The 72089-nt window shown below is 37.4% G+C and overlaps 2 protein-coding genes across 5 annotated transcripts; both read left to right on the plus strand.

The window, feature by feature from the left end:
• Positions 1-7305: 7305 nt before the first annotated feature.
• LOC149813739 (CLIP-associated protein-like) lies at positions 7306-37219 on the plus strand. Of its 3 annotated transcripts, none has more exons than XM_089990843.1 (21): positions 7306-7764; positions 9367-9522; positions 9658-9720; positions 11573-11641; positions 11960-12143; positions 15672-15833; positions 24280-24377; positions 26186-26260; positions 26427-26495; positions 26573-26658; positions 26738-26855; positions 27650-27748; positions 27846-28206; positions 28384-30191; positions 30291-30392; positions 31298-31402; positions 31528-31599; positions 31685-31753; positions 31869-31937; positions 35909-36010; positions 36776-37219. In XM_089990843.1, the coding sequence occupies exons 1-21, from the start codon at positions 7432-7434 to the stop codon at positions 36935-36937; spliced, it is 4362 nt and encodes a 1453-aa protein (XP_089846969.1). In that variant the 5' UTR covers positions 7306-7431; the 3' UTR covers positions 36938-37219. The 3 variants fall into 3 exon arrangements, 2 of the variants coding, with proteins under 2 accessions (XP_089846969.1, XP_089846970.1); XM_089990844.1 differs by having other exon boundaries at positions 27846-28074; XR_016428210.1 differs by lacking the exons at positions 31685-31753; positions 31869-31937; positions 35909-36010; positions 36776-37219 and having other exon boundaries at positions 31323-31402; positions 31528-31573.
• Positions 37220-47355: 10136 nt separating this feature from the next.
• LOC149813740 (chaperonin CPN60-2, mitochondrial) lies at positions 47356-54861 on the plus strand. 2 transcript variants are annotated; one of them, XM_089991608.1, is made up of 18 exons: positions 47356-47545; positions 47625-47649; positions 47748-47879; positions 47989-48148; positions 49658-49833; positions 49933-50028; positions 50114-50218; positions 50330-50416; positions 50494-50583; positions 50736-50816; positions 50939-51007; positions 51234-51311; positions 51443-51538; positions 51781-51880; positions 53054-53157; positions 53255-53360; positions 53447-53525; positions 54549-54861. In XM_089991608.1, the coding sequence occupies exons 1-18, from the start codon at positions 47508-47510 to the stop codon at positions 54652-54654; spliced, it is 1728 nt and encodes a 575-aa protein (XP_089847734.1). In that variant the 5' UTR covers positions 47356-47507; the 3' UTR covers positions 54655-54861. The 2 variants fall into 2 exon arrangements, with proteins under 2 accessions (XP_089847734.1, XP_089847735.1); XM_089991609.1 differs by having other exon boundaries at positions 47371-47545; positions 47732-47879.
• The last annotated feature ends 17228 nt before the right edge of the window (positions 54862-72089 follow it).

Below are 72089 nucleotides of genomic sequence, written 5' to 3' on the forward strand. Positions count from 1 at the left end.
AATGTTTTCGGACAAAAAAATTATACATCTTAATCCGAACACTCTCACTCTTCGGAATTTGAGGAACTAAAAATCTAACAAAACGGTGTTATGCCCCGTCTTGCTCCGTTTGGACCGGGTATGGAAGACATGAAATGGGGATGGAGGCAGTGTTGTGAGAGGCGTACACCTCAGTGCCTGAAGCGTAGGCCTCAGAGGCGAGGTGCACGCTCAAGGTACTGAGGCGTTGCTGTGATGCACTTAAAGTAAATATAAAAAGTTTCTAACTCAAAATCTGGGATTTTTGGGTTAGAAGCAGCCATGTTCACCATAATAATGATGAAATGTTTCACTAGTGCGAGGCGTTGAGTGTGATGCCACATATTTTTACGATATTTTAGATAATACCACGAATACTTGAGAGACTCATGTTGTGAGAGGCGTACGCCTCAGAGGTGAAGCACAGGCTCAACGCCTCAAAGGCGAAACGCAGGTTCAATGCCTCGCTTTGCCTCATCGCATTTAACAACCTTGGATGGAGGTTAAAATCAAAACCCGTGTGGGAATGAAGGCGGAGATGGAGGGCAGAATTTTGAGATGGGGCGGGTTGGAGATCTTGTTCGATGGTAGTTATTTAATGCATTCCTGTGTGGATCTCTATGTGCTGAAAATAGACCGGAAACCAAGGAAGCCTCTTAAGAACTGTTTGGATTTTGATCTTCCATGTTCCTAGAAAGGTGTGATCTACAGCTGGATCATGAAGCAGGTTGGACCCGGAGCACTAAATAAGTAGGCTGCATATTAATTGGATTTGGTGCATCAAATTGAAAGGGGTATAAAGCACCTAGACCTCTTGGGTCCATGGAATCAAACGAACTAAGAGTGTGTTTCATTGCCTTGGATTGCAGATCAGAGACGATGCGAGATCTTAGGATTGCAAATCCTAGGATCTGAAATCCCAATAGCTCTCGAATCGGGTGTTTGAAGAGAGTGTTTGTGCAAAACCCAAGCCAGAGATTCATGTGTCTTTGGTCCGGACCCGATGCTCCGAGACCATGCTCCAACTCACTTAAAACTGTACGGACGCTCTCAAAGTTCATTAAATAAAAACAATTAGTAGATTATCCACTTGGTTAACTACTTTGTTTAAATAACCAATGTCCACGTGTATTACAGCCTTAGACAATTAAAATATAATAAAATAATAAATAATAATGGCGGTTGTTTGTAGCGATTACAGAGGTACTAGTTTTTTTTTTTTCAACAAATTTTCTGAGAAATTGCGTAAATGCAATGAATTCCAGTTTCTACCCTTAACTTTCTGATAATGACGCTATTGCCATTTGACTGCTTTGAATGCACGCTAGCGCTTACATTGTGTTAAGTTTGACCGCTTCCAGTGCTGGAACAGATTTTGACACTTTTACCCTTCTAGAAATACAAATTGTCCAATCCACACTAGAAATATCAAAATGTCTTTTTGCCACGTTATACAAGTGACCAGCCTGTCCTGCAGAGTGAGACTTAGGAGCAAATTAGTCATTTGGTAATTTTACTTTTTTTATTTTTTGTTTCAACTGAAAAATGACCACCATTTTTTATTCAAAACAAGCGGCAATGGGTCTCTCAATGCTTTGATTACCAAAAGGTAAACGGGGCGGGTTTCTATCGGGTACCTGACTCAAACTCGAATTCTCAAGCATGGACATAAAAATGGGGACCTGAATATTATTGTGATCAACCCAAACCCGACCCCAATAATATGCTGGGTGAATTTGGGTTATGATTTTTGCTGGATATCCGAATTGACCCAGCTTTTTCGTTGGATATTCAACCCGCTAGAACGTTTTATATATATTTTTAATAAAAATAAGCTTATGAGATTATATGAATCCAGGTTTAGAATTTCATTTTCTTGACCCGGTAAAATCTTATCCTGAACCCGACAATTTATTATTTGGGTGGGTTCCGATACACATTGAGCGCAAGTAACGGGGTAAACTGGCTGGAGTTTTGACTCAGACGCAAACCAGATCTGATCCAAATTGTCAGACGAGAAAGGTATCTGAATATGGGTTGGATCCAAAACAAACACGGATGTGTCTATTCTCATCTGGGTTGGAACCAGATAAGCAAATACTGTTTGTCTGGGTCAGTGATCCATCTTTTTTTTTTAAAAAACTTTTCACCTGAAAATAAATATATTTTACCCCTTTTCAGTGCATGATGCAGCGCCCATGCTGCCACTGACAGCCACCGATGTCAACGTTTCTCTTTATGGAGACCACACCCATCTTGACAAATGCCAAGATGGGTGGCTGTGTGGGCAATGCATCATGCAGCGTAGCTGCATATTATGTGAACACTAAATTTGTTTTTATAAATAATATCCATTGTATATAACATAAATTAAACTATAGAATCTTTACCTTAAAAGATTGCTTTTGATGTTAAGAAGTTTTATTTTTGTATTGAAATAATCGGTTGTTTTTTTTTTTTTGAAAATGAGCTTCTAATAAAGCCTCAAAAACATGAAAGAGCTGCAGTTTCGGGTTTTTTACCAAGTTCCTTTTTTTTGTTTTTTTTACTCGGAAAAACCGCTCCAGGCTCAGAAACCTAACCGTGCGGGCTCAGCCTGCCGTACTTACGGTCTTTGTTAATTGCTCAAATTTTATGTATATATTTTTCATTCATTCTTTTTTATATATTTTTTATATATTACACAAAATATATATTATCCATAAAATCGATATATATTATCTATACGAGCGCTATCGAGCCGAGCTGAGCCAAGCTGAACACCTTGTGTTTGGGCACGACTCGTTTAAGCTAAAAGAGCTGCTCGTGGCTTGGCTCGCCAAGTATATGAACTGATCGAATTCGTGACCAGCCGAACCGAGCAGTGTCACGAGCTGCTCTGTTCGTTTACCAGCCCTAACTGCGTCATAAAAAATGACCTCTTCAAAATAATGCTTGTTATCTATGTTACAAGGATACATATACATTATTTTTGTGCAAATTTTTATTAAAAATAGTATAAAAAAAGACACTACACGAAGGCAAGTTGAAGAATCCCTGTGATTAGCGCGTTACAAATTTACCGGTGCCATTCTAATGGTGCAAATCGGTGGTGTCAAAAATAAAAATGACACTCTCGCGTCAAACGTCCACTAATGAGCGTCGCTTTGGTAGGTTGTAACAAAAAATCAAACGTCAAAAAAAACATCCTTCCCTCCTTGTTCCGGGGTACTGGGTAAACGCCCTTTACTTTGAAAGATTTAACAGAAATGCCACTGTCGCTGACAGTGGCTAACCTAACCCACCGCTTTGTTAAACTTGGGATCGAACGATGACAGCTCAGTGTCCCTATGGGCTCTGCCCAGATACGGTGGGTTCACACCACCCTCAACCGAAGGGTTTCGTGTTCAAAACTCAAAGGCAAGCAGTACCGATGTCACAGGGACACGCCATCTTGGCTGCATATATCACTGGTGAGTGGTAACATGCACGAGCACATTGATCCCAACACAATTTTGTAATACTCATTCTTTTAATATTTGTTATATTTTCATTACTTTTTAATATTGTGTCAATGAAAAATATTTTTATCATGAAAAAAATAAAAAAATTGCTATTTATTATTAAAAAAAAGTGTCCATGTGTCCCATATTTGAACAAGTTTTCAAACTTGTGAGTCGAACTCGCATCTAGCGTCCTCGAGTTCATGAATCTTTGTGACATAGATGAGCACTATGGCCTATGTATGTGCTCGTTTCTTTTCATGCAATTTAACCCAAGTCAAACTAGCCTATGGCCTCTTTGATTTAGTTTTATCGGAGTGTTAGGCCCTAGTGTTCGTTTAAGGCGAGTAGATAATACTTACACCCATGATTTTCAGCCGCATAACATAGCATGTGGGTTTCATTAGGGATGACAGTGGATTGGATTGGGGCGGGAGACAAGGTCTCCACCCCGCTCCATCTCAAAATCCTACCCTCCATCCCTGCACGGATTTTAATTTTAACCTTCATCCCCGTTTTATGTCCTTCATCCTCGGTCTAAATAGGGCAAGGCGGGGCGGGACCCGTTTTCCCTCCATCCACTGCCATCTCTAAAGAAAGATCAGGGATGGGACAGGGCAAGGCGGGGATCGATGATGGGAAAAGGCCGGTCGGGAAAAAGTGTAAGTCCATCCCCGCCTCCACCCCTGCACGGGTTTTGATTTTAACCTCCATTCCCCTTTCATGTCCTCCATCCCTTATTCAAACGGGTCAGGGTGGGGTGGCCCCATTTTCCCAAGTCCACTGCCATCCCCAGTTTTCATGCATATAGGTTCATATTCGGGCAAGTCTATATGAATATCAATGTAGCTGAAAATTACAGGTACGAGCATTATTTGCTCATCATGGACCATTGATGCACTAATCATAGTTTATTTATGAGGGTTTGTACTTTGATAGTTTTGTTTTAACCTAAAAATGCCATTTTTTGGATAGTGAAACTTTAGCACATTGTCGGCCATTGATTTGTTTGCTCTTGAAAAATATGATTACACATCATAATCACATTATTAAAAGCACTTTTTTTAAACACACTATGTAAATCATACAAGCCATGGTGAATTTTAAAAAATAAGAAAAGAATATAGTTTTTACCAATGTTCTCAAAATCAACCTGAATGCCCCAATAACGATTCAAAGTCGATCCAATATATTTTTTAATCTTTTGTAAGGAACTAATTTTTTTTTTTTTAATAACAAGTGCCATAAGAGGATAAAAAGGGCCAATTCAAGATTGATTCGACCATTTTTTCATCTTTTTAAGAAATCAATTCACCCTGTGAATCCATTTTAACAACATTGGTTTTTACTATGTAAGGCATTCCACAGGCTTACCTTTAGGGCACGTTTGGAACCAAAAAAAACTTTTATAGGAAAAAAATTGCCTATGAGAAGTTTTGATAAGATAACTTTTCTAAATAAAAAAGTTTTCATTTGTTTGTGTAGCATGAGAAAAAAAACATAGTAGAAAATTGTGAAAAAAATGAGAGAGGGAGAGAGACGGTCAACCATGCCCAAGAGAGAGATCTGAAAATGGTGGTGGGCAGCTGTTAGTGAGAGGTGGTTCAACCAAATAGATAGAGATAGAGAGGGGTGGTTGACCACGCCCAAGAATAAGAGAGAAATCTGGAAAATACTGGTGGGTGGTTCTTAGAGAAATATATATATATATATATATATATATATATATATATATATATATATATATATATATATATATATAGAGAGAGAGAGAGAGAGAGAGATCTGAGATTTGTATTGGCCAAGAAGATAAAGATGGAGGAAGCGCTTCTTGTCATGGAATGAAGCGTGTTAGCACACCCTTGCCCCGAGGGAGTCACCTAGCTTCGGCTGAGCAAGGGTACACACAAAAAAAGTTTAATTGCTAAGTTGTGTGGGTGTGCTGCCTGGTAAGACTTAAAAAGTTTTTATGGATTAGATGATCATGTAGACCTTCACCAAGATATGGGTTTGGCATAATGTATCAGATAGCTTGCATGATTTGGGTTCCTACTAACAAAAACCAATGGACCATTTTTGTATTGGCTTGTCCTGACCAAAAGAGTGTTTTTCCCTAAGATGAATTATTTGATCAATCCTCAAAATTTTAAGGAATTTTCAATCTAGACTCGGAGATCTCTAGCCCAACCACTCGAGCAGTTAGGTTACAAGTTCATGAATATTAGATCATCAATTTTCAAATTCAATCTCTTTAACTTTGATTAGGGCCAGTAAGCAAACTGATTCTTACTTTTTTAAAAGAATTTCGTTTGTAAAATTAAAATATAACGAATAAATGTGGGTAGTGATCACACATATGGGTTTTGGGCTCTCAGGTGCACTTGTCTAGTTTATGATGTTATCAACGCACATTCACGAACTGAATTGTTCTACTACAAAATGTTTTGTCCTAACGATTCACAATCTCTACCAGCTTTTTCTTTGTAGTCAAGTCAGGTTATAACTTGATTGTCTCATAATGGATCATGTATGAAGGGTCAAGCACATACTTCATCAACATCGAGACATGAAAAATGTTATGAATCTAAAAAAATTGAGGAGAAAGTGTCACGAAGTAAGCTGACTCATCAACACGCTCGAGAATCTCATGACTTGGCTTGGTTTTGCTCATAAAGAACTTATTGGTTATCAGTTCATATAGCTAGCGAATCAAGTTACAAGCAGTTTGTCTATATTAAATTTGTCGAGCCCAAGCACAAGGTGTTTGGCTCAATTCAACTCAAGTGAGTTGTTTTGTTAATATATATATATATATATATATATATATATATATATATTTCATGTATGATATATGTTTGTAGCATAATATATAAAGAGAAAAATACATTATATACACACAAAGAAAAAAAATGCATAAAAAATACATATATCAAATATGAACTATTAAGTATAATATAAAAATATATTTTTTAAGTATAATATAAACAAACACATTCTTTACACGAGCCCGCTCATGTTCAGCTTGTTTTGTTCAAGGACGATTCGAGCTCGAGTGCAACTCAGCTAAACACAAGCATAAACTCTATCTATTGGTAAAAAATAGTTCATGTTTGGTTGGTTTACCAATCATCGAGTATCAAACCATTGAAAGCTATGTCACAGGGATACGCCATTTTGGTGATTTGTTAGCTTGACACAAGCCGACATGCTCGGACAATGGCACATATGGTTATTATTTTAATTTGTTTAATAATTTTAAGTATTATTTAAAAAATGTTTTTTAATATTAAAATATAAAAAATAGTTTTTTATTGATTAAAAAAAAAATTGTGTCCTTGTGGCCAATTTTTCGAACATTCATGTCTCGTCACGCGTCCTCGTGCCCATGTGTGTTCGTGACATATACTCCAAGTATATGCAAAAACCACCATGTCGCTACAATTGGCAGCGAATTGTATTGGGGTTTGATTTCAAGATGCACTACGGAGGTCACCCGTACCACAAGTCACAATAATTAGCCAACAACCCACAAAAAAATAAAGCAGCCTAGTGAGAGTTCGGGAGAGTCCTATATCTGTAAATTAATCAGGAACGGAGGTCACTTTCACAACCATCAGTCATCCAGTTTTACTCCTCTCGCTTTCCTACATTCCCCAAACTCCCCCGTTGGGAGAAAAGAAAAGAAAAACAATTAAAAAGAAAAAAAAAGGAGGAGAGAAACAAAAGTAAAAGAAAGAAAGAAATAAATAAATAAATAAAAAACGGGACGGTCATCCTTTTCTTTTCACCCCTCTCATCTACTTGAGATCTGCTTCAGTCTCTGCAACCCTTTCCCTTAATTTCCCCCTTTTCCGTCCGTTAGGTCACCGGAGAGGGAGGATATCCGAGAGGAGGAGGAAACCCTAGCTCTGTCCGGAGAGGGGTTGTGCAGATGGAGGAGCCCTTAGAGATGGTGAAGTCGAAGGACACGAAGGAGCGGATGGCCGGCGTGGAGCACCTCCACGGCTACCTCGAGAATTGCCGGAGAAGCCTCTCCTCCGGAGAGGTCACCTCGCTCGTAGATTGCTGCCTCGATCTACTCAAGGACAGCAATTTCAGGATCAGCCAGGGAGCGCTGCAGTCGCTCGCCTCCGCGGCCGTCCTCGCCGGCGAGCACCTCAAGCTCCACTTCAACGCGCTCGTTCCGGCCATCGTCGAGCGCCTCGGCGACGCCAAGCAGCCCGTCCGCGACGCCGCCCGAAGGCTTCTGCTCACGCTCATGGAGGTTCTTCGCTGTGGCCCTTATCTCGTTTGTCCCGATGAGTGTGATTTGTGGTTACTGATGTGCGAGCGAGTTAGGTTTAGGTTTTTTTTCGTTTAGTGTAGTGGTTTGGATCAGCATTGCTGTCTTCTTGTTCTTCTTCTTAACGGCCGTCTTTGTCTTCTTATAATTGCCGTTGTTATTGGATAGGGCCGATAGGCTGATTTAAATCCTAGTTTTACGGGAAACGGAAGCAGTTTCTTAACGGGCGAGCACTCCTCTTTTTTTCCATCCGAGTAATTCGTAGATTGATATAGGGTTTACAAACGCGGAGGGCTTTCATGTAATTTTCTTTCTTTTTCATTTTATCTTTGTATGTGTTTCGGAAGGAAGAAAAACCCTCGGTTTAGTAGAGAATGACTTCCTTATAGTTAATTTCAGGAACTTTCGTGTGATTTCTTATATTTTTTCTGAAAGATCATGGTGTCTCTCTCGTTTTGCTTCATTCTTAGTCGTGTTTGTAGGGAAAATTAGGGTTTTGGAGCGAGGAGTGCTTCTATACACGTCTCGGTTCCTCATATTTGCTACTCCACACAAAAGAGAGGGAACACTGTAAATACTAACAAAATTGGAACTAATTTGGCTATTCGGGAACTAGGTGTTCTCGTTTCATAGTAAGATTCTACATAGAGTTCGATCCTGATAAACTCCTGCTGTTCTAAGGGTGTCTTTGGTTCTGTAGAATTCTTGTGAGAGATCTGATCTCAGGGTGGGCCTTGTACCTGAATTTCCTGAAGAATGAGCAAAATCCTCCTTTTCCTCACCTTTAGGGTGCGTTTGCATGTCGCTGAAGAATGCTCTGCGCCACAATCAGCGCAGAGCGTCCTTCCTCACCCCCAACCCCTGCCCACCCACCACCACACACACACACACAACGGTAAACCTTTCCGGTGAAGGGGGGGGGAGGTCTGTAATTTTGCTTTGTGGCGACAGGGCCCCACGGAAACACATCGAATGCTCTATGTTTCCACGGCACACAAAGAAGCCCTTATAGTCGAGCTTTGTACATTCTGGTCCGGGTAATCTGATCTTTTATTTTGTTAATTTATTATTTATTCTTCTTATTATATAGCCATTTGTAGGGGTGTTGATGCCCAAGTGGCTTAGGTTTTATTAAGTCGCAACTAGTTGTTGATGATTTAGTTATAACAGCAGGGGAATGATTTTTCTGGATTGATCCTGCTGCCAAGCAAATAAGTACTGCGCCAACTCAACTCCTTTCACTTCACTTCATGCCTAATATTAAGACATTATGTAGTTATTTGGTCAAGGCATTTGATATTGTTTATACTTTATAGCATCACATGTTCATGCTCGTAAGGCAATTTGGTTTTTAGTTTTTGTAATTTTCATTTCTAAAGTGCTCATGGTTCTTTACAAACATGCTTAGAATTGAGTATTTATAGATGTTAACTATCATACCAGTTTGAAGATTGATCTGTATCACAATGCTACATCTTTGTAAAAATAATGTTCTAAAACTTCTTGATTACAGATCATGTTTCCGTTCACTTCATTTTCTTCCTTTTTTAAAATAAAATTAAGTGGGCTTATATGCATTATTAGGTCTCTTCACCAACAATAATAGTTGAAAGAGCGGGAAGTTATGCTTGGACACACAAGAGCTGGCGTGTTCGTGAAGAATTTTGCCGTACAGTTTCTTCAGCTGTTGGGCTTTTTGCCTCCACTGAGCTCACTCTTCAGCGTGTCTTACTTCCTCCGGTATAATGTTGTGGCGGTTGGCACTCTTTTCTTTTTTACTTTTTTTTACCCCCTCTCACCCAAGTTAGAAAAGGGGAAATGGAAGGGAAAAGTTGTAATTTTTGTTTCTTGAAATTTTTTATTGCACTATAACAGATGTTGCAGCTGCTAAATGACTCAAATAATAGTGTAAGAGAAGCTGCTACATTGTGCATCGAGGTCAGTGATTGATTTTGATCTCAGCCACTATGGTCAGTTTCTTTTATTTAAATATTTCAAACCTTTTTGCATTCTTTCTTGTCACGTTTTCCCTACATTTGAGAACATGCTCTACATTTCTTCCGCATGTGTCATCAGATGAACCTGCATAGTTCTCCAGTCTTAATTGTATTGGTATATCAATCGTCTTAGCTTATTCATAATTAGAATTTCTGTCTCCTCTTGGATTTGTCTAATGAACTTGAAAAACTTGTATGAGGGGCTTGAGAGATGATGAAGGAAAACGGAAGAGTATGCATCTGAATGAGAGGGTTCCACTGAAATTGCAAAGTATTACATGTAGCTTAGTAGCACACAGCCTGTATTTAGGTCTGAAAGCCATTTCTTCTTAATTCTTATATGGGGTTGGGTTCAATGACTATTCATATTTTTTTTGCAAACTCAAGTTTACATTAGATGGGAAAAGTCAGGAATTACTTAAAGCAAAGAGAAAAGATGAAGGAAGAACTAAAAAGAATGAAATGTAATAGAAAATAAACTAAAGAGCCACAAGCTCACATGCATGCATGGACAACAACAAAAACAAAGTGCAGCCACTTATACCCTGCCAACTTCTTTCCTAGCTTTTCAATAATGCACTTGTGAAAATTTTGGGACTTCAACCTTATCAAAATCATCATGGTCACCATGTCAAGGCTGTGAGTGCTCAATCTCGGCATCCATATCTTAGTTTTCTTGTTTCTTCTTGCTCACATCCTTCAGTATTTGTTGGCATTTCCACTTCATGGCTAAAAGATGATTTAGCTGAGAGATTCACATGGGAACAGGCTTTGTGCAAAAGTTACATTGAATTTTTAGTCAGTCACCCCTCTTGATCTGGGTTCTGGGTTGCCATGCTGTTGTTGGAGGCCATCTCATCCAAAATATCAAAATACAAGGAAAGAGAGAAATTTTTACCTCAAATGATTTGAATAAATTGTGAAAGTTGTGAAGATCAGCTTTCTTCACTTGAATGGTTGGAAATAAAACCCCTTCTCATACAAAATCAGTTTCTAAAATACAAAAATTGACTAATTTCTTGCTCTTAAAACTCTCAAATCCCACGACCATGCTTTTTCAAATGCTCTAGGGTGTGTTTGGGGGTAAAAAAAAGACCCCTTCATAACTTTTGGCTGGACCTCGTAAAAAGAAAAATCAAATTGGACAAACACGTTTTCAATGATATACCTCATCTTTTTGTTTATCTTACAATATATTCTTGTACTGTACGACATACGATGCAGAATCAATGCACTCCTGAAACTCATTTCAGGGGTGTGTCATCGGTTAAGGCCCAATAAATTCTTGTATCATAATGTATTGTCCTACTACAATACTTGCAGCCATCTGTTAACTAACAATTAATAATCAATGGGTAACAGTGGAGACTTGTAACCGTGCATGTTGACTAGATCATAAAATGGATAAAACGGGCGGGTCTTCTCTAAAACCTAGTTGAACTGTGCATAGGAATACCCATTACCTCTATGTCATTATGTGGGCTGGATTGAAGTACATATGTTGCATAAGAAACAGAATGTTGTGTGCTTCTTGGTTTCTTTCATCATATTGATATCACTAAGGAGGTGTTTTTTTGGTTTATGTCTTCAAGAATTTGGTGTCTACTTGTTCCCTTTGTATAGGAACTCTTGAAATTGATTCGTGCTTGTCTTCATGATGGAAATATTTTGGGAGTGCACCTTTTTAATAACGTTTCTTTATACAAACTACTCACGGAAGAACCAATTAAATTTTTGAAAGGGCCTCTGGGCCAAGTTGGTGTCTCTCACTCTCTTTTTTTGCCCCCACCCAGGAGATGTATACTCAAGTTGGGCCTCAATTTCGTGATGAATTGCAGCGACATCATCTTACCCCATCTATGGTAAAACTCTATCAGCTAAACTCCCCATGAATTTATTAGAATGCATGAACGTAGGTCTATATTCCGATGTCAGGTGTGTTAACTGAATCAATGGAGATATACTGTTAACTGAGTTGTTTGGGACTTGGGGGTTTAAATCCTCCTGGAAGCTGTTTGCCAGCTTGATTAGCCCCTTCATCCTGACCCCTATATGGATTGTTTGTGGCTTGGTGATTGATTAATACGGATATTCCTATAGAAGAAAATTTGGAAGTTATATGTCATTGTGAACTTATTTGGTTTTATATCCTTCTGACTATGTTGTAATATATACTACAGGTTAAAGAGATCAATGCAAGACTGGGGAACATTGAGCCCAAGGTTCGTCCCTCAGATGGTCTTTCGACTCTTTCCAGCCATTTTGGCTCATTAGAAAGGAAGCCTGCTGCTCCACCTTCATTCAACCAGAAGAAAAGCAGTCCAAAAGTGAAGAGCTCAGCATCTGAAAATTCTCTGTTTGGTGGTTAGTGGTGCCATGTTTCTTCCCTATGTTGTTCTGTTCTTTTAAACTGATAATATGAAATGATTCAAAATGTAAAATTGATCTTTTTCAGCGGTCATCCATCATCATATGTTATGTAGTTTTTTGGTTGTGCTTTAGCCTAGCATTTTCTGTATTTCTTCATTTGTAGCAGTTTTTTAATTAAGCATTTCATAGATATTAGTTGTGTTGTACATGCTAATTGTAAACGTGTATGGTAGATCACGCCTTGTAGTATTGTTGTTGCAAAGTGGTAAAACATCTTATACTTTTTGCAATAAATGTACTGAATATGCACTTCTAAATGAAAGAAAAGTTGAAGAAAGCAAGTACAGTTTCAATTTGTATGAAAATTTCATATTTTGATTGCGGTCATATAATTTTTTTGTCTTGGCCATTGATCTCCGCTTTAAATTCTTTATCATGATCTTGGTGGAATTGCTTGGGCTACCTTATCTGAAGAGTTATAGATTGTTGCTTGTGGTTTGTGGGACTTGCACTCCCATCTTTCATTTTGGAACCGTGGCTGTGTGTGGCTACTAATTTTAAGTGGTTCTTATTTATGTTGTTTCTAAATTTCTTAAACTACTGCTCTCTTTTAATGCTGTCACGCTGAGGATTTTTAGGCACAGTTTGTTTTCATTTTAAAATGATAATTCTTAATAAAGATAATGTAATATTATCAGCGATAAACTTTTCCTGATTAAGTGGTCAGAGAAATGCTATTGTTGTAATATGATTTTTTTTTTTTTTTATATTTGACGAATGGAAACCCCAGTTCAGGTGGTGGTCCACCCCTAAGCGGTTAGAATCCCTCAGTGCCCCCCTCGCCCACCAGAGAGCCTGCTGCTTCGGCCTTGTGGCAAGGGACATGCACCCTGGTTGTCGAACTTTCAACATCCTTCAATTTGCACACCTTGCTAGGTGTGTGGAGCCCTTGTGGGCAACAATACATTTCATATAATTGCATCAATATTTAGAGATTAACCAAATGATTTTTTTATAATGACCTTAATCAGTGAAAGGATGTTCCTGTTGGCTATGTGATACTTATGTGGTAATAGATCCTTTCCTTAGGTTATTTCAGTTTTTTGTTTTATAAGCAAGCTGGGGTTAGGCAGACCCCCGCCAGTTATATAACCAACGTGCCATTGGGTTTTGAACTTGCAACGTCCCAACACAAGGTGACATGCATTAACAGCTCCTACCAAACAAGTGGAGCCCCTCATTGGTGTTTCAGTTAATTGTGAAAGCTTCAAAATTATTCCAGATTATTTCATGCAATTCATTTGTCAGGTGCAAAATAAGAGAAAATTACTCAATTATCAAAAAGATTTAATATGCCATAGCTAGAGATGCACACGAGCCGGGCTTGAGCCGAGCTTGGCATGTACAAGCTCGGTTCACCCAAAAGCTTGAGTGCTCAGGCTCGGCCTGAGCCTGAACCGACACTGTTCAGGCTTGGCTCGGCCCGGTTCGTTAACTCGTATCGAGGCGTTGTAGCTGGTCCAGTGCCAGTGGTGGTGGAGCAGCAGCGGAGCGGCACAGCCTGGAGGAGCAGAGTTGCCGACTGAGGAAGCCAGGAAGGACTGAAATAAGGAGGGGCCGCTGCAGGTGGTCCGGTGCTGGTAGACAGTGGTGGTGGAGGGGCGGAAGGAGAAACCCTAAACCCTTCTTCTGCTAAAGGGGCCTTAGGGCTAAGGGAGCAGACATATATATGTTATGTCTGGACCGTTGATCTGTTTAGGATCAACGGTTCATATTTAAAACTTTATAAATAATATATTAATTAATAATTGTAATATATATTTAATATTTTATACGTAAAACTGAACCAAGCCTAATCGAGCTACTCGATCTCAGTAAGCTGACCAAGCTCAGCTCGTTTAGTCGACCGAGCCTCATAACTATGTCCAAGCTCGGTTCCTTTAGTGGTTTGGACAAGCTTTGGGTCTGCCATAACCAAGCCGATCCAGGGCCAGCTCGGTTTGTTGTGCATCCCTAGCCATAGCTGCACAATAAAAAAATGAGCACACAACATTTTTAGACTAGATCTTTTTAGGCACACAATGAGCAGCAAGAGGTTGTCAGGGAAAGCTGAAAACTAGCGCAACCAAATGACAAACTGAATTTTCAACCACTTGTGGCTAAAATGTAATTCAAACAAAATAGTTTTCTTATACTGATTGATAGTCCATGTTGTCAATCAAGTAGCCTCGACAGAGGACCTTTGCTACAATGAAACTCAGAATACATATATGAGGTAGGAAACAAAATCCACTTGTTTTTTCATTTCCAATAGGAAGTACAGAAGCCATTGGTAGGCTACCTTTTTAGTGGCACCTTTTATCCAGTTCTTTGCCGGCAATAAACTCCATGGGAGAAGAAGTAAACATACTTTGAGGAATCTACCCTCTAAACTAGCATCATGTACTTTCAGAGACTGAATTACATAGGCTGTGTGTATGATGTAGCGGGTAAGCAGTGTTAGTGATCCTATTTGCCATAGCAATTCCAATTACCTTGTAATCAACCTATTTGCAAATGAGAACCAGCAATAACTTTCCTATCAAGATAGTGAATGCTCTTGGGAAGGTTCGGTAGTCTTGCAGCTTGCTACTTGGAAATACTTGGAAAATGCAAAACCGAAGATGGATTCGTTGGTTACGGTAACTGATGAAAAGCCATCACTTGGTGAAGATAATATATATATATATATGTATATATAAAGATATATATATATATATACAAATATTCATGTCCTGCAGAAAGTGTATCTGTGTTGACATGGCTATTTTGTGTGCGTCAATAGTCAATGACTTGTCAAAAGCTTCTCTTGGCTCCAGAAAAGAGGCTTGGAAAACTGAATATGGGCTTGTTTCCCTGAAAATATTGAAACCATGTTTGAGCAGCACTCATGTGGCTCAGTTAAGCTTTGCTTGTGTTGTTTATGCTGTTAAACGGTTCAAATCTGTATAGTAAAATGCCAACTATATCTTGCATGTTTGGTTGAGGCATGTGGCTGTTATACAGATGGTTAAAGCCTCAACACTTGTCACTTCCCTTTGGTTTGATAACATCAAAATGTTCTCAAACTTGACTTGAGCAAAACATGCAGTTGGTAACAAGCAAAGCTTCTCAACCTTGTCAACTCTAACGAGTGCCTGAATGCGCTATGTTCATCTCTCGTGTACTCCCCTAGTGTTCCCTTTTCTCTATCATTTATAAATGATCCCACTCATAGTTGCAAAAATTCTTGAGCTTTCTTGTGCTCAAATTCATCCTGAGGGTTTTCATTGTCGTCAATCTATGTTTGTGTCACCTCTCAATACTTGTATTGTCTAGCTTAAGATATGTATGCATATGTGCATACATGCATTCATAATATTTTTTGTTGCTAATCATGGGCTTTGGTCATGTTTAATCTCTTGAAATCCTGTGGTAATAGCGGCAACTTGATATGCAAATGAGCTGAAGCTAATTTAATGATTGTTTTTTTATTTTATACAGGTGAAAATGATATTACAGAGAGGCCTATTGAGCCAGTTAAAGTTTTCTCTGAGAAAGAATTAATTAGAGAAATTGAGAAGATTGGTGCTACGCTTGTGCCAGAACAAGATTGGTCAGTTAGGATTGCTGCAATGCAAAGATTTGAGGGCCTTGTTTTTGGAGGTTTGCACCTTGTTTGCACTCAAATGCTGCATATTCATGGATATTCATGTAGTTTTCTTGTTTCCCAGTTCCTATTATTGTTATGATTGCAACAACAACAATAACAGTTGCCATTGAAGAAGCTTTATATTTTTCTCAAATAAGGGAAAAGACTAGAAAAACTTTGAAGTCCCATCATATTTGTTGCATGGTTTTTATTTTTAAGTGTGTATTTTTTTTTGAAGAGGGGTGGGGGGTGGTGATATATGTTGAAATGTGATATGGTTTTTCATTTTTCTTTTGTGCTACCCCTCATAAGTGCAAATATCTTTATTTATAGAGGTATTCTTGTATTTTTACTTTAATTAGTTGCAGAGTCAACAAGTTTTTGTCTTGTAGTGTAACTAAGGTCACGTCCCCTTTAAATGAGTTGTGTTCTCTCATTCTTTTCAATGAAGCTTTCTTTGGCTCCTATCTTTGTTTCCTTCTCCTCTTGTGCCCTAACCATCTTGATAATATATTTTCTTCTTAGCAGTCTTGGGAATTGTTAAAGAAATGCACAATAAAATAGCAGGAAAATATTCTTTTTCTTTTGAACCAAAATCTAGAGCTGATGAAAGGTTCAACAAACTGATGTCATTTTTCATGGGGATTTAAAATGCACGAGAATCTGGAAGAATATTGTTTATTTGTTTTTTTATTCTTTCTGAATATTGGTGCATGTGGATTTATGAAAATCCACTATAACTTACATGTCTAAAACATATCCCTGAAGTTTGAAATGTTGATGTAAGTTGGTTGAGGAGGGAGGTAATGAACTCTGTATTTTCTTTTGCTATCTTAAATGTGGAATATAACTGAAAGCTGCTATCAGCTGTATAAAATTTGTTCCATGCTATTCAGTTTTACAAGGAGTCCATAACCTTATAGACACTTCATTGGCATTCAGTCCTGTGAGATGGTAAGGGTAATGTAATTGATGACAAAATTTAAAAGAAAAAGATCTCAAGTGAATACGAATAAGTAAACAAAATCATAAATGAAAGTAGATAAAGCTAATGACACAATATTGACTGTGAAAAACTGGTTTGACTATGTCCATGAAGTGTCATATCATGTATGTGAAGTGCCTAAGTGTCATGTTGTGCCAATACAGGATACACATGCTAAGTGTCCGTGTGACATAGCCGATAGCATGACTATTCTGTCCATTTATGGAAAAATCTAGGTGATCTTACCTTTAAGAGTTCTTGCTGTCAAAAAGAGATATACTCTTTCAATTCCTGGTATATTTTCCTTCTGTAGGGTATGACAGTATGTGGTCTAGAACAACGTTTTAAAACCCAGTGACTTGGGACTCGACTTGGCAGTGCCTGACTCGTGACTCGGCAAGTCAACTCGGTGACTCGGCTGGGTCATGTTAACTTTTAAATGTATTAATCAAATAGATATATAGGTAATTACATATATAAGTGTATACAATATGCAGTTATATAAGCATAAACTATAAAGATATATATTATGAAAAATATATACATTGTAAGCTTGTATAATATATAAATAGATACATAAATAATGTGTCAGAAATATCCACCTGCAAGGGTTAGAGATGAGGTAAAGAGAGAAGAGAGGGGTCGACGGCTATAGGGTTTCCCTCTTTTACTTATTATTTATAAGTGTTGTACATAGTATGACATTACACAAGAAGTAAAACCAAATTACAAACATGCCACCGCCCACACATCCCAAGATGGATCCTTGGAATGTGGTGCGGGTCGGATCCATGATCCAAAACTAACAGCCTCCCTCAAGTTGAGTATGGTCTTTGATCATGCTCAACTTGCCTTTGAGTGCCCAAAACTGATGAGTGGATAATCCCTTGGTAAAGATGTCAGCAACTTGCATATCTGACTGAACATATGCAGGTTCAATTTCTTTTTCTTCCACCTTTTGCCTAACAAAATGTTGATCGATCTCGATATGCTTCGTGCGACAATGAAGGATGGGATTGAAGGCAATATTAATAGCACTCTGATTATTGCAAAGAAGCATAGAGGACGAGATCGGTTCTTGTAATTCTTGCAGTAGATGTCTCACCCATGTAACATCGGTTGTTCCTGCTGCCATTGCACGATATTCTGCTTCAGTACTAGATCGCGCCACTGCCTTTTACTTCTTGCTACTCCATGTTACAATATTATTGCCGATAAGAATGCAATACCCCGAAACTGATCTGCGATCGTCAGGATCACCTGCCCAGTCCGCGTCTGTGTAGGTGAATAGTCGATGCCCTGACATATAAGCTGTGTCCTTGGTGTACATCAAGCCATCTCCAATCGTACCCTTTAAATACCGAAGGATCCTTTTTACTCCTTCCATATGTACATCTGTAGGAGCATGCATAAACTGTGAAGCCTGATTGACAGAGTATGCTATGTCAGGCCTAGTGAATGTTAAGTATTGTAACATCCCTACAACTCGACGATACAAAGTAGGATCATGATAAGTAGTGCCTTCTTTAGCACTTAGCTTATGATTTAGAAGGCAAGGTGTGCTAATTGGTTTACAATTCTCCATCCCTGTAGCAAGTAAAATATCAATGGTGTACTTATGTTGGCTCAATGTAATAGTCTCATGTCGACTATCAACTTTCACACCCAAAAAATATCGCAAGGGACCCAAGTCTTTCATCTTGAATTTAGCCATCAGCATAGACTTAACCCAAGATATGTGAACCTCATCACTCCCGGTAATAATGATGTCATCAACATATATAAGCACCCAAGCAATAGCTGAATCACTTTTGAATATGAACAATGAATGATCTAGAACACTTTTAGTGAACCCATGATGCTGGATCTCCGTGGAAAAACTCTCAAACCAAGATCGAGAAGCTTGTTTCAAGCCATAAAGAGAGCGTCGAAGTTTACATACCCAATTGGATGAATCATGCATACTATAACCAGGTGGCTGCTCCATGTAAACTTCTTCCTTTAGTTCACCATGCAAAAAGGCATTTTTAACATCAAGTTGACTGAGTGACCATTCATGTTGTAATGCCAATGCAATGATAATCCTGACGGTGCCCAATTTTACTACTGGGCTGAACGTTTCATCGTAGTCCTGCCCATACTGCTGTGTGAAACCTCGTGCGACCAGACGAGCTTTATAGCGCTCAACACTGCCATCCGGTTTGTGCTTGATCTTATACACCCATTTGGACCCTACAACATTCTTGTTATCTGGCCTTGGTACAATTTCCCATGTATTGCATTCATGCAATGCTTCTATTTCCTCATTCATCGCCTCTACCCAGGCACGGGAATGTACAACATCATGAAAGGAGGAAGGTTCTGTTTCTTTGGACACTCTGGTTAAAAATGTTTAAAAATCCAAAGAAAAATTGTTATAACTTACCCAACGATCTATAGGATGTCTAATCTGAGTGGAACGTCGTAGAGGAGTCTCATCATTGACTGGATGAGCTCTACGAGAATAAACAAGACCAGAAAAACGTGAGGATGTTGTTGTAGGAGGAATGTCTTCCATATGCGGTTCCACATCGAAAGTATAGGGCTCATTGTCTGTCAATAAAGATGAATCCTCATAAGGCAACGAGTCATATAAAAGTGAGTCACTGAGCCAAGGATCATAATTGTCCTGTGTATCTGTGGAAGACGAACCCAGAGTGTCAAAATTCTCATCATCAAAAACAACATTTCTAGATACCCGAATTTTGCCCTAATGAGGATCATAACACATGTATCCCTTATATTCATCTGCATACCCAAGAAACTTGCACTGTATAGGTCTGTCTTGAAACTTATTTCTCAATGAATGATCAATGTGAACATAACATACACAACCAAAACCAAAAGGATGTAGTTCTTCATATGATGGATGACAATTATAAAGAACAAAGTATGGAGAATTATCTTCAAGGATGGTCATGGGCAACCTGTTGATAACGTAAACAGCTGTATGGAAAGCCTCGGTCCAAAGAGAGAAGGGAATAATGGAAAGCCTCGGTCCAAAGAGAGAAGGGAATACCCACAGTGTGCATCATGCTCAAGGTTGTCTCAACAATATGCCTGTGTTTTCTCTCAGCTACTCCATTTTGTTGAGGGGTATGAGGGCAAGAAATGTTACGTGTAATGCCATGCTCCTTCAAATATTCACTAAAATCATGGGATATGTATTCTCCCCCCCCCCATCACACTGGAAATATACAACATTGGTATTGAATTGGTTTTGGACTAGTGCATGAAACTGTTTGAACAACTTGAAAACTTCATGTTTGTTTTTCATGAAGTAAATCCAACTAAATCGAGTGTAAGAATCAAGAAAGAGTACATAGTATCGAGATCCAAAAAGAGAGGCAGTGGGCGCATGACCCCGAACATCTGAGCATATAATCTCAAAAGGCTTTGTTGCTCTTTTATTGATACTATGAAAAGGAAGTACATGACTTTTGCATAAATGACAACTTGGACATTTTGACTCTAAACTGACTGCGGGTATTAGACCTTTAGCAGACAACTTGTCAAGAAAAACTTGACTACAATGACCCAAACGAAGATGCCATAAGTCTGGCTTATTAAGTTTCAAGACTCTAGATGAAGAACTATGATCTGTGGATCGACTCAAAAATGTTGGAAAGGAAGGAGCTGAAGAAGCAACGGCTACGGAAGACGACGTCTTCAAAGGCACATGAGATTCTTCAAAGACGTACATGTTCCCGCGCCGTTCACCTTTAGCGAGCGTCTTCTTGGTGTGAAGATCCTTAAGATAAACAGAAGGAGTAAATTCAACGGAAGAATTTGTTTCATCAACTAATTTAGACACAGATAGAATATTCTTTTGAATAGCAGGTGTGAGTAAGACATTTGACAAGGGTAATTGAGATTCAGGCAAAGAGAGGGAGACATTTCCAGTGTGAGAGATGAGGTGGTGAGATCCATCTCCTATGACTATAGTGCCATTTTCAGTGTAAGGAGTCAAGTGAGAAAATTTACCTGCATCAGAAGTAACATGTGATGCTGCCCCCGAATCAATATACCATACACCATCATCATTTTGACGCAAGTTCATCTGATTGAAAGTAGTCATAAGGATATTTTGTACGTCCTGTGGAAGAACCTGTCCCTGAAGAGTGCATGCAAACTTTTGAGTTGCCCTATGCCCTGGCCTCCCTGTTTTGTTCCGGTTCTGAGGATTGTACCAGCAATTTGCTTTAACATGTCCTCGCTTGTTGCATAGAAAACAAGTAGGAACACGTCCCCCTCGTGGTACACTGCCTGAGCTAAGACCTCCTCCAGCTGGTGTAGGTAGTAATCCTCCTTTGTTTATAGTTGTTCCATTTGGACGAGGAGTAAATAAGGCTCCTGTTTGAATAGGCGTACGTGTCATCATCACAGGATGAGTATCATCTTACGCGTGTTCTTGATTTAAACTGACCTCATATTGCAAAAGCTTAGATTGAAGATCATCAAAACATGGAAGAACTGAGACAACCTGGAGTGCTGTGCAAAACATGCGATATTCAGGTTCAAGGCTACCTAATACCTGTTGTACCATGTCCTTATCTGATACAGGACTTCCAATGGCAGCTAACTGATCTGTAATAACCCTGACATCCCCCATGAACTCTGTAATAGATTTGTTTCCTTTTCGCATGGATTGGAATTGCCACTTGAGTTGCAAAGCCCGAGATTCAGAAACCTGAGAAAAGGAATGAGCTAGTCCATTCCACAACTCGGCAGCAGATTGATCATCAGAAATAGTTTGTAAAACACGATCAGAAAGTGTGGAAGTTATGTAAGCAACTAATGTTTGATCCTGTTGTACCCATATGTCATAAGCAGGATTGGTGGTTCGAAGTTGACTCACCTTCCCATCTTCACCTATTATTTCTTGCATGATATGTGTAGGTGGGGCGGGTGATCACCCATCTAGATGCCCATAAAGACCATGATTGCGAATAAAAGGCACAATCTGACGTTTCCAAAGTAAGTAGTTATCATGAGATAACTTGTGGGTCATGAGGTGAGTAAGAAAACTAGGGTTCAACTTGGAATCCATGGATTATATGAAGAATGAGAAGCCAAAACTGTTCTAACAGTGTATTGAAGAGGAGACAGCAATGCTGTGTGCTGAAAATAATATCAGCACACACGTTATTCAGAGAAAGAGGAAAACAACAATGCTGCTGTGTGCTGAAAATGCTACCAGCACACACGTTCCACAGAGAAAAAAGAACAACAATGCTGCTGTGTGCTGAAAATGATATCAGCAAACACGTTACACAGAGAAAAGGAAGCAACAATGCTGCTGTGTGCTGAAAATGATATCAGCACACACGTTACACAGAAAAATGGAAAGAATCAGAAATATTTTGGGGAGAAAAACAAAAACTCGGCAGACTGAAATAGGATGTTAAGACGTGCGTACCAGAAATATTGAGAATGAGAAGAACCAAAAAGAAAAACTGGAATGACGTGAAAGAGGGTTAAGAAAAAGGAGGAAAGAAGCAAAAACTGATTAAGGAAGAAGGGGCAGAAATAAACCTACGTCCTTTAGCAGCACGTGTTGGTCTTTAGAGGCCTTCTAGATGATTGATTTCCGCGCCTGTGCTCTGATACCATGTCAGAAATATCCACCTGCAAGGGTTAGAGATGAGGTAAAGAGAGAAGAGAGGGGTCGGCGGCAATAAGGTTTCCCTCTTTTACTTATTATTTATAAGTGTTGTACATAGTATGACATTACACAAGAAGTAAAACCAAATTACAAACATGCCACCGCCCACGCATCCCAAGATAGATCCTTGGAATGTGGTGCAGGTCGGATCCATGATCCAAAACTAACATAATGTACACATGCATATGACTCGGCTGAGTCATAAATTGACCCAACCGAGTCATAGCCAAGTTATATGAAAACTAGGCTGACTCGGCTTCAACTTGTGACATGGCCAGATCTTGTGAAAAACCTGGTCATTCAATTTTTTGACCAATTAGAGGGCTGAGTCGAGCCTAGTCAACTGAGTCATTGAGTTAACTCAGCAAGTTTTTAAACATTGGTTTAGAATGCTTACTTATGCATCCTTGCCTTCCACATCAATTTCCTTTTAAGGTGTTGGGAAACTTTAGGGAAAGTTTGCTTTGGTCACAGGTGAGACAAGCTATCACACTTGAGAAAGTTCAACCTGTGATTGTTGGTCACAAGGTCTGTCTTGTGATTAACTTTCACAAGTTTCAACTTTCAAGGAAACAATATTCTTAATTGTGAATCACAATCACAACTTGCACTTTCTTATGTTTCACTAAACTTGAGAAGGTACTGTAATTTTGATTTGCAATCACAGGCACTTGAGAAAATCCAACTTTCACAGGGCATTGAAAACATGCCCTTAGTGGATATGGGAGAGAGGGACTTGATAGTCTTCTTTGCAGTTAGCATAACACTTGAAAGATTCCTTCGTTCGTATACAATTGATGAAATATGAAAGAAATAAAGAACCTCACTTCATCTCTTGAACTTGTTGATCTAGAGTCTAGACGCCTAAATCCCCTCAAACCTGATTTATAGAAGAGAAATAAATATTTTATTGTTTTTATTTTTTTATAGCACACATTGTTTTTTAGTTGATTTTGGGAGGAGGTCTTGATTTTTGTGGGTGTTGGAAACCTAGTAAAATAAGCATCAGTTTTCACTTTGGATATGCAAACGCCAATAATAAAACACTATTTGTGTGGCAAAGTAGGCCAAAATGGCTAGAAAGCTAAAAAAGGGAGGCCAAAGAAAGATGCTTCTTCTCTAGCAATAATAGAAAAGTTCCATAATTGTATGGTTTAGGTCAAAATTGAGATCCACTACCCTTTTGTAATTCAAAGCTAATATCAGTTTAACATGAAATGGGTAATCACATGGGACACATTTGATGCTGTGTGGGGGATTTTTGGGGGGAATTCCCAGGGGAAAAGTTGTGTTGTCCCTCACAACTTTTTCTTCCTTTTTTTGGGGGAGAAACACCTTCCAAAATGGCACAAAAGGTGGGGGAAGTTTCTGCCAAATTTGATTCTGCGCGTGCGCCCCACTTAAAGGGGGGAGGGGGTTCTACAGGCGCAACTTCCCCCCTGGGCATCAAACATGCTCATAATGTCCAGTGGTTTGGTTTAATTACCGTCTCTTTGATTTAAATCATATTGATAATGGAAACAATTTATTTCTCTTTTTGTTTGTTTAGATCTTAAATAGAAATGCATAACTATTAATGGTAAGATGTCCATGTCCATCCTTAAATTAAAACATCTCCTGTGTGTGCCAGACTTATGTTGTTATGTCTCATTTTGTGACAAGTTAGCTATTTGAAATGATATCTAATTTTTTCTGCTAGCATAAGTGCCTGCAAGCTTGTTAAAATTGGATCTGTTTCTCTTTTTTGGGGTCACTTTACCATCTTTGCCAGGTGCTACAGACCACGCCTCATTCCCAACCCTGTTGAAGCAGCTTGTTGGTCCTCTAACCATTCAGCTATCTGACCGGCGTTCTAGCGTTGTGAAACAGGTTTAATTTTTTCTCTTGCTATATCCTTTTGAGAACAGGCTTTTCATAACCATATTCAAATAGTGGTTTCCTTCAAAAAGGAAAAATTCAATGGTGGTTGTGAATGTATGGTGTACAATTGTACATGAAAGCCTGTCAGTTGTTACTGGCTAAAAAGTCATGCGGTGATACACTTTTGCTTGTTGCTAATGGCTCTTGAATTGCAAAAAGTAGTCCATCATTCCAGTATGTAATTGTGTCTGTAAATGATCGATAATAAAAGCAGCAGAAATGTTAGTGGAGAAGTGATTGTTTCTTTGTCACATTTTGAGGTACATTTCTTCATCATGGTGATTGTCCATCATTGGTCTCCCCACCTTGATGGTGGCCTTTGCTTGATTAATGACTTTTTGGGCACTTTATATTTGTTATGTCTTTTCATCACTGTTGACCTTTTTTCCAGTTTCTGGATATTTGGAGCATTTGTTTCATGATTATTTGGATACTCATGTTGTCCAAATATATATCCACAATTTCTTGTTTTTTCAAAATTTTACCGGAAATTTAAAACTCCTTGTTTTCTGTTGTCACTGAGGCACACAGGCAAATTACTAGTGTGATGTGATGATAATTGTAGTAGGTACAAGATGGTGATAACGTTATAAGGAGTGGATTTTTTTCATTAATATTGGCGCCAAAGGCGATCTTGCTGTATAAATGTGTGGTATGTTTAATATATAGTGCTTATCTCTACTTGCAGTTATTGGTCAATGTAGGACATAAGATGGTGTTGGTTATGTTTGGGTGTATTTGTCAAGCAATAATATCTAGGAGCTACATGGCTGAGGAAAAAACTTCGAGCCTTTGAAAATCTAAAATTGTCCACATTGTAGTGAGTTGGCCATAAAAAATATTCAAGTCGTTCCTTCTGGCCTTATATGAAGATGCTATACAAGATGGGTTGAAAAGCATGTTTTTAAGTTCATTAATTTGCATGCTCACTTTTTTCTTTTTCTCCACCAATACCTTTGGTGGGTCAGGATGAGCATGAACAGAAAAATTTTGCAGCTGGACGGTTGGATGACTTTGGCTATCTGGTGGTGGTTCTTCTGACAGCATGGTGTTGATTCTGGTGTGATATCTATTGACACTGATAAAGACCTGAGACTTCTGCTATTAGCTCAAGTCCTGACATTTACTACTTCATTTACTACTTGCGTGCTTGTGAATGAGTTATGTCTTTGTCACTTTGTGTTATTATATACAATGACAGCACCTTTATTATTTAAGTGGAGTGTTCTCCATACGTTAGAGTGTGTTGCCAAAAAGGCTGTTCGGCTGCTGACAACATTGATGTAGGTCCGCTGCTGGCATCTAATTTCCATTCTCAGGGCCATATATCTTATAGATGGATGACTTTAGGTGGTGTTCATCCAAAGTAATAATATGGTGGTTCAACTATGGTAGCGGGGGTTTTATGGGTACTTTTTTTTGGTGATTGCATGATAACTTCTATGCAGTCTTACCTTTCAAGGGAATCATTATGACATTTCAGTTGTATTGCTGCACTTTGTAGGTCGTTTATTAAGAATTCTCTTCCATTCAGGCATGGTATTTCTGCTTCTTCTTGGTGATTGTGTGACAACTTCTATGCAGCATTCTTACCTTTCAAGGGAAAGGGAATCACTATGACATTTAGTTGTATTGCCTCATTTTATGGGTAGTTTGTTAAGAATACTCTTCTATTCAGGCATGAAATTTTCTGCTTTACATGACGATGATGATGTTTGAGGCAATTCTTGCACTGCTTAACTATAGTTTTTCCACAGGCGTGCCATTTGTTAAGCTTTTTATCAAAGGAGCTTTTGGGGGATTTTGAGGCATGCACGGAGATGTTTATTCCAGTAGGCTCCTGGATTTTTTTTCTTTTTTCTTAATTTTGCAGTTTAAGTTTTTATTTTGCTTGAAAACTTCTGGTATCTGTTACAACCTATTGAGCTTCCTTTTGCTGTGCTATCTTTTGATTCCTCCCCCCCACCCCATCCCCCCTTTGTGTCTAATTTCCTGCAGGTGCTTTTCAAGTTGGTTGTGATAACGGTGCTTGTTATAGCAGAGTCTGCGGATAATTGCATAAAAACGGTAGGAGTGAATCTTTTAATTCCTGGTGTTATTCATTTTCTTTTTAGGCCATTTTAAGAAATTTTGCTGCTTACCAGATGTTGCGCAATTGTAAAGTTGCCCGTGTGCTTCCTCGTATTGCGGATTGTGCAAAGAATGACCGGAGTGCAGTGCTTCGTGCTAGGTACGGTCCTTCAGTTCTTTGCAAGTGCATATTACAGTTGTAATTTTATTTCTGAGGTCAGATTTTTTTTGTGGTTTAGGTGTTGTGAGTATGCACTATTGATTCTTGAATACTGGGCTGATGCACCTGAAATACAGAGGTCAGCTGGCCTTTACGAGGATCTTATCAAATGCTGTGTAGCGGATGCCATGAGTGAGGTAGATCTTCAATTTATTCCCTCTTGGTGAAATATCACTAGAAAGGTTGGCATGTTAAACTGGCTAATCAATAAATGCAAAAAAAAAATCATGTGTATCTGATGAACGATGGCTGATACCATGGATGTCAGAAATCCATAATTTTTTAGTGGAGGGAGTCTTGAAGAATAAAAATGAAAGCAGTGAATTGTGGATTATAGAACAATCAGATTGTTCTAATAAAAGGAGCATCTAAATCAAGTAAACTACTGCATTTAGTGGTCTAAATCCCACTTGATTGTTTGAGCACAATGCGCGTAAAGCATATGAAAATCAAAGTACTGCATTTAGTATTGTTTTTTATTAAAAATTATAAAGAACATGGCAGTTCTTCGTCATGTTTTTCGTTTAGATTTATGTGGCAACTGGTTTGCTGTTTTTCTCAGGTGAAGTCACCCATCAGTGCTAAGAATGTCACATAATTCTGTTTATTAATCTATGCTGATGATTAACCAATGTGCGTACTTGGACACACAAATATGTGCATGTATGCTTGTGGATACATGCAGACACATGGGAACACCTGATTTTCTTGCCTTTTATGATCTCTGACCCAGAAAATGAACTTGGGGGTCATGCTGTTGTTTATATTGGGATGTGAATGATTCCTCTTGTAGTATGACTTTAGCAAGGAAGATTTTGTAATTATGGTGGATGCAGTATGTTTTCCACGTCCATGTTTGGTGAAGCATTTTTGCTGAGGTTCGGCCATGTTTATGCCTTCCGATGTTTCCTGTCTCATTGTGACTGTACAGGTGAGATCCACTGCAAGAACATGCTACCGAATGTTCACCAAAACCTGGCCCGATCGTTCCCGGCGCTTATTTTTGAGTTTTGATCCCGTGATTCAGAGAGTAAGCTTGCTTTTTATGAGTTTTGATGCATTCAACTAGTTTCTTCTCTAGTTTCTGTGATTTCAAATTTGTTTCTTGCTCTCTGAACTATATACAGATAATCAATGAAGAAGATGGAGGCATACACAGAAGATACGCGTCACCTTCCCTTCGTGAGAGAGGTGCACAGCAACTGTGTGGTCCGCCACATACATCTGCCCAATTAAGTGTTCCTGGTTTTGGAACTTCCTCAATTGTTGCAATGAGCCGGAGCACAAGTTTAGCTTCAGGGACATCTCTACTCTCTGGAAGTCAGCTTTTATCACAAACGAAGGCAATACGAAAAGGTACAGAAAGGAGCCTCGAAAGTGTTCTGCAGGCAAGCAAACAGCAGGTTACGGCTATTGAAAGTATGTTGAAGGGTTTAGATATCTCGGAGAAGCATAACCTAGCAAGACGTTCAACTAGTCTTGATCTAGGTATTCGAGGAAACACCAAACAAAATGGTGGATGCAACAGTCATATCTTCTCTTTTTTGTTTTACCCACCATAACAGTAAATCTGTCATGAATTACTTCACAATAACTAAAAGAATGAAATTACCATGTGGAATGACTCTGAACGGCTAAATCCAATTTTTCTTGTCCCTAGTGCAGGAGTGGACCCTCCATCAGCTCGTGATCCTCCATTTCCATTGGCTGTTCCTGCATCTAATCACCTGTCAGCACAGAGTTCTGTACTAGCCAGCTCAGGTGCAGGCAATATAAATAAGGGTGGTCTTCGAAATGGGGGTTCCATGACATCGGAACTTATAGTGCCCCAGGTTTCAGCCTCCAAAGACACGAGCAAGTTATTGTATGCAAATAATATGACTACAGATCCATTGTCAACCCTGTCTCTCGCTCATACGGCAAGGAGGATTCCTTTGTCTTCTGAAAGATCACAAGAGGGAGTTGAAGATATTATTGATATTAAGTCAACTAGGCGGTTTCCTAACATGCAAATTGATAGACAGTACCTGGATACACCTTATAAAGATCCAATTTACAAAGACACACAAAATAGTTATGTTCCCAATTTCCAGAGACCGCTTTTGAGAAAGCCTGCTTCTAGTAGGGTTTCTTCAAGTGGTCGAAATAGTTTTGACGAAAGTCATCTCCAAGTTGGAGAAATGTATAGCTACCCAGATGGTCCTATATCATTGAATGAAGCTATAACTGAGGGACTAAGTCCTAATTCCAATTGGTCAGCAAGGGTATCTGCTTTTAACTATATCCATGGTTTACTGCAGCAAGGACCTAAAGGAATACAAGAAGTTATGCAGAGTTTTGAGAAAATTATGAAGCTGTTTTTTCAGCACTTGGATGACCCCCATCATAAAGTGGCCCAGGCAGCTTTTACAACACTCACCGAGATGATTCCGGTTTTCAGAAAACCTTTTGAGAGTTATCTTGAGAGGATCTTGCCTCATGTTTTCTCACGGCTAATAGATCCAAAGGAACTTGTAAGGCAATCTTGTTCAGCAACCTTGGAAATAGTTGGTAGCACGTATGGAATAGATTCGTTGCTTCCTGCATTTCTTCGTTCATTGGACGAACAGCGGTCACCAAAGGCAAAAATTGCAGTCATTCAATTTGCTATTAATTCCTTCAATGCCCATGCCATGAATTCTGATGGTTCTAGTTGTGGTGGAATACTAAAATTATGGCTTGCTAAGTTGGCACCAATGGTTAATGACAAGAATTCAAAGCTTAAAGAGACAGCTATCTCAGGTATTATATCAGTTTACACACATTTTGACTCTGCCGCTGTCTTAAATTTTATTGTTGGGTTATCTGTGGAGGAACAAAATGCAATGAGGAGAGCACTCAAGCAGTACACTCCTAGGATTGAGGTGGATCTCGTGAACTTCCTGCAAAATAAGAAAGAGCGTTCACGGTCAAAGTCTTCATATGACCTGTCAGATGTTGTTGGAACATCTTCTGAGGAAGGTTATGTAGGAACAACAAAGAAAAATCATTTCTTTGGAAGGTATTCTGCTGGTTCTATTGATAGCAATGGTGGGAGGAAATGGAGTTCCATGCACGAATCCATGTTGATGGGATCTTCTGTTGGTCATGGATCTTCTGACGACCTGCAGGAGAACTACCGGAATCATGGGGCTGGTTCAAAGTCTGATTTACATCTTAGCACTTTCAGTAAAGTTTCAAAAACTGTTGCTACTCTGGAAAACAGGGGTTCCTGGAGCAATCCATTTAATGCTGATAGTGTAGATGGTGAAACAAACATTAAAAATTCTGGCGTGACTCCTTGTTTAGAAGTTCATGGACATCAAGGGGCACAAGAGGCAGGACTTAACAGCGAAGGATGTGCTGGTATAGAGGTAAATCATGATAAATCTATGGTACTTAGGAGCATCACTTTGTTGGATTCTGGCCCTAGCATTCCTCAACTTCTTCATCAGGTATTTTCTCGAACTGTTTAATTGTTTATTAATGATGGTGTCATTTTTCTGAAGCCTTTGGCTAGTTGAAGTCTAAAACTGCTAGGGAATCGATTGCAGATATGCAATGACAATGATGAAAGTTCAACTGAAAGAAAAAAAGAAGCACTTCAACAGTTGGTTCAAGTTTCCGTTGAAAAAGATCCTTCTATATGGACTAAGGTGGTTTGACTAGCTTTTTTATGGTCTGCTATTTTCAAATGATTATGTGAGATAGCGTTCAATATGAAATCTGTTGGTGGTGAGAATATCATACACCAGATCTGCTTTTCAGTTACTTTAGTTGGTTTCATCCCTTGCTTCTGTAAAGCAATGCAGTGCTTACTATTTTAAATTTTTGTGAATAGTAAGTCTTACGTACTGGGAGAGCACTTTGGGAATATTGTGTTTGCTTCTTCCCCGGCTGGTACCAGGTCTTTCTGTCTAGAAAGAAGTGACAAAGAAAACCTTGAAATGCAGAACTGTATAAACCTGTTGCTTTTGGTGGTCTTGTTTCAATTTGGGCGCTGGTGGGAGAAGTGCAAGGAGAAACATTTTGAAAAGGTTATCCAATCTGAACAGCTTCAACCAGCAAGCACGTGTGTCCCGTTGTACTATAAATGCGAAGCTTTGCAAATTTTTGCAGTGTCATTTATTATACTTCATAAGGACTTCAACTGGTGCTTATCTTCTGTCTATGGTTGTGAAACGTAGTTCCTGTTTTACTTTTTCATGGTGTCCCTTTTCCTTAAAAAGATATTCATGAGATTTTTAAAATTAAAGGCCAAGCAAAATCTTCAGTCTGTTAAGGAACCAGAAAACAAGAGATTTTCCATGTATTTGGTTCCTAAGTGTTGCAATCCGTGTTGGTTCATTTCTGACCTGATGGCTCACATCAATCTCGTTGTTCACAGACTAAGAGCAACGAAGGACTTGGGGCAGGGCTAGGTGTCTTTTATCACTCTGAAATTAGTTTTCTCATTTCAATTCGCATGACAGTGTGGGAGTGATGACGGTTGATGTGTGTTGCTTTGGTTGAAATGGCTGGGGTTCTTTTCTGATTTTTTATATTTCTGATGTGTTTGCAGTATTTTAACCAGATTCTAACCGCAGTACTCGAGGTGATTGATGATCAGGATCCTTCTATCAGAGAACTTGCACTTTCTCTGATTCTTGAGATGCTTAATTACCAGGTTGGTGGTTAGTTGGTTTTTTATGTTTCTCTTTGCCTGCATGCTCTATGTAAACCTGGCCTCCTTTTAGTGCCGTTAAGGCGTTATTGATAGATATTTTACTTCACTTTGATTATTTTCAAAAGGATTCAATGACGGATTCTGTTGAAATTGTTATTGAGAAACTGCTCCATGCCTCCAGGGATGTGATTGCAAAGGTATTATTTAACCTATTTTGAGGAACTGTTAACTTGTCAATCTTCTATTCTTTCAGTTGTAATAAAATGTTACTTTTACTTTTAGGTTTCAAATGAGGCTGACCGGTGTTTGTCAGTTGTATTATCCCAGTACGATCCATACAGATGTCTTACTGTGAGTACATCTTAAATAGAGCATTTCCCTTGAGGTTAAAAGAGTATTCTTGCAAAGAGGCTTGCAATTCTTTTGTACGATTAGTTCATCCTTTTCTTTTTTTTTGCTTTTGCAGGTTATTATACCATTGTTGGTAAGTGAAGATGAGAAAACACTTGTCTCTTGCATTAACTGTTTGACAAAGGTACGGTTCTCATGCCTTCGGTTTCAAATTCCATTGACTTCTTGATATCTGTATTTCAACTTGACATCTGACGATGTTGTATCTTGTTGCTGAGTAGTGTGTGGTGTGTGCCTAGTTAAACTTCTAGGAGAGCCATCAATGTCCATTGTATAACTAATCCCCTTGAATCAAGTGTTCTTATGAGCATGAATTCCTAGGATAGTCTACTCTTGCTTCTCTGGAAGTTGGACAAAGCCTAGGTTTCAATGTCCATTGTAGAACTCATCTCCTTGAATCAAGTGTTCTTATGAGCATGAATTCCTTGGATAGTCTACTCTTGCTTCTCTGGAAGTTGGACAAAACCTAGGTTTCTATGTTTTGGCATCTGTACTACTGATGATTAAAATGACCAAAGGTATATAGTGAAACAAACTCATATATTTTGAAGTCTTCCATAATATGAGGTCTTCTTGGACAGTTAGCCTAGGAACACCAACTGTCAGATTTTTTTTATTACATTTCAAGTAATTGTCATTAGAAGATCAATTTTCATTAGTCTAAGAGACGAACAATTCTGAATGTGGTGGACATAAAGTTTAAAAGGTCGTGGCTTGATGACAAAAAACAAAAAGGTAGATATCATCTTGAAGATGCCGAGGAGGTTGGTTGATTCTCAGTTAAATCTTGCTACATGTGATGGCATCACTCCCTCAAAAACTGCTATTTTATTAAAGGCTTTTTTTGCCTGGTGCTGCTGGCTTCCTGTGGATATTATCCTACTTTGAACTGCTTACCAAGGGACCATTATGTTCTAAAACATTATTTCTTATGCCTTCAGATTCTTGGATTGGTGCCCTATATCTTTGCACAAATTCCCTATATCTTTTCTATTAAACTTTATGGATTAGCATGGTTATATGAAAGTGAATTCTCTCTATGGATTTGACTCATTTGAGTGATAGGAACCTTATATTTGCTAGACAGATTCAGAGGAAGAAATGGTTTTCAGTTTTGTTGTAATGACGATTGTTGCTATCTGGATGGTTTGTATCATAGTCACCTGTATAGTTAAAGGTAGTTTCTTGGTGAGGGTATTTCTCGGTGAGATTTTCAAAAGATGATAAATCTTGGGAATGTCTCTAGAGTTTAAAAAATTGAAAAAAAATATAAATAACAACAAAAAAACTAAGAAAATAATAAGTTTTGCATTATTTTTCTTTCAAAAATATAAAGAAACATGTTTTAAAGGTTTTAAAATATAAAAGAAACAAAAAAATAGGAAATGCAAACTTAAAATAAAAAGTTTTTTTTTTGAAAAATTATCACAATATTATCGCGATATTTTGTTTCAAGATATTTTGAAAATATCGCGATATATTCCCGATATTATCGGCTACCTTGAAATAGCCGATAATATCACGATATTTTCAAAATATTGGCAATATCAGTGACAGTGGTTTGTATATCTAGGAACTATTGAACACTTTCTATCCAACAAAGTTATTGGGTACGCAGCCAGTGTCCTTTGGTTATCTTGGACAGATTCTTCTATAAAACGAGATGGATTTTTCTTTCCTTTTCTTTTTTGTTTGCTCTTGGGTTTGTTTGTCAGCTTGTTGTTTCTTGGATGTAAATAGATCTTTCCTTATGACTTGAAGGGATACAAAAGAAAATGAAAAAGGACAAGAGGATCCTGGGGTATAGGTAAAGGTGACCATGTATCCATAACTCGTGTAATCATGGAGTTTATCTCATTTATGTCATTCATAGTTTCATGCTTTCTTGAAGCTTTAGAAGAGAACATCTTGAAAAGTTTCTTGGTGGTCTTTATCACCATTGCCACTTAGTAACAAATCAGAAAAAAAGAACCAGGTGTAGGGCATGAGAAAACCCACAGATCATCACAAATTGACTTACTGATAATCCAATTTATTGTACTATTGTAGGTAAGGCTGTCCATTGGTTTGCTTGCCATGATTGTGAGGCATATCGTCACTATTATTTACATAATATGCTTGTCTTTTTGTTTTCACGATGCTTGTGGCTATTAGATAAACCAATGTTGTATGTATTGTTACTATAAGGAATATCGATATGATATGCACTCGTATTGCAATACGAGTGTGTATCGTACGAAACAAACCTGTATCGTACAATACATGGTCAGCACACTTAAAAAAGGCTGAATCGTAATTTTTCAATTTTCGGTTTTAAAGTCCTCTTCAAGGTCGACCCCCTCATTTGTGTAGAAGCCATTAGGGAGGTATTCATACACCCTAGGACACGTGAGAGCGATTTGGGGGTCGATCCGTGCTCAAGGGAGAGGGCTTTTGCCGTTTGCTAAAGTAAAAGTGCATTTCCACTATTTTTCCACTCAAGGAAGTGAGTTAAGGTAAAAAATCTTTATCACGAGTAAAATTACAAAGCTGACCTTCAAAAAATTTCTGCCTCCATACAACACCCCGCCAACTTACCGCGATCCGCGGAGATTAGAGATTTTTATCAACGTGGAAATCAAACTGTACACTCCAACAAAATGGCTTCAGTTGATTTGGCATGGCAATGAGGCACTCAAATAATGAGGGGAAACTGATTGAATATCAAGTGCAACCTATGTCACATGGGTGCGGGTGCGGCACTTTCAAAAACCTTGGGTGCGGGGGTGCGGAATATATATATATATATATATATATATATATATATATATATATATATATATATATATATATATAAGGGGGGTCCAAAATTGAAACTTCCAAATAAAATCATTTAGAACTTCAAAATATGGGTTTAATTTACACGTTGGACTTTAGGAGACCTTTCCTATTCTCAATGAAAGCTTTTAATTTCCAAGAATCTTAATAAAATCATTTAAAACTTCAAAATATGAGTTTAATTTACACGTTGGACTTTAGGAGACCTTTCCTATTCTCAATGAAAGCTTTTAATTTCCAAGATAGATTTTAGGAAACCGTTTTCTATTATCAACACTTTCCAAAGCTGCCTTGTTGAGAAACTCGTTTTATGTTTTTGGTGGATGAGAGGAAGTTTTATTACTATTAAATGAGAGAGAGAGTTTAATGAGAATTTATTCACTTGAAAATAATGTTATTCAATGCATTTTAAATGAATTTAAAGCAAGGGTCTCTTTTTTTATTTTCCAAAGCAGATTTTTTTTAATCCAAAAAATGGACCAAAATGACCCTGGGTGTGTTGACCGCACCGGGTGCCGCACCCGCGTCGCGTCGTCGCGGGTGTGGCACCTGTCTAGGTGAATCCCTGTGACATAGAGTGCAACTATTGTCATAATATTTTTGTTTATGTAATATGAAAGTATGAGCCTTGCGGCATGTTCTTAATTGCAAGATATTTAATATTTTGCATTGTTCTTGTGAGATAGTTGATGTTTGATGATGTCTTATGCAGCTCCCAGAGACATAAATGCTTCATATGTGATTTTCTAGTTGTATTTTGTGCAATCCATCATTGTTTCGTGTGTTACGATTTTTTAGAATTTTTGCTAGTTTTTTTCTGATTTTCATGATTTTTTGTAATTTTTTTAAAAGATTTATTAAAAAGTTATGATTTTTTATGATACGATACGCATATTATTTTGGGCCGGACTGATACAGGTAACATTACGATACTTACAACCTTGAGATAAACAATTGCAGCCTGTCAGTCTGATTTATGAGTCAGGATAGATTTGGGATGCCTTCTAGATTGGGGATGAAAATGCAACATTTGGGAAAGTCCAGTTTCTCAGCACCTGGAGTAACATATTTGACATTTTGAAAGATTCTTCAAACTGATTCGCGTTGTATGATATTATTGTGTACCTATCATGAGCTGGATCAAATCTGTTCTATGATCAAAATTTGAATCATAGTCGGATTCTTTTTGGTACTTCCTATTTTTGACTGATAAGCATCTTGATATGGCTCCTGGTGTTTACTATGCTCATTTATGAGATACTTCTTTTGTCTATTCAGCTTGTTGGGCGGCTTTCACAAGAGGAGTTAATGGCTCAGTTGCCATCATTCTTACCTGCTCTGTTTGATGCTTTCGGGAATCAGAGTGCAGATGTTCGTAAGGTGAGCCTTGATGATGTCCATTGTCTATTCACCCTGGTGTTGTTTACTTGCATAATGTGAAAGATGATCAATTCACTGAAATTTTTGCAAAGCATATGATCAAGAGATTTTCAAATACAGATAATTGAAAAGGATATTTGGGAGTTCAAAGATGTACGCATATCTTTCTTCTTTTATTTATTCCCAATCCTTTAATTGAGCACTTTTTCTAATTGCCTTGTTTTTGGCTGTTAGTTTTGATAAAGACATGGTCCGGAAGTAAGCCTGGCAGGAAAAATTGAAAATGAAACTGATCTTTTTGATGTGGTGGCCCTTGTATAAGTTGACGAGGGACCTGATATGAATCAAACTTATGCAAGTCCCAAGTATGCCTTCCCAAAAAACCATCCAAATTCCTTTAAAAAAATCTCATCTGAAATAACGTTAGTTTTGCAATTTTTATGGAAATATCCTGAAGAATGTTTTTTTATTACCAAAGTGCCACTTATTGTGTTCTGTACCCAAGTGGTACTTTTTAACTGAACTTCCTGTAGCTTGCTAGATTCATCTTGTTTTCTGAATCATCAACTTACGTCCTTCAGCGTGAAGCGTATGCCCACAAAATATCTTCCTATGTCTAGTGGTTTCTGAACAGCCAAAGGATACTTTCTCCGAATTTTTGCCGTTCTGCTTTCTTGAATTCCTCCATGTTATTTGCTTCCATTTTTGTGGCTGGAAGTCGGTGATTGTTGATCTGTTACACACCTCTTCCTGTTGGTTTTGCAGACTGTCGTGTTCTGTTTGGTTGATATCTATATCGTGCTCGGGAAAGCCTTCTTGCCATACCTTGGTGGGCTTAGCAGCACCCAGCTGCGGTTGGTGACGATATATGCCAATCGCATTTCGCAGGCAAGATCAGGAGCTGCAATTGATGCGAACCAGGGGTGAAAGACCGGATTGGTTGAGTGGATTCATCATTGTACTCGGGGCCTGTATGAATTGGTGGTGGTGGTTCATTGTGTATTTGTATAGTCATTGTTCATTCATACGAGAGTGGGTGTTTGGTTTTGATTTGGGCGAGTGATGGGAGGTGACCTTCTTGAGGAATTTATTATGAATGTGAAATTGTACTTCTAGCGAGATGTTTTTTCACGTGTGAGTAATTATCTATGTTGATGCCAGCCACAGCATTTTTGCTCCATCAAGGGGAAAAGTTGGAGATTTCATGACATTCTATTTCCTTTAATTGGAAACCCTATTCACATGGTTTGTTGGGTCGTTAGGAACATAAACCCTAATTTGACTCGACATCCTCCAGAATTCCATGCGTTTTTTTTTATATGAAGAATGCGGTTCATCATTTATATGCTTCTTAGTTCTTTTGAAGATTTCCACCGTAAGCTTGTGCGTTTACTGAAAGAGGCCACCGGAAAGTGGAAGGTGCCTGTTGGAAGTAGCGTCAGAAGTGGCGCTGGTGTAGCACTTGCCAACTACCACCTCTTCACAGTGTCAGTTGGTTTGAGGAACTGGCACCGGCAAATGCTACTTTGGTTCCTCTTTTTCTCATATTTCCCTACCTCCCAAACACAAGGGGGTGCGGTGGATTTCTCAAAACCTCTGGTGACCTCCCATGGAGAGTTTCCAAACAAGATAATTCTGTTGGCAGATGAAACATGGTTGCACTTCGTGTGACACTTATCGTTCTAAAAGGTTCATAAAGTTCAATTGAGGCTATAGCAGGGTGACTGAGCAAGTATTGTCTAAATTTCTGCTTGAATGAAACCAAAACTGAATGCAAAATCATGAGCTAAAGCACAGACTAACTTTTGATCAAATGTATGAGCTAATTGGCTAGCGGGATGGTATATTAGTCTAGTCAATGAATAATGGTTTCCTCGAGTTTAAATGAGATCAACTGAATCTGATCCAACACATTCTGATCAGTCTTGAGCTCAATCTGATCTATAACACATTCTGATCAATCTTGAGTTGAATCTGATCTAATACATTCTGATCAATCTTGACTTCAATCTAATCTCTAACACATTCTTCATGCCCCTTTTGCTAAACTTAATTATGGTTGTCTATACTTGCTTGGTTTGAAACTTTTTTTTTCACTAAAACATTGGAAACAATAAAATCTCCTCTCGAATGCAATAAAAAGTTCATTCTTTTTTTGGAGAATCGTTTTGAACATAAACATTTGTATTTTAAACGGATAAAGACCTAGATGGGCACTAGCTTTTGGACACAACACCGAGATTGGTCTTGAATTAGAAAATATGACAAATATGGTTAATTGATTTTTTTATGATTTTGCCCTTTTCTTGCCTGAATAATTACGGGCCTTGGTTAAAACTACTTTTTCAAGTTTCTTGCCTGAATAATTACGCGCCTTGGTTAAAACTACTTTTTTTATTTTGAAACGACATTTGGGGAAAACCCCACTTATACTATTGGATCTGTTTTTTTTCTTCTATGTTCTTTCTAAATGCAAAAATACTTTGATAAGGAATTATACCCTTAACTTTTTCATGCATTAGGTCATATTAGCTATTTTTGGCTTCTACCAGTGTGGGAAAGTATCCTGAGTGTGCATAATCCTCAGAAATTTGTATAGAGTTGCAACTTTCCCAACTTGAAGATGAGAACGCTGAACTTTCCTAGTATGCGAACGTGCCCCAGTAGGCAATTATGGGCATGCGACGTACGATCTGATGAGAATAAAGCACACAAGTGTCTTGTGAATAATGGAAAACCAATGGATCTTTTTCGTAAACCAAAACATTTTTTTCTTTTAAAGTCCATCTGGGGTTAGGCAGAACCCCACCAGTTATTATTCAACGTACCACTGGGGTTTGAACCTGCAACGCCCCACCACAAGGAGACGTGCACTGACAGCTCCTACCAACACCGTGGAGCCCCCGTTGGTACTAAACTTCAGGTTTGAGTACTACAAATGAACAATTACATTGGTTTGCCTCACTAACCAAAACTTCAGATTTTAGTAATAGAAAACAACAGTTTACATTAGTTTGAGCTCGGTGGTTAATTGGTGCTTGGTAAGATTGTCAAACCCCAACATCGGGAGCTCCACTTGTCTGATAGGAGCAGCTAGTGCATGTCACCTTGTCTTGGGACGCTGCAAGTTCAAAACCCAATGATATAGTTGTATAACTGGTAGGGGTCTAACTAACCCCAGCTTGCCTTTCAAAAAAATAAAAAAGATTGTGGAACCACATCTTATCCAAGAGTGTCTAGGGATGCAAATGGATAGAACCTAGGATGGAGGTTTTGTAATTTTTGGCAGTTCCCAATCCAATTCAAATCTGAATTCTCATGTATTTAGCTGTTCCGAATCCGAATCAGAATCCTTATGGGTACGTTTGGAAGAGAGAAAAACTCTCATAAGAAAAGAAAGTTTTGCCTATGAGAGTTTTTGATATGAGAAGTTTTCCAAAAGAAAGTTTTTTGCTTGTTTGTGTAGCATGAGAAAAATATAATAGGAAGATGTGAAAAAATGAGAGGGAGGAAGAGGAGGGTGGTGGTGATTGTGGTGGGTGGTGATGAGATGGATGAAAAGTGGTGATGGTGAGATGGTGGGTAGTGGTGGTGGTGAGATGGGTGGTGAGGAGTAAATATAAATTTTCTGTTGGTAGCAAAAAACTCTCATATGAAAAGAAAATTTTTTCTATGAAAAGAAAAAATTTTCTATGAAAAGTTTTGATATGATAATTTATCCAAAAGAAAAGTTTTCTCTTGTTTGTGTAGCATGAGAAAATGGGGCTGAAAACGAAAGAGAAACATTTTCGCTTGTTTGTTTGTGCATGAAAACATTTTCACATACTACACAAGAAAATAATTGAATCCCATTGAGAACTTGCAATATCCAAAATGGTGAAAATCAACCACCCATTCATCGCAAATTACAGCAATAATCATGAATTTACTTTCATAATCATGAATTTAATAGAAGAAAATAATTTAGTGGCAAAAAATGATCTTTCATCCGTAAATAGTGATAATGAATTTACACCCAACTAGAAAGCAACGATTCAGTGGCAGATCAAGAACAGAATCGTAGATGTCTAGACACTATCAATCATCAGATGGCAAAGAGACAACTTTTTAAGATACGAAAGCAAGAATAGAACCAATCATCAAGATGGAAAAGAATAAACTTAGTTTAAGATGCTATGCAAGAATAGTCATAGATATTTATACACCAACCATAAACATGATGGGAAACAAAATTAGCTCACTTGGTGGCTTATTTGGAGCTGCAGGAGTGATTCTGAACTTCTCATGATTCTGTAAAATAAACAGTACCTCTGCTGGCTTCAGCCAACGCGGTTGACCTTCTTGTAGAAGCTCATTGAAATCAAATTCTGCAGAAAAACAAACAGAAAATAAATAAACGCAAAGCCTTTGAGAATTCGCCAGAAAATCAATTCTTAACACCTGTAGCACATGCCAATATTAGGATTGCGGTTCATTAATTGAAGAGTGGCCACGACTTGCAACTAATCATCACCATACATGCAAACTAACCGCACTTCCATCACAACCAACACCACCCATCAACAGATTAAACAGTCCCAACTCCCCAAAACCCAAATTTCACGACGACCACCGTCTGAAAATCTATCGAAAACCCCCAATAAATCAAAATTAACAATAACCCACTACAAAAATCAACCGGAAACATGCAAAACCTTTGCTATAAAAAAAGTATAAAAGGAAAATAAATAAAAAAGCAAAAAAGAAAAAACATCTTTAGAGAACTGCATGATACCCAGGGGCGTAGCTAGGGGGGGGCAGGACTGGGCTGTAGCCCAGTCCTGCCTCCCCAAACAGTTAATTTTTATATTTTTTTTAAAAGCCCAGTCCTATCCCTGCCCTTATTCCATATGAAATAGATTTTTATCCATTTTTTAGCCCAGCCCTGACTGCAGCAAATAGTTTGATTTGTCCATATGAAATAGATTTTTATTAATAATTGTAGCCATTTTTAATTTTATCTCAAAAAAAAATTTTTGGGGGGCGCTGCCCCCGAACCCCCGACTATCACACACATAATTTTTTTTTATAAAACCCTGTTTGCCCCCCCCCCCCCCCCCCCCTCACATGAATCCTAGCTACGCCCCCTGATGATACCCAATAATCTTATAGCAAGAAACCGAGATTCAGTGCATCAGAGGCAGAGAGAAACCAGCCAAATTGCAAGAATGGTAAAAGAAACGAGGGCATTTTGATAAAAGGTTAGAAAAAAATGATTACTTTTTATTTGATATTTATTGTCTCACACTTCAATTGTATTTTATACAGGTTACAAGATACATATTATGTATAGTGGTTATGAAATGACATGTGATAATGCTGATGATTCTTGATAACTCACTAGCACTTATATAGGTAGGTGGTTATGAAATGACATGTGAATGCTGAGGATTCTCGATAACTCATTATCAAGTTATCGAGAACAACTAATATGCCCTCTCAAATTGAAGCACGTGGATCAAGCATACCCAACTTAGACTTTAGAAGAGATAATTGTGCACTGCCCAAAGCTTTGGTGAAAATATTGTCGCACTATGAGTGGGTAGGAACGAAATGAGTGCTAATTAGCTCACTTTGAATTTTCTCTCGAATAAGGTGACAATCAACTTCTATGTGTTTGGTGCGTTCATGGTAGACAAAGTTAGCAACAATATGCAGGGCAGCTTGATTGTCACAAAATAGAGTCATAAGCTGAGGGTGAGAAATCTCAAAGTCGGTCAATAAAGATTTAACTCAAATAAGCTCACAAGTGGCTAATGTCATGGAACGATACTCGGCCTCTACAGAGGAGCAAGATACAATGGACTGTTTCTTGAATTTCTAGGAAATCAAACTCAAGCCAAGCATTATGCAATATCCAGAGGTAGACCTGAGAGTGACAGGGCAAGAGGCCCAATCAAAATTTGAATAGTCGAGAACAGTTAACTGATTGGATGCATTCATTAAAATCCCTTAACCCAGGGTTCCTTTAAAATAGCGCAATATGCGAAGAGCCGCGTCCATGTGAGGAGTGTGTGGTTGGTTGGAGAGTTGACTTAAAAGGTGAACAACATATGAGATGTCAGGGCACGTGATGGTGATGTAAATTAATCGACCAATCAAGAGGGAGCCATATGAGATGTCGGAGTACGAGATGCCTTTAAAAGGTTCAAGTCTTTCAAAAGGGAATCATTTATAGCATTGAACTTGGAATGTTGCTCAATTGAAAATGAGGATGGCTTCGAACTTAGATATCTCATGTCTTCCAAGATATCTAATGTGTACTTGCATTGGGAGAGAAAAATTCATTGTTTAGAGCGAGCCATTTTAATGCCTAGAAAGTATTTGAGAATGCCAAGGTCTTTGAGGCAAAATTGCCGATGAAAATTCTGTTTGAGGGCACAGATCTGATCAAGATTATCACATGCAATGATGATGTCATCTATGTACACCAATATGAACAAATGATAAGCAGTCCCGGTTTTAGAGAATAAAAAGTAGTCGACCTTGGATTGAACGAAACCAATTTCCTTTAAATAAGAGGAAAGCTTTGCAAACCAATTCTGCGAGAATTGTTTGAGACCGTAAAGGGACTTATGTAGACGACAAACTGGATGCGCTTTCTGACAAGAGAATTCAAGAGGAAGCCGCATGTACACCTCCTCATTGAGATCACCATGAAGGAATGCATTGTTGACATCAATTTGAAAAAGATGCCAATGATGGATAAAAGCAATGGCAAGAAGACAACAAACAGTGGCCATCTTGGCAACTAGAGCAAATATCTCATTGCAATCAAGACCTTCGATTTGAGTGTACCTTGTTGCAACCAAGCGGGCTTTATAGCATTCAATGAAACCATTAGATTGAAATTTGACTTTATAGACCCATTTGTAATAGCCAGGATGCTTACCTTCAAGTAATGTCATCACCGTCCAAGTATGGTTTGCCTCAAGTGCTCGGATTTCAGCAACCATAGCATCATGCCAATGCTAGTATTTCATGGCTTGAGAAAAAGTCTTTGGCTCGAAAGCTTGAGTGATGGCGGCTAAGAAGGTTCGATGAGAAGAAGAAAAACACTGATATTCAAGGTAATGGTGGGGAGGATGATGAGTACTTGGAGCCACGTCACATGAAGCATCCGATTGAAGTATGAGGGTTGTAGAATAACATTTGAAATCCTTGAGGTAAGAAGGTGGTTGGCAAGGACGATCGGATCCACAAAGGAGAGGCATGTCGGGGGTGTTGTGGGTGTCGAGCAGAATGAGGGGATCATGTGAAATAGAGGGCAATGTGGGGGCAATTGGGAGGGTGGATGAAGGCTCTACGTTGTGATTCTGTGGATAAGATTCATGGGTCTCAAAAATGGGTATGGGATGACATTATTGGCATCAAGATTAAGGGCTTCTTGATCTTGAAAAGGAAAAACATTTTCATACGATTTAACATCTCTACTGACAAAAATCTTTTAAGATTCAAGATTATAAACTTTATAATCAACTTGACCATATGGATATCCTGCAAAGGTGCATTGTTTGACACATGTGTCAAATTTGTGGGTATGATTGATGTTGAAAGCATAACATAAACAACCAAATATGTGTAAATGAGCATAATTTGGTATTTTGTTGTATAACATCTCATAGGAGGTTTTACCTATCAAGGGTTTTGAGGAGAGACGATTAATAAGGTATGTGGTAGTAAGAATGCATTCCTCCCAAAACTTGAGTGGTAAATTGGATTGAAAACGGAGAGCCCGGGCAACATTCAACAAATCTTGATGTTTGTGTTCAACAACACTGTTTTGTTGCTGTGTTGTGATGCAACTATGCTGATGATTGATTCTATTTTCTTGAGAAAAAGTTTGAATATCATTTGAAAAGAATTTGGTTCCATTATCAAATCAAATACTTAAAACATTGGTTTGAAATGTATTGCAAATTAACCCGAGAAAATCTTTGATAACATTGAATGTCTCAGACTTATACCTTATAAGATAGACCCACGTGCATCGGCTATAGTCATCTACTATGGTCAAGAAAAAATGAACCCCTGGCATAGAGGGAGTTTGATATGCACCTCATATGTGGTAATGTAATAACTCGAAAAGTTTGAAAGAGGATATGGTCACATGAGGAAACAATAGCCTGATTTGTTTATCTTTATGACAAACAGAACAATGCTCATGAAAAATCGTATCATTAACTTTATTAGAATTAATAAGAATTTGAAGACGGGAATTCGATAAATGTCAAAGTCGAAGGTGCCAAATAAAAGAAGACGAAGCAGTCAAAACGTGGTTACCACCACCCTCAAGAATGTAAAGGTTTCCTTGCAGCCTACCTGTTCCAATCGTCATCTTCGAGTGCAGGTCTTGAAAAGCACAATGATGTTCTTTAAACATAATGTCACATTTCAAATCATGAATTAATTTACTAACGGAAAATAAGATTGAATTTAAAATGAGGAACATATAGAACATTGTGTAAAGTGATGGTGGAAATCAATATGACACTGTCAGTATGAGTGACAGGGGCAGATGTCCCATCAGAAAGACTGATGGGTGGGAAAGAAATCGGTACTGGGGAGGAAAGGTTAGATATAGAATTTGTGATATGGTCTATAGCCCCTTAATCTATAATCCATCCCTGAGATGTAAATAGGCAAAATGATGATTTGGGTATATTATCTGCAGGGTTGGCCATAGGTGAACTATTTGGGTTTCCTAGATTGATAATGACTATAATCTTATCATATTGTTCTTGGGTTAGTTTAGGAAGAGGAAAACTAAAAGTTGTTTTTTTCGAGTTCAGAAGTAGAAGCACATGCATTAGTCTGGCTGGTGAATCGAGCATTGGGAGAACCCTTTGGTCTGTTAGAAAAAACATGAAGATAATAACATTTTGGTTTGATGCGTCCAAGACACCTACAATGTTCACATTTTGGTCTTGGATGCATCTGTCCTATCTTTGATATGTCGGTCTTGACATGCATATCGCATTGATCGATTGCCGCAACAGCCGGTTCATGAGATGGCGTTAGGCGAAGGTTGCATTGTCGTTCTTCTTGGATAATCAATGAATATTCCTTAAATATACTTGGTAAAGGTGTCATGAGGAGCAACTGACTTCAGATGACACAAACTATCATTAAGACCCATCAGAAATTGAATAAGCCTTTCTAGTTGTTGGAGGTCTTGAATGACCTTCACAGCCTCCCACAAACAAGGTAAAATCTCAATATATATGGACATTTTGTCCTACAATCCCTTTAGCTTGGTAAAATACACGACTATTGGAGATTGTTCTTGATTGAGATTGATTATCTCATGTTGGATTTGATATATCCTAAGAGTGTTCGATTGAAAAAACTTTTCACGGAGCTCTGCTCAGACCTCAGCTACTGTTTGAGCATAAATGACACTGGTTGCTAGATCTTTATGAATGAAATTGAGCAACCAAGATAACACCATATTGTTGCATATCTCCCATATGACAATATTTGATGATAATGGTTCGGGTTTCGTGATCGATCCGTTAACGAAACCCAATTTGTTTTTGACACTTAGTGTCATAACCATAGCCCTACTCCACGTCGAGTAGTTGTTTTCAACGAGCTATTACGACACCAAGGATATTTCTGGGTTATCTGAGTGATGGAAAAAAAAAGGATTGATCGTCGATTCTTGGGTGTTCTTAGATGGACCAGCGCCGTTGTTGATGCTATCTGATGCCATAAAAGAAAGCGAGGATACATGATGGAGAGAGAAGAAAAAAAGATGTGTAATGACCAAAACTTCTAGTCTGGCACGATGAATGATGCAATATCAAGGTCCCTGCTCTGATACCATGATAAAAGGGATGAGGAGAAGCAAAAAAGAAATGATTATTTTTTATTTGATATTTATTGTCTTATACTTCAATTGTATTTTATACAGGTTACAAGATACATCTTATGTACAATTACATGAAAAAGAGAATTGTTATCGTTATCAGTAGATAACTGATAACACAATTCGTTAACCACTACCACTTACGTAGGTAGGTGGTTATCAAATGACATGTGATAATGCTGAGGATTCTCGATAACTCACTACCGCGTATGTAGGTAGGTGGTTATCAAATGACATGTGATAATGCTGAGGATTCTCAATAACTCATTATCGAGTTATATAGAATACCTAATGGATTGCGATAACTCATTATCGAGAATAACTAATACATTTTGTAACAGGAAAGCAATAAAGATGGTTAGAATATTTAATCGATTAATCCAAGACAGAGAGACCGGCACGTCGCTAAAAGCTAAGGTGAAGGGGAGGAAGATGATGATGGTGGTGATAAAGGGAAGAAGTCGATGATGGTGGTCCAAAAGTGGGTATTGATGGTGGTGGCAAAGGAGAAGAAGACCGGTGGTGGTGACGAAGATAAGGCAACGTAGAGGAATAAGAAAGATTTTGATAGGAAACACTCGTGCACCCCCTCTTCCATGGAGTGTTTCATAGAAACATTCTCTTTTGTTTGAAAAGTCAAAAAAACAGTACAGTTTCCGACTTCGGTTTACTTTTTCTACGTATTTTTAACTTTCAAACATGCCCTTTAGAAAAACTCTCGCAACGAAAAATTTGTTTGAAAAAGTCAGAAAATCCATACTAATTTTTATTTTGCACAACTTTTCCTATATCTTTCTCGCTTCCAAACGTGCCCTATATGTGTCCTGCTCGTCATAAAAAAAGATAATGATTACATGGTTTGCAACATTGTTAAATGCCTTTACATTATTTTCAGCTGCATGGTGGTCCTTCAGAGACCTATCTGACAGCCATCGATCTCAAGATGGGAACGGTGTTCATTTTCGGAAAATGCCAAGATGGATGGTTGGCAGTAGTGGAGCTGCATGCTCAACTTGCTACACCACGGCAGGACCTCGACCCAAACATTTTTGTACACATTGTTTGTGAAAAATATAGATTTCATATGCTTCCTAAATTATGTGAATTGGGTTTTGGCTTTCATTTTCTTGACCAGAGATATAACCTGAACTTGGACCGTGGGTTCAGGTGCATTCGATGGGTGAGATACCCGACCCATTGACAGAAATGAATGTTGGTTTAGGAATTTTAGGTCGGGAGAAAGGTCATTTGATTATCCAGACCCGAACCACCGATCCGGTTCGATCCGTTTCCTGGATTTGGAGGGAAAGCTAGCATAATGTGGTGGTGAGAAATGGGCGTACAAAGAAAACCCTCCTAAAACCCTAATAGAGGCTTCTAGACCCTCTCCTCTTTTGTAGAATCTCCCCTGTCCCCGCCACCCCACCCTCTATAATTGCACCACCACCATCCCCCAAGGGCTCCTGTATCTCTCTGCTCTCTCATTCTCTCGCTGTCATCTTTGTGGGCTCTTTCCTTCAAACAAACACTACCACTCTCCTCTTCCTCCTCTTCAAACGCTAAAACCCATTCTACCCTCTTCACATAATGTATAGGGCAGCATCCAGCATAGCCTCAAAAGCCAGGTGCATCTCTCTCTATCTCTCTATAAAAAGGTTGGTTGTTCTTAAAACTTATAGTTTCTATTTTTTTGTTGTTGTACAGACTCGTTAAGAGCACCAATGGTCAGGTAGGGTCATTCTTCCTATGCTTATTTTCAATTTGGAGCAATAACAGTTGATGAGGATTGTTTATTGTTAGTCTTTTAACAGTTTTCTGCTTGATCAGATCGGTAGCAGATTGAGTTGGAGCAGGAACTATGCAGCGAAAGACATTAAGTTCGGCATCGAAGCCCGGGCATTGATGCTCAAGGGCGTCGAAGATCTCGCCGATGCTGTCAAGGTTACCATGGGTCCTAAGGTACCGACAATGCTGAAAGCTTGTTCGTTGGGTTCTAATTGTGTTTTGAATTTCCTTTCCTTTTCGTGGGTTGCATTGAATTGATTGTTTTGTTGGGTTCTTTTCGAAGGGCCGGAATGTTGTTATAGAACAAAGCTTTGGCTCGCCCAAAGTGACAAAGGATGGTGTTACGGTTGCAAAGAGTATTGAGTTCAATGATAGGGTCAAGAACATGGGTGCTAGCCTTGTTAAACAAGTTGCCAATGCCACCAACGACGTCGCAGGAGATGGTAGGGTTCTTGTTTAATTGATTGGAGTTTTATCTTCGTTTATTCGATTCTTGGTGGTTTTGCAGTTCTATTTTGTTTGAGTATTTAGCATTGCTGGTTTTAATTCAATTTCTTTAACCGGCCACTTCTGTGATTTTTGTAGATTTGTTTTTCCTGTAGATTTTTTCTGTTAACGCTTGTTGAGTAGATTGGATGCCATTATACTTATTTTAAGGAACCATTTAGTGCCTAGTTTGATCTCATGGTGCTATAAGTGTCATGAACTCTCTATTGTGTTAAATGCGGGATTGGACAGGTAGTAATCATATGGATTTACTTGTTACATAATAGCGATTTACTTTCTTCTCTCCCATTTAGCTGATTTGGTGGTGTCCATATATGCATTTGTTATCAATTATTTGATATTTTTCTCTTGGGCTCTTTGTTATGATGCTTTTCAATTATGGGCTATTACATTAGCCCTCAAGCGACTAGTGTTGATGTACTTCACTTTTCTGAATTGTGGCACTCGTTTGTTTGGCAATATCGCTCTATCTGGTGTTACTATTGCAACTTTACTGTTAAACATGTTACTTGTATGGTTATTGGAGGTTAGTAAGTGATACACTATTCTTGAGTGACCCTCAATGTTGTTTGGTTTTGTTTTTTCAGTATTCAAGTGCTTCCATTTGTATAAAAACATGAAGATATTCTGATGGTATTTAAGCAACATTTTAGCAGACTTCATTATTTATGCAAATTGGGCTGTTTTGTCCTACTCAATAAAAGTGGGGAATAAACAGTGAGCAAGAGAACTGAGTGGCACTTAGTTCATCCACTGAAGCTAGAATCATTATTCATTGGGGAAGATTGTTGGACATAAGCATATGTGTACACTAAAACGCGTGTATGTTTGTGCACACATGTACACGCATGTCTCTGTGTGTGTGCACTCATGATAACACGTCACATTGGAAGTTCATGAGACATATCTGGTTCTATTTTAGTCTATAACACAAAATTAATGGATTTAGTGCTAAAGCTGTATTTTTGTACTGCAGACTGCCTGTCCAACATCAGGGATAGATGAAAAAATAGAATGTTTGTGTAACTACAGAATCATAAACACTCAATATTCTACATGTGATAGCGTTCATACATTATTGACATGTTGAGCGAAAAAGAGAGTGATCATGTTAGTGAACAATTTGGAATGCTAAAATATCATGACATGCCATTGGCTCTGACTATTTTATAATTCAAAGAGTCCCTGGGTGGTCTGATGGCAAAGCTAACTCTTCATTTCATTGTTGTTTTATAACAGTTTATTTTCTTGTTGTGATTGCGTTTTCATGGTAATGTGAATTTTCCCTTTCACAGCTGCTGCTTTACCATTGTTAGTGTTATGTAAACTTGGTGGGTTATGTGCTTTAGCTTTCTCTTTATCTTCCTTTGTCTAGAAAAACTATTAGTTGCTAAATATCTGCAATTATGGGGATATATTAATTTTGAAGGAAAGCTCTGGTGCAGGTACGACATGTGCCACCATTTTGACAAGAGCAATCTTTGCAGAAGGCTGTAAATCCGTGGCAGCAGGGATGAATGCCATGGATTTGCGGAGGGGTATTTCTATGGCAGTTGATGATGTAGTCACCAACTTGAAAAGCTGGGCTCGAATGATCAGTACATCTGAGGAGATAGCCCAGGTTCATGATAGAGTGTTCCATTTTCTATGACTTTTTCTACAGTGAACGGTTTGTTTTTTCCTCACAAAGCTAAAGTATTGATTGTCCCTATTTTTGCAGGTGGGCACAATATCATCAAATGGAGAAAGAGAGATTGGTGAATTGATAGCCAAGGCTATGGAGAAAGTTGGCAAAGAGGGTGTTATCACTATTGCTGTAAGATTACCTGACTTCTACAGATGATGCAGATGCTTCCCTTTCACTATGATGCAACCATAATTTCCTAGTTGTCGGTATGCAGGATGGGAAAACTTTGTTAAATGAACTGGAAGTTGTTGAAGGAATGAAGCTTGATAGAGGTTATATATCACCTTACTTCATCACTGACCAGAAAACCCAGAAATGTGTAAGTGCATTAGTTATGAGTCTGATACTTCCTTCATCAGTAGTTAATAAGCGCTTCCAGTGATACTGAGGATTCTGTTGGTCCAATGGTACCATATTTGTTTATTTGCAGGAACTTGAAGACCCCCTTATTTTGATCCATGAAAAGAAAATTTCCAGTATAAATGCAGTTGTTAGAGTGTTAGAGCTAGCACTGAAGGTATGATCCTTTTGAATTGATCGCTTTCTGTTTGTATTATTTTGAATGTTAACCATTCTTTTTTTTGTATGCTTCAGAGACAGAGACCTTTATTGATTGTTGCAGAAGATGTAGAAAGTGATGCACTAGCTACCCTTATCTTAAATAAGCTTCGGGCAGGCATAAAGGTCTTTTCTTTTCTACTTGCTATTTTCTATTGTTCACCTTTTTCACTTCTCTCCTCCACGCATTCATTTTTTTTGTAATACTGATAATGCTGGTAGTTTAATTCCTGCTTCCTCATTGATCTGATAAAGCATTTTTTGTTATGCCTTTAAAGGTTTGTGCCGTTAAAGCTCCTGGGTTTGGTGAAAACCGGAAAGCAAGTTTACAGGACCTAGCTACTCTGACTGGTGGTCAGGTTTGTCATTTTTTCTAACTTTCTACTGTTCTTTTGGATATTTGTTGTTCACTGATTTTGGTTTCCTGCCTTTTCTTATATTTTTTTCTACCTTGTATATCTGATATTCTGTTCTTATGCAGCTTGTAACTGAAGACCTAGGAATGAACCTTGAAAAAGTGGATTTGGAGATGCTGGGTACTGCTAAAAAGGTGTGTTACTGTCATTTGTGAAAGATTTTTGAGCTATTTAATTTAGGAGATTTTTTGTTTTCCAAGTTTCTTGGCCTTGCAAAATCTTGGTAATTGCATGGTTAATCTAGCTTGGGTTGTTTTTGGATTTATGGAGTACTAAATGTTTTGGGATTATGGTAGATCTTGTGCTTTGTATTCTATTATACGTTTGGTCATGTTAACAATGTTAGTCTGTTGATATTAGGTAACTGTATCTAAAGATGATACTGTTATTCTTGATGGAGCTGGTGATAAAAAGGCGATTGAGGAAAGGTGTGATCAGGTAATCTTCTTTTGGCTTCATTTTCATTTCCCAAGTATAAGGTATTTTTTCACTTGAGACCTGGAGGAATTTTGTGGTTTGTTGCATGCCATGTTCTTTTGTTTGATGCTCATGCTTGTTGCTTCTGGCAGTTGAGAACCTCAATAGAAGCAAACACTTCTGATTATGATAAGGAAAAGTTGCAAGAAAGATTGGCAAAACTTTCAGGAGGGGTTGCCGTTATAAAGGTCAGGCGTAATGGTCATGCAGTATTTAGTGGGGATTATTGTTTTGATCAACTAATGTTTTTTTATTCACTTCAAAATTTAATGTTCTTTGGTTCCTTTGCTAAAATTTGATTTGCTGGACCAGTCTTGCTGATTGTACTAGGTTGTTGGAACTAGCTTCTTTGTGTTTCAATTGATGCAATTTGCTGTATACTAAAGTTTTCCCTGTTTGCAATTTTGTCTATATTTTTCTTTACATGAAGATTGGAGGAGCTAGTGAAGCTGAGGTTGGAGAAAAAAAAGATAGAGTAACCGATGCTCTGAATGCAACAAAAGCAGCTGTTGAAGAGGGGATTGTGCCAGGTTAGTTGATGCTTACAACTTCCTATGGATGCCTGAACACTCCCTGAAACCAAACTCTTGACTCAGGTTACTCAGCTTTGATTCTGGGTCTCTGTTGTTGTGATCCTAAATAAGCCACTGACTTGGGAAGCTTGATTCTGTTGACCTGATCTGTGTCAAGTTGCACCAAAGTTGGTGAGTGAGCTAACAATTTATCGCAACCCTTAGCTGAAATGCTGGTTGCCAGTTTTTAAAGATTCCAAACATGCCTTATGCATTATTCAGATCATGGTCACAAATATTATTCTTGGGAATTTCTCTGCAAGAGAATATCTCAGGGATTTTTAAAAATCCTGTTTTTCTAGGGAAAATCTTGGTATATTATAAATGGGAAAAGTAAATATGTAGGAACAAAATATTGTATGTTAAAACTCTAAAATATTGTTAATAAGGATGTATTAGCTTGGATAGAAATGATTGGAGGAGAAGGATTCATGTGGAAGACCCAGAATGATTTTCTTTTTTGGTTCATATCGCCGACCCCAATTGTTTTGGGATGAAGTCATAGTTGTTGTAAGGATGTATTAGCTTGGTTGAGTGGGTAAGATATTAGAGAAGAAATAAGTTGGATAAGATATTACAGAGAATAGTGCCATATTAACCATGACAAGGAGGAAGCGGCCCCTCCTATGACTATTTAAGAGACCCACATTGCTTTTAAGTTTTAACATTTAAAGAAATGTTGTTGGTGTGCAGCTTCCATTTGCACACTTTTGATATGTTTTTAATGTTCTTCTATGGTTTGGAGAGTTTTGTAAGTGGGAGAAGGTATGAAACTACTCTTTTATATAAAGTTTATTTTTTCAAATTCAGTGTACTTTGACTTGCGATAATATCATGATAGATTTTAAAGAGGTGAGCACTTCTTTTGATATTTCTTAATGTTCTCCTATTGTTTGTTGATCTTGAAGTGACAATAAGTATGAAATTACCCATTCATGAAAATTTTATATTTTCAAATTCAGTATTTATCCTGATGATATCACGAGATATTTAAAAGTGGCATGAGTAAGTTGATTCCTTGCTTCCCGCTTATGAATTTTAAAATACCTCTCTTTTAGCTTCTGCTTCTTAGTCTGGCAACCTTGTTTGTGACTATGATTTAGACAACTAATCGATTGCTTTCTATTGCAGGTGGTGGTGTTGCACTTCTTTATGCATCAAGGGAGCTAGAAAAATTGCAAACTGCCAACTTTGACCAGAAAGTCGGGGTTCAGATCATTCAGAATGCCTTGAAGGTATGATTTGCTGAGGATGTTGCGCCTGAATTGGTTCATGATAGTCTAATAATTAGCTTAATGTTTGAAACCTAATGCCTGAAATCTTGTAATACAGACTCCTGTCCATACAATTGCGTCCAACGCTGGAGTTGAGGGAGCTGTTGTTGTGGGTAAGCTGTTAGAGCAGGATAACCTTGATCTTGGATATGACGCTTCCAAAGGTATGCCTTTTCTTTTTGTCTTAGAACACTGGAGAGTTTTCATGCTTGGTAAAGCTCAACTCAGTCTGTTCACAATGTTGAACCAGGTGAATATGTTGACATGGTGAAGGCAGGGATTATTGATCCTGTGAAAGTAATTAGAATTGCACTGGTGGATGCTGCAAGGTATACGTCTTAACCTGCTTTTTATATCTACTTGCCTGAAGAGAAATCTGTTGGACTGCTAGTCTTTTGCAGCTAATAGAAACGTCTGGATTTTGTCGTTGCCCTTCTAATACTTAGGTGACAAGCAAGGCCATTTTCATGATTATCACTAGTTTTACTTCTTGAAAATGCGCCTTTGTGGTTATTCATAGATGTAAATAGGATCTTCCATCCAGATTTTGAATACCAGAGGCGCAGAAGCACTGACAGTTTTTTGACTTGCACATCAGTTTCTCTCTCTAAAATCATATATGTATTGAGGCACGAATGTACTGCACACGTGAGTCTTTCTAGTGTAAGAATGTGGTCTTGATCATCTACGTGAGTTTCCATGCGCTGGAAAATGGACTGAAAGACCGAGATTTTGTGGAACTGATAAAACAGCATATAACACTGGTATTTTCTTTTAAAAAAAACACTGGTATTTACACAGTTTCATTTGCTTGCAACAGATTTTCCATGCTCTACCTATGTTTTGAACTAGTAGAATCAACTTAAAAGAGAATTAGTGAGTAAAAACGATAGAGTAATAACTACAGTGTACATGCATGTGCGGATCACTGAAAACATTTGTTATACGTTTAGTTGTTTGTAAGATGCTCATGTTGTCTGTTAAATCTTCTAAAATGATAACAAAACCAGAGAAATAAAGTTGGCGTATGATAAGGTGCATATTATTTTTGGTTATCTCATATGTCATTTATGAACTCATCGTCGTCGTCATCATCATCATCACGCCCTTCCAATTACATGGGGTGGCTTTATGGGTCCTATTTTTCAGTTCCTTTTTATATCTAGTGCAACAACTTTCATCGTCGTCGTCATCATCATCATCACGCCCTTCCAATTACATGGGGTGGCTTTATGGGTCCTATTTTTCAGTTCCTTTTTATATCTAGTGCAACAACTTGCGTGAGGAATTCAAAACCATAGTATTTTAGTTTACTATAATGGCATGTATTTTTTCTTTTTGGCATAATGCAGTGTATCTTCTTTGATGACCACCACGGAGGCTGTTGTGGTTGAGCTCCCCAAGGATGAGAAGAGTGCACCGTCGATGGGTGGTGGCATGGGTGGCATGGATTATTAATTAAATAACGGTGCTGCACTAAGTTAAATATCTCATGTGGTTTTTCTCAGCTGTCTTTCTATTCTCACCATTTTAGGATTGGGGGATGAACTTTGAATTGTAAGAAAGAGGCGGCATTTAGGAAAATTTGCGTTGCTGTAATAGCTAGCTAGTTTCCATGTATCAGCTCCTGGTAAAGAGAATTAATTGTTGGGTTGCTTACAAAAATCTCTCTGCATTTTTTTGTCTCCTGTTACTGTGGTTTATTGTTTACTTGCTTCGGTTCGGTTGTTTGAGCGTAGAACTCTCTCTCCCTCCCTCTCTCTCTCTCTCTCTCTCTAAATTCCATCAACCATTTCAATAATCTAAGGTCTCGGATCCAGCCATGTGCAAGATGTCTGTGAGTTCCATGTGAAAAATGTCAGGCCCCCTAGTTCTTTCTCGTGGAGCCATTAGTTAGAAAAAGACTTATTTTGAACAGAATGATGGTACAGTCCTTGCAAAATGGTGTGTTTCCTTAATACTAATTTGCTGAAATTTCCTGCTTATCCAAAGTATTTGATTCCTGACTTTTTAGGATATTTTTGCTCTTGGCACCTGTTGACTGAGGTGTATGATGCTACAGGAAGTTTGCAACTTTTCAATAAAAAAAGATTTGAATGATTATTTTGTGAACCTCATGAATTTCCTAGAGCTAACTTTTATCCTAACAAAGGAGATTTGTATATCAAACATTCATCTCTTGAGGGTTGCAATTTTTATGTGGACATTTTTTAATTGAAAGGTTCTAGCTCAGCATGATCGTCTCGTGCATTTGCAGCAGTTCCAAAATTTGTGTGTACATCATATGACTTTTGCAAAGATACTCTTCAAGGAGCTTCGCAATTGTCTCGACAAGTTGTGAATGTCCTTGATGTTTATACTTTGATTTGACTTTTACAGATATAGTTCATGCAAAAATACTCAAGAGTTTGGGACCACAAAAACTTTAGTTGATGTAAAAATAGTTTTAATATTCGAATTATACTTTATGAAAAAACAAAATGCCCCATTTAATGCTCACACTAAGATTCACAAAAGGAAGATGAGATTCACACTAAAATTATGAAAATATTTTTAAATTTCATGTCTATTGTTTGATAGGTTCACAAATGAGGTAAGAAGTTTTGCATACACAAAAGATTTTTGCCAATCATCCGGCGAACATCGGTGAGATGTTTGCAAATATGTTTTGCAATGACATTACGGTCATTTTTTTGTTTTTTTTCTCATGTTTTGGTGGAGAGAAGCACTTGATTGGAGTCTGTTTTTTCTTTCTTTTTTTTTGTTAGGCCAAGGAAAGACCTCCCTATCGACCGCACATTGGCTGACTGCTTCTGGTTGGTAAAACCTTTGAGGTCCCCCTCTGCCCACCACATAGTACACTCAGCTTGACCTTGCGGCAAAGGGCACCCCTTGTGAGTTTAGAATTCATGACGTCCTATCAAGTTGGTGACCTTCACAAGTCACCTCTACCAGATGAGGGGAGCCCTTGTGTGTTTTAAGTGATTAATTTTTGTTCTTCTCAATTCTAGAGATATCTTGTGTTATTCTGCTAAGATGTAGGTAAGGCCGACACATGAGTCGAGTTTGATATGCGAGTCCAATTTTTTTTGGAAAATAAGACTAGGACTCAGATTTTCCTTTGTAAAAAAAAAAGACAAGGACAGAGATTTTCTTTTCTAACTCATAACGATTTTTTGATGTTTTAATTTAAAAATATACTTAGTTGCAATATTATTAAAGAGTATTAAATTAATGTTTCTGACGAGCTGCCACTCGTGTCACCTACGACATTCCCTCTAAATGGCGTGTCATTGTGACGTAGGTCTTTCCAAGTATAAATCCGGTTGCCTCCAAATATCTGTTCGATGCAACTTTGTTCTTTTACTGTATATTGATGGATTTTTTCAAAGGACTGGAGTTAGCAAGTCATAAATTGATAAAGAGATCACTTTTTATACAGTGCTGCTGCTTAGGAGGTTGATGACCATTCATCTCAATATTTCTCGAGATGAATACCACACCCATTTTGAGAAAAGGCAAGATGGGTGGCTGAGAAAAACATGCTAGAGTACGAATATAAAACCAAGTAAAAAGTGGACAAGTAAATGGATTGTAATGATAAAATAAGCACATAATAGTACTAAAAAAATCAAACCATTGCTGGTGTTAAAATAGGGCAATAAAAGCTAGCCTAGCTAGCACCAAATAAAGGTTTTTACTTGCACTAATTTAGTGCTATTTGTTTTGTTGGTAAAAATCTTGCCAGTAAATGACTTTTTTAGTTGCGCTAAATTAGCGTCAATGAAAATGTTTCACCAGCACAATGTGTGCACCAATTAATGTTTTTTCTGGTGCTAATGTGGTGCCAAAGCCTTTTTTGGTGCTAAATTAGTGTAAAAAACAATGAATTTTCTAACATTTTTTTAGTGTTTGAAAAACTGTTTTAACATTTTTTAGCACTAGTGATAATGTTTTTAATTTAATTTTTTTCATGTATAACTTACTCATTATTTCATTCTATAATGAACTTGTTTATACATTGATTTGTTCATTTTAAAATAAACCTTCTTATACATACATTCATTCATTTAAAAAATAAACTTTCTTATAAAATGCATTCATTTAATAATGAAGATGCTCAATACATACATTCTTTCGTTCATTAAAAAATGAATATGTTCATACTTATATTCATTCATTTAACTTGAAGTAGTTCACATAGTCATTCTAAATCATGCTTTTCATTCATTCAACAATAAACCTTCTTTACTTTAATATTTACATTTGAAGTCCTCCAAGAAACATAATATTTAATGCATAGATACATATATTTCTTCTTTCAACCCTTTATAACTTCAACATTCATATTTAAATTTAAAAACTTAGAATATTAAAGAAAATTCATACATTAACATGTTAGACAATGTCAGCTAACAAAAAAAGAAACAAGTTTTATTTCAATTGTGCATGAACAGTTGTATAGTCCATGAAATAAAAAAATAATGACCTGAAGTTTTTTAATTTAAAATAAAGCATGAGAAGGGATGTAAAGTTGATGTGTTAAGACTTAAGTTTTTTTAACCATATTAGAAAGTTTGCAACAAATTTATGCAAATGTGAGAAGGTTTACAACATATTTATGTGAACATTTTTGCCCAGATATATCGCAAATCTCCTCGATGATTTTACCCATATTCAGGTCCACAATATATTTGTTTGCCCGTCAAGAGGTTCGTATGCAAACGTTAGGGGATGTTCATACAACAACAACTACGCCTTCATCCCAAAACAATTGGGGTCAGCGATATGAACCAAAAAAGAAATTCATTTTGGGTCTTCCACATGAATCCTTTTCCTCCAATCATTTCTATCCAACGCCATGTCCTCGGTGAGGTTCAAAGCATTCATATCCTTTCCTATCATCTCCATCCAAGTCTTCCTAGGCCTACCCCGACCTCTTTTAACTAATATATTTTCCCATTTCTCCAACCTTCTAACTGGAGCATCATTAGGCCTTCGCCGAATATGTCCAAACCACCGTAAACGATTCTCTCGCATCTTATTTTCAATGGGTGCAACACCTACCTTCTTACGTATCTCTTCGTTCCGAATCTTATCTTTTATTGTATTTCCACACATCCATCTAAGCATCCGCATCTCAGCTACACTCATTTTTTGAATATGATGTCTCTTGGCAGCCCAACATTCCGTACCATATAGTAAAGCGGGTCTAATAGTCGTCCTATAAAACTTTCCCTTCAACCGCAATGGCATTCTACGATTGCACAGCACTCCAGTAGCACTTTTCCATTTCATCCACCCAACCTTTATCCTATGATTTACATCTCCATCAATTTCTCCATACTTTTGAATGATGGATCCCAAATATTTGAAATAATCATTCACCGGTATATCTTGCTCACCAAGCTTCACTACACTCTCATCACTACTTCGTTGCTTACTAAACCGACATTCTATATATTCAGTCTTACTCTTACTCAACTTAAAACCTCTAGCTTCCAATGTCTGTCTCCATAATTCTAACTTAGCATTAACCCCAGCTCTAGACTCATCAATCAAAACAATATCATCAGCAAACAACATACACCACGGTACATTTTCTTGAATTGATCTCGTAAGCTCATCCATCACTATCGCAAATAGGAAAGGGCTTAAAGCAGATCCTTGATGTAACCCAACCGTTATCGGAAAATTGGTTGTCACCCCTCCACAAGTGCGGACATTGGTTACTACTCCTTCATACATATCTTTAATTATACTAATGTACTTGAGAGAAACACCTTTCTTCATCATTGTCCACCAGAGAACGTCCCTAGGTACTCTATCGTATGCCTTCTCTAAATCAATAAAAACCATATGCAAATCTTTGTTCCTCTCTCTATATCTTTCAATAAGTTGTCTAAGAAGATGTATAGCTTCCATAGTTGATCTTCCAGGCATAAAACCAAATTGATTCTCCGATATCATGACAACCTTCCTCAACCTAGACTCAATCACCCTCTCCCAAAGTTTCATAGTATGACTCATGAGTTTTATACCACGATAGTTTGTGCAATCTTGTATATCACCCTTATTCTTATATAAAGGCACCAAAGTACTCTTCCTCCACTCATTAGGCATCTTATTTGTTCGCCAAATCAAGTTAAAAAGATTTGTCAACCATTCTAAACCTTTCTCTCCCAAGCATTTCCAAGCCTCAATAGGTATACCATCTGGGCCAACTGCCCTTCTTGATTTCATTTTCTTCAAAGCCTCTGCAATTTCTTTCTTTTGAATCTTGCGCATGAAGTCACGATTTATCTCATGAAAAGGAATGGAGAAGTCTCCAAGATCTTGAGCATGACTATCATTAAATAGCTTATCAAAATAATCTTTCCATCTCTCCTTAATCTCCTCATCTTTGACTAAAACCCTTTGCGTTTCATCTTTGATACATCTAACCATACCCAAATCCTTCGATTTCCTATCTCTCATCTTTGCAAGCCTATAAATATCCTTCTCGCCTTCTTTGGTATCCAACTTGTCATAAACCTCCTTATATACCTTAGCCATCGCGTTTCGAACAACTTTTTTAGCTTCCTTCTTTGCTATCATATACTTCTCCAAATTCTCATTATCACGACTCTTACTTAGATTTCTATAACACTCTCTTTTAACCTTAATAGCTAATTTGACATCCTCGTTCCACCATGATGTATCCTTACCTAGTGGTGCACCGCCTTTAGACTCACCCAATACCTCCTTAGCTACTTTTCTCATACCACCCGCTATCTTATTCCACATTGATTCTGAATCCTCCTCGAGACACCAATCAACTTCCTTAACTACCTGCTCTACAAACATTCCTTGTTTAGCTCCTTTCAGTGCCCACCACTTAATTCTAGGATCTATCCTATGTCTATCCCTTTTGCGGCATTGTCTAATTCTAAGATCTAAAATTAAGACTCTATGTTGTGTAGCTACACTTTCTCCTGGTATAACCTTACAATCGATGCAACAACCCCTATCTCTCTTTCTAAGTAGGAAAAAATCTATCTGACTCGTATTAACCCCACTTTTAAATGTTACTAGGTGAGACTCCCTCTTCCTAAACCAAGTGTTTGCTAAGATCATATCATAGGACAAACAAAAATCTAAAATCCTTTCTCCACTTTCATTTCTTTCTCCTATACCATAGCCTCCATGGATATTCTCAAATCCATCCCTACTAATGCCTACATGTCCATTAAGGTCACCGCCGATGAAAAGCTTTTCTCCATAAGATGTCTCTTGTACTACTCCATCTAAATCTTCCCAAAATTGATGCTTAATGGACTCATCTAAACCTACTTGAGGTGCATAAACACTAATAATATTAATAATATCCATACCTAATACTAATTTAATAAGTAAAATTCTATCACCCTTCCTACGGACCTCAACTACATTATCTATAAACTGACGACTCATAACAATCCCTACTCCATTCCTATTCCTATTTATTCCTGTATACCAAATCTTATATCCCCAAGGTTCTATCACTTTAGCTTTCTCACCTACCCATTTGGTCTCTTGAAGACATAAAATATCAATCTTTCTCCTACACATAACATCTACTAACTCTACCAACTTACCAGTTAAAGACCCTATGTTCCAAGTGGCTAACCTAATTTTATGGTCTTGGACTAACTTCTTTACCCCCACCCGTCCAACAAAGTGAGGGAACCCTTGCCTATTTGACACCACACCCGGGCGCCGGTGTGACGCGTCGCTTCTGGGCGACGACCTAGCAACCCTTGCACATTTATCACTGCCTCCGGGCCTAGAGAGTACAGTGCGTCGCTCAGTAGGGAACGCCCCAACGAAATTCTCGTATTGGTTCATTTTCATAGGATATGACAAAGTTTTTTATGCTGGCTGTCACAGGCCTACCGCAACCCTCCTCCTTTATCCGGGCTTGGGACCGGCAGTGTATAACTACACAGGCGGAGTTTTAGGGGATGTTCATAAAGGGTAAAAATGTCTTAAAAACATCAAGAATCAGAAATGTGAACTTGAAAAGGATTTCAACAAATTATGAAACATTTCTGAAAATGCCCAATTTTAGGACAATACAGGTCAGTTTTTTCAAAATAATAAAACTATGACAAGAACACAACAAAATCAAACATGAACCTATAGTTTTCACACAAGCTTGTCACTATCAGGGTTTTTGTTCAAACCATTCTTCTGATCTTCAATTCGTTTGGTATCCATTTATGGGGTATGCTTTTCCCCACGACCGTTTGATGTAAGCTTGAAGGGTCGGAGGTCCTTCATAATGTGGCTAAGACACAGTATGCCGGTCATCATCAATAGGTTAAAGTCACAGTCATGCGACCTTCCTAGAGGAACATCAAAGATTACTTCCACAGAGAGAAAAACAGATAACCTGTAAATTAAGAACTAAATCACAGACTTGGAAGCGATTCGGTGATACAAAAGTCCGACCAAAATCTTTAAGAAACAACGTCATTATCGAAAATATGATGGAGGCTACCGATATGTGTCTGTCAGCCTTCTGATGATGATTTTTGATTTCTAAATGCACCAGTAAAAATAGAGCTATCAACATGTTGTCAAACACAATTTAACACCCAAGTGTAGAAGCCCCAGTGTTGGTTGTATTGAACAAACAGAATAGCCTTGAGAGTATCCAAATGTAGGTCATAACCATGTGAATAACACAAGTCGAGAGTAGCATACTAAGATCATACAAGAGACAGTCAGACCAGTGCACACAATACAGTTCATGCAATTCAGGAAATGACCTGAAGACGAAAATTAGGGTTTTTTTTACTCGGAGAAACCACTTGTGCTGGCTCTGCCTGCCATACTTATTGTCGTTGTCTTGGCAGCGTAAAACTCCGAGGGCTTACCCCTCGCCCTCCGGGAGTCATCACGCTTCGACTTGAGAAATATAGGGTTGATGCAGCCATTGTATAGTGGTCTGCTTCATAGACTTGAGAAATATAGGGTTGAAGAAGGAAAGAACCACGACTAAGTTCATCGAATCCGTCAGGTGTTCAAGTCACGAAACACCACAACATGCATATATGCATCCATCATACATGCAACAAAAATGATGGTAGCAATAGAAGAGATATTTTATTTTTATATTTAGTTTTAATTATATATATATACATATATATATATACATATATATACATATATATATATATATATATTACTTGTATTTTTATTTTGTGTGTTTTTTACTTCATAAAATTGGAAGCAAATTAAACTCGCAGCTATATCATTTGACCTTTTTCTCACGACTTGTGTATAGGAGATATCTTTTAAAGGAGTAAAAATAGATTTGAAATGGATCTTTCGAAAATACATTTGGATGTGGACATTCCGTAATTCATATTGGGGTTTATAAAGGTGTAAATAAAATTACAAAAAATTATTTTATAATGTCATTATCGTGGTAAAGCATATGATCTTTTACTCTGCACTACAAGATAAAAAGGCTTTACTGGCATGCCCCCTGGAACTCATTTTCACTAGCTTAGCGCCAGTGAAAAAGGTCTTATATTGGTGGCAGTTGTTCTACGCCAATATAATCAATTTTTTCTAGTCCACAAAAAAATGCACCAAGAAAAAAAAATTGATGCACGGAATATTTATGCCAGTAAAGAGTAGTTTTTTCTAGCACACAAAAAAAGTGCGCTAGTAAAAACACATGATTTTAAAAACATATCAGATCCATAAACTTTGCACGAACATCTTCTCTTCTCTCCCTCTCTATCTATGAAAACCAGCCACCACCGTTGGCATAACGATCATCGGCCAATTCCGCCAGTGCGATGACCACTGGCCACTCCCTCTCTCTCTCCTCTCTCTCTCTCCCTCTATCTCCTTCTCTTTATGTTCACCATTGGCCGACTCTCTCTCTCTCTCCTAATGCCTGCTATCGCCTGTGCAACACCCTACTGCTTGTCACCACCATGCCAAGGGGCATGCTTTTACTTTTTTGTATTTTTTAATTTTAAGGGTTTTATATTTTAATTTATAATTTAAAATTTTATTTAGTGAATACATGCTTAATTCAATTTTTTTCAAGTATGATTTAGATTTTAAGGGTTTTACATTTTAATTGTTAATTTTATAATTTATTTAGTAAATGCATGCTAAATCTAATTTTTTTCAAGTATGATTTAGATTTTAGGGGTTTTATATTTTATTTGCTAATTTAAAATTTTATTTAGTGAATCCCTACTTAATTTGATTTTTATTAAAGTATGATTTAGATTTTAAAGGTTTTGTATTTTAATTAATAATTTAAAATTTTATTTAGTGAATGTATGCTTAATCTGATTTTTTCAAGTATGATTTAAATTTTAGGAGTTTTTATATTTTAATTATTAATTTATTTAGTAAATGTGTGCTTAATCTGATTTTTTTTTCTTGGATGGTCTCTTACCCTTATAGTGCAAAGAAAATAGAGTATATAAGAAATTAACCATCAACATTTCTTTTTCTGAAAATATTTGCCAAAAATAAAAGAGAAAAAAATAGAGACACGAAATTAATAATCAAAGGCCTTTGCTTAAAATAACATCTGAATATAAAAAAGTGATATAGGACTATTCTAGTAAAGACTCGCATCTGCGTGGGTTCTATCAAAATTGCAAGTTTTATGAATAAACTAAGAAGGAAAAGATAACAAGGAAGGCTACTTTTTTTACCTAAATATATAAAGCAAAACCCGCTTTGGGCCTCATATCAACCTCAAGGAGGAAAAACGACAAAAAAAGATTAATTCAACAAAAAATCAAATATGTAAGAAAAATTGTATAAATCAATTGTTTTACTTTTTGCATGAATTGTGTTGTCACAATAAAATCTTGCAGCATTGAGAAAGAGTCTCCATGAGAATCATTGATTTACTTTTTGCATAAAGTAGTAGATCTTGACTTGCATCTACAACTACTGATATTCTTGGAGTCTTTAATGTGTTGGTTTTCATAATGGAGAGGAAAGAGTCTCCATGAGAATCATTGATTTACTTGGAGTCCTCATCTCACTAGAATTCTTCACAGACTTTGGAATAGTTGTTAGATCTAGACCAACTGGTGATAAACCTGGAACAATTGAACGTAAGCCAAGATCTAGTACTTTAACAAGAAACACACTCACACGAAAATCACTCACTCACATAACAATTTTAACATAGTTTGGCCAAGCTAAGCATACATTCACTATCAAGATTATTTCCTCTCTCTTATCCTCTTTTGAGAGAGATGTGCTTATATTTATAAGCAAGAGGGGCGGTGCACATGGGAGAGACTCCAACCAACCTCTCCTTCCTATGTTGGTTGGGGCTTTCTTGATTATAAGAGGTATGACCATACAAGGTCTCCTTGTTACATAGAAGTTTCACCAAATTGGACTCAGTCTTTTCATGTGGGTGTTCCTTAAGGGACGTGGACTTTGTCAATCACATTGGACATGAATTCAACCATGGATGAGAATCCAACTCCTTCAACATGCCCCTCAAACCAATCTCCTTGAGGTTGAGCTTGTTTCTTAACTGACAAAAGTGTGGTCCTGCAAGAGATTTGGTCAATATGTCTGGTCGCTGTTGTTGAGACGAAATAAACTTGATTTCAATTTCTTGCCTTGCCACCTTCTCTCGAACAAAGTAAAAATCAATTTCCACATGTTTGGTTCAAGCATGGAACTTTAGATTTGCAGCTAAATAAGTTGTTCATAAATTATCACACCACTGTGTGGGAGAGTTGTGGGTGTCGATCCCAAGTTCTTTAACCAGCTGTTTTAGCCATAGTAACTCGGAGGCTTCTCCTGCTAGAGCTTTGTACTCATGTTTTGTGCTGGATTTTGCTATGAAATGTTTTTTGGTTGAGCTCCATCACAATAGGTTAGGCTCCATGAATGTAAGATAGCCCCTGGTAGACCTTCTATTATCTGGACACCTAGCTCAGTCAACATTAGTGTATGCTTCAAGCCTAAAAGACTTAGAATACAACATATGTAACCCCATATTCACGGTACCCTTGCGATATCTGAGAATTCTTTTAACATGATCCTGATGTTCATCGGTAAGTTGATGCATGAATTGACACACTTTATTGATTGAGTATGAGATATATGGCCTTATAAACATTGCATATTATAAAGCCCCTACAATGCTTTAAATTTTAGTCAGATCTTCCAATAAATGTCCTTTAGACTTAGATAACTGGGCACTTGTTGTAATAGGAGTTATAAGAGGTTTTGCATTCTCCATTTTAGTCTTAGCAAGGAAATCATAAATATATTTTTGTTGAGACAGAATTACTCTATTGCCATAGAGTAAAACTTATATTCCCAAAAAATAATATCATCTTCCAAAGTTTTTATAGAAAATTCTTTGGCAAAATTTTGAATGAGTTGTTGCACTCTGTTGTTGTTAGAGTTATCTGTAACAGTTATAGCATCAACATAGACCAACACATATAAAGTTATTTCCTGAGAAATTTTGATAAATAAAAATGTGTCTGCATTTGAACCCACAAAGCTCAACTATAGCAAATATTGTCTCAGCCTATCAAACCAAGCTCTTAAAGCCTGTTTTAAGCTATAAAGAGCTCCATTGAGCTTGCATATATAGTGAGGCTATAAAGAGCTTGATTGAGCTTGCATATATAGTGAGAGAACTTCTTATCTTCAAACCCAACTGGTTGACTCATATACACTTCTCCTTTGAGATAACAATATAAGAAGGCATTGTTGATGTCTAGTTGGTGCATTACCAAACCTTGACTCATAGCCACATACATAATAGTTCGAATAATAATAGGTTTTATAACAAGGTTGTGCCTAGCCAGCCAAACATCCAACTCAACTTACAAGCTTCTCCTATGAATAGGCAACCAATCAAACTTATAAATATACTCAACGATCAGCCATGTGTCTCCCCTCTTCCTATCTCATACCAAACAAGCGAGTCATCGCAGGCAGCTGATTTCGACTCACCCCAAACTTAGTTGTTGCCACCAGAAGAGTCAATCCAAATCGCTAGAGAAGAGTCAATCCAAATCGTTGGATACGAAGTAAATGAACTAATAGAACCTTCCTTATACCCAAACCAAACTCATCACATAGTAACTAGATCTTAGGATGACACTCTAAAACCAAGAACCTTTATATCCTTAACATATGCATTTGGAGTGGGACTCCTAAGTGAACTTGTAAGGTAAATAAACCCAGTTCTTTTAAGCAGGTTGTGACCAACATGACACTTTACCACTAGTGGTTGGGTCTCTCATACCATCATACAATTTTTTTCCATTAAATATAATATGTTTGGAAATATAGATTCTTTTGACAACATGGTCAAAGCACTTGGGTGATAATTTAAAACTAGAATAAGGAGCCAACAAATGATAACAAGTACACATATTTCTAAATGATCTTACTCAGGACATTTTTTCAGTAGTAGCTCATAAGGAGTTTTATCACTCAATTTTATACTTGAAAGATGATTTATGAGATGATTAACATGTCTAAACACATTAACCAAAAAAGTTAAATTCAACAAAGCATATGTGAGCATACTAAGACCACATTCAGTAATATGTTTGCACTTGCATTCCACAATACCATTTTGTTGAGGGGAATGTGGACACGTAAGCTATCTTCAAATCACATGCTGAAAAAAAAAACTCACTAATGACATTATAAACAAACTCTCCTCCTTAATTACTATGAAATATTTTAATATTGTGGCCTATTTGTTTTTCAACAATAACCTTGAATTTTTGAAAACATGTGACTTTTTTTTCAAGGAAAATGACCAAGAAAATCTTTAAAAAAATCATCAAGAATAAGAAAATAGAAATTGTACCCTTATCTAGACTTGAGAGAAGCAAGTTCCTAGAGGTTAGAATGAACCAACTCTCGGGGATTTTTAGCAATAGATTTTGACAACTAAAAAATAAGTTTATGCATTTTACTAACCAAGCAACTAGAACAAAATTTTAAAAGTTTGTTACCAGATGTACTCAAATAATTGTTTTGTCTAAGTAAATCAAGAATCATTTGACTAGGATGCTCTAGTCGAAGATGCCACTAGGATGCTCTAGTCGAAGATGCCACTACTGAATAGAAGATTCCACTTCTGCAACAAATGCTTTTTCTCACAGAGTCGATTTCTCCTTGTTGATCGACCACACATAGATGCCTTATTTACTCAGTCCTTTTTTAGTATATTCCATTTCTGTTGATCCTTAACATAGAAGCTATTTGGGTGAAACTCAAAATAACAATTATTATTTCTAGTCAACTTAGATAAAGAAATCAAATTATGATTGACATGGGGCACATGTAAAACATTTTTTAGAGCAAAGCTATTTTCTTTCGAGTTAAGAGTCACATTACTAATGTTTGAAATTGGATGATAAGCTCCATAGCCGACTAAGATGTTATTTGTGCCTTGATATTTTGATTTCTGAGTCATGTTGGAGTCATCATATGTCATGTGGTGGGATGTCCCACTATTTGGGTACCAGTTAGGATCATTGATTGAATTTAAGACCACAATTGTGGACGTTTTTGTGATATCATAACATTGGCAAGCAATATGACTTTCTTTTGCAGCACTGACATATGACTTGGGCATCATTTTGATTTTGAGAGATTGTCATTTTGATATCTATCATTCTAAAAGAATACGTGACTTGGGTTTCAATTTTGTCCATGACTACAACCTCTAAAAAACTATCCACGCCCCCTGCCTCCTTTAGTGAAGAAGGCAGTGTTGGTATTCTCAATTGGTGTACTAGGTCGACTAAGTTTTGGGGATATGATATGAAGACATTTCACTTGATTTAGGAGCATCTCATATACTTCTACAAATTCAGAAAGTGGCGACTCTAGTCACAAAGCTTTCATACTCACTTAGCAGGTCATCTAGTGTATATTGAACAAGATCACTATATCGTATTTCTTCTTCTACAACACTTAACGAATCGACCAAAAATTTTATCTTGTTTAGATAGTTGACCATGCTCAACTCATCTTTCTTAACGTTTTGCAAGTCTCTCTTAAGTTAGAGAATCCATAGGTTTGATTGTGAGGCGTAGGAACATTCAAGTGCCACCCATGCCTCACGAGCTGAGAGAATGTAAATAATCTGATTCAATACTGACTGAGTGATGATAGCTTTTATCCAACTTAAGGCTAATTGGTCTGATCTTTTCTAAATCATAAACTCGAGATTAGAAGCAGTGTTGGTTCCTGTGATCATCGCAAAAATTTTCCTCTCGTAATATTTCTCTCTCTTCCTTCTCTTTTCCTTTTCTAACCTCTATTTTCCTCCTTTTTGAAGGGAGGAAAATAAAAGAGAGAAAAGAAAGAGAGAAGAGAAAAGAAAGAAAGAGAGAAGAGGAATTCTTTTTTTGCGGGTCTCACTTGACCTTAATTTTGAAAATATTTGAAATAACTCGCCTCCGTTTTTGAAATATTTGCGGGAAAACTGGGAGACGGGATCCGCTCGTCGGTACGAGGTTCGACCGTTCCTGGCGCCTTTACCAGGGGTAATCAAACCAAGGGTCGAATTAATGCCTTTTGCTTTGCTAAGAAATCATCTAAGTATTTATCCTAAGTCTAGATGCAAAAAGAATCATGCTTGTGCAAATGCAAAGATGTATGCTCTTTTTGAAATATTTTAAAGAATTCTCAAGTGAATCTGATAAAGTGAAGAAATGATTTCTAACTTAGAACTTAAGATTGAAATTCTAAGTTTTTAGAATAGTCAAGAGCTTGGGAAAATAAGTCTGGATTTTGGAAAATGATTTTGAAGTTTTGAGATAAAAGAAATTTTCAAAGTCATAAATGGACTTTGAATTAGAATAAAAATAAGAAATGGAATTGAACCAGAAGGAAAGATAGATTTGAGAATTTTGAATAAAATTGAGAAATAGAATTGATTTAAAAGTTGGATTTTCAAGATGAAATCTGAATCTAAGATCTGGATTCTGAATAGAGTTCAAAGTTGAATCTTGAATTTAGGATCTGAAAATGGGAACTTGATTTGAAATCTGGAATGAAATGAAATTGGATTTTAAGAATTGGATTCAAGATGAAATTTGGATCTGAATTTTTTAATGGAATTGGATTCAAGATTTGGAACCCCAGATGGTTTTTGGATCTGAAATCTAAGATCCAAGATAGAGTTGGACTCTGGACCCTAAGATGGAATTGGATCTGGAGTCTGTGATCCAATGTAGAATGGTATTCTGGATCCTAGAATGGATTTGGATCTGAAGTCTGAGATCCGAGATAGGGTTGGACTCTGGATCCTAAGATGGAATTGGATTTAAAGTCTGAGATCCAAAGTAGAATTGGATTCTGGACCCTAGAATGAATTTGGATCTGAAATCTGAGATCCAAAATAGAGTTGGGTTCTGGATCCTAAGAATTGGAATTTGGATCCGAAACTGAGATCCAAAGTAGAATTGGATTCTGGATCCTAGAATGAAACTGGATCTGAAGTCTAAAAATCTAAAGTAGAATAGGATTCGGGATCCTAAATGGAATTTGGATCTGTAATCTGAGATCCAAAGTGGAATGGAGTTTATACTTGGAAATCTGGATCCTAAAATGGAATTGGATCTAAAGTCTGAGATCCAAAAGTGGAATTAGATTCTAGATCCTAAAGTAGGTTTAGACCTGAAATCTAAGATTCAAAAATGGAAGTTGAGTTCTGGATCTAGAATAGATTTGGATCTGAAGTCTGAGACCCGATATGAATGTTGAATCCTGAATCCTAAAATGGATTTGGATTTTACATTTAGGAGATGAATCAAGAACTTCCAAGTTCAAATTAAACTTGAGAAATGAAATTTAGAATTTGAATATACAAACGAATTTCAAAGTCAAATTAGACCTTGAATTTTTGAATTTAGAAGATGAATCAAGAGTCTCAAAGTTAAAATTAAACTTTGAGTTTGATTAGATTTTTTAATATAAAACGAATTTGGAATTTCAAAGTCAATTTGAACTTTGAAATCTGATTTGAATTCGAATATAAAAATGACTTCGAAATCTCAAAGTTAAATTGAACTTTGAGATTGAAAATGAAATTGAATTTGAAAATGAAAGGATGAATTGGTTTTTATAAGAGTTGAAGATAGATTGAGGAAGATATTTACATTTACTTGGAGTTTTTGAAAAAAGAATTTTTGAAAGTATGATGTAATTCTATCCTAAATGATGAATGAATTTAAAGAATTTTGAATTTGGATTTTGAAAAGCTATTCCATTCTTTAAATGAATTAAAACAAGATTGAAGATATAATACATTATTGACTATGGTCATTGAATGTATTATATAATAATCTATATTTAAATTCAAGGGAAGAATAAAATACATTTGGTGCTTTTATAGAATTTAAAATGAAATTAACTCTCAATATACCCTGACTATGGCCATTGGTATATATTTTGAGTCAATTTTAAGTTAAATTCTAATAAAAGAAAAAAATATTTAAGGAAATATGATGAATTTTGAAAGATGGATCCAGTGTGGATCCAGTGTTATTTTATAAAAGATAAAGACCCTAAGTCTTGTTTACATCCCGACTATGGCTGTTGATGTAAATCATCAACTTAGGACTAGTTTACCTCTTATGAAATGGTGCACGTGCCATTCGTGTTGCCATTTGTGAGAATTTTGAGAAATAAAGGAAAAATGCATGAAGAACAAGTAATTCATGATATTTACAATGCTCATTCATCTTATCTAAGACAGGAAATATAAATTCTCATTTAGAATCTAACTATTACAACATATAAAATTGAATTCACAACTCCAAGTAATGATATTTTCCATATATTCCCTGCAAAACACTCGGTTAGTATGGAAATGGAAAAAAAATTGCACCTATCATATGGATGTCAATGGAAAAAAAAATGCTCATGCGCCAAGATGTACGTGATGAAGAAGATGGCAAAGTGACATACATACCTACATATACACATATATGTACATGCATGTCTATATACACATGGATATATATAAGTACACACATATATATATATACATATGTATATATTTATATATATAAAAAGCAGGGTGTAATATACGAATGACTGATAGGCAGCCAATGATGGTTGATGCTGTATAAGTGAATGGGAGCACACAGCTGCTGGGAGTTGTGTGTTTGTTGGTGAATTGGGAATAACATTGGTAGGGAAGAGGGGCAATACAAGTATGAGTATATACATTATTTGTAAAGTAATAGTAAATTGATCCTAACCATCCAACCTTAACTCAGTAGTTCGACTTCACAGTGTAACAGTTGGATGAGTCTTTTTATCAAGCCGATCAGTTTGTAATGAATTTAATCTTTGCAAACCTGATCTAGGCTGAGCCGAACGATGCATGGTGAAATGAATGCCTAAATGCTACAATACATCAAGCACATCAAGTGATCAAGCTCAAGAAGGGCCCTATGACAGGATGTGAATCCCTCATTTAGGTTTATCATTGCTGGGGCTGAAGAAATTGAACCTGACATCAACAGAACCAGACTTTTCTACAGTGTCAATATATCCTGTATTAGTGATTCCCCTGTAACTCTCATTATAATCTTGATATTCAGGCTTTACTCATCAGACATGAATGGTAACATAGCACATTGTTCCAAGAACAAGATCTGTTGAAACATTCAGTTGAACTTTGCTCTGAGGGTCTATCTCCGCGAAATCAGACAGTACTGCCACAATATTACTCACGATCTTCTACCCTGCATCATCACTTAACAACACATCTGTCAGAGAAAAGTATCATTTTCAACCTCTGCTTTGCAATTCTGGTATTTGAATTCCTTCTTGCTGTTGGTGTTGGAAATAAGATCTTC

This window comes from Nuphar pumila, chromosome 16, assembly GCF_984573655.1.
Source record: "Nuphar pumila chromosome 16, dmNupPumi1.hap1.1, whole genome shotgun sequence".
Classification (NCBI taxonomy): domain Eukaryota; kingdom Viridiplantae; phylum Streptophyta; class Magnoliopsida; order Nymphaeales; family Nymphaeaceae; genus Nuphar; species Nuphar pumila.

Coding starts and splice junctions, on each gene's coding strand:
- LOC149813739 (XM_089990843.1), top strand. CDS start 7,432: ATGGAGGAGCCCTTAGAGATGGTGAAGTCGAAGGACACGAAGGAGCGG. Junction 11,642..11,959: donor ATCATCTTACCCCATCTATG/GTAAAACTCTAT, acceptor TATATACTACAG/GTTAAAGAGATCAATGCAAG. Junction 30,192..30,290: donor TTCCTCAACTTCTTCATCAG/GTATTTTCTCGA, acceptor AATCGATTGCAG/ATATGCAATGACAATGATGA.
- LOC149813740 (XM_089991608.1), top strand. CDS start 47,508: ATGTATAGGGCAGCATCCAGCATAGCCTCAAAAGCCAG. Junction 47,880..47,988: donor AGGTTACCATGGGTCCTAAG/GTACCGACAATG, acceptor TTCTTTTCGAAG/GGCCGGAATGTTGTTATAGA. Junction 51,881..53,053: donor TGAAGAGGGGATTGTGCCAG/GTTAGTTGATGC, acceptor TTTCTATTGCAG/GTGGTGGTGTTGCACTTCTT.